This window comes from Vigna unguiculata, chromosome 9 (assembly GCF_037176805.1).
Source record: "Vigna unguiculata cultivar grain cowpea cultivar isolate G323 ecotype 2 chromosome 9, ASM3717680v1, whole genome shotgun sequence".
Taxonomy (NCBI): Eukaryota; Viridiplantae; Streptophyta; class Magnoliopsida; order Fabales; family Fabaceae; genus Vigna; species Vigna unguiculata.
In genome coordinates, this window is record NC_140800.1 from 10,824,022 (window position 1) to 10,896,110 (window position 72,089).

General features: G+C 34.1%; 1 protein-coding gene and 1 long non-coding RNA gene across 2 annotated transcripts; both read right to left on the reverse strand.

Annotated features, from left to right (window-relative positions):
• Positions 1 to 22,266: 22,266 nt before the first annotated feature.
• Positions 22,267 to 23,683, reverse strand: LOC114162745 (transcription factor bHLH162-like). The gene is made up of 3 exons (XM_028046709.2): positions 23,398 to 23,683; positions 22,718 to 23,050; positions 22,267 to 22,588 (listed from the first exon to the last, which is right to left on the reverse strand). Exons 1-3 carry the CDS (start codon positions 23,542 to 23,544, stop codon positions 22,490 to 22,492), a joined length of 579 nt encoding a protein of 192 aa, XP_027902510.2. The 5' UTR covers positions 23,545 to 23,683; the 3' UTR covers positions 22,267 to 22,489.
• A 2,933-nt stretch (positions 23,684 to 26,616) lies between these two features.
• LOC146883521 (uncharacterized) lies at positions 26,617 to 29,516 on the reverse strand. Its single transcript, XR_014984325.1, has 3 exons — positions 28,996 to 29,516; positions 28,766 to 28,886; positions 26,617 to 27,413 (listed from the first exon to the last, which is right to left on the reverse strand). It is a non-coding gene; the product is annotated as an uncharacterized LOC146883521 (long non-coding RNA).
• Positions 29,517 to 72,089: the final 42,573 nt, after the last annotated feature.

The window sequence follows — 72,089 nt, forward strand, 5'->3', positions numbered from 1 at the left end:
TCCTTCCTCAAGACATCCCTTATGGTTTACCTCCTCAGAGGGGTATTGAGCATAATATAGATCTCATTCCAGGTGCATCCCTTCCTAATAGGCCAACCTATAGGAGTAATCCAGAAGAAACCAAAGAGATACAAAAATAAGTGGAAAAACTTCTGGAAAAAGGATGGATTCAGGAAAGTTTGAGTCCTTGTGCTATGCCAGTAATTTTGGTACCTAAGCAAGATAGATCGTGGAGGATGTGCAGTGACTGTAGATCCATCAACAATATCACTATAAGGTACCGCTATCCTATCCTTAGCCTTAATGACTTGCTTGATGAAATGCATGGTGCTTGTTATTTTTCCAAAATAGATTTAAAAAGAGGTTATCATCAAATAAGGATGAGAGAGGGAGATGAATGGAAAACTGCTTTTAAAACTAAATTTGGCTTGTATTAATGGATGGTTATGCCTTTTGGGTTAACCAATGCACCTAACACCTTTATGCGATTAATGAACCATGTGTTGAGGAATTTGATTGGTAAATTTGTCGTTGTATATTTTGATGATATTTTTATATATAGCAAAACACTTGATTCACACATGGGACACGTAAAGGGAGTTCTAGAAGTACTGATGCGGGAAAACCTATATGCCAATAAGGACAAATGCATTTTTTGTACACATGAAGTGGTTTTCTCAGTGTTTATCGTTAGCTCAAAAAGGGTATAAGTTGGTGAGGAAAAAGTCAAAGCCATTAGGGACTGCCCCATCCCTAAGACTGCAAGTGAAGGGGGATTAAGTTGTGAAAAGGGAGCTTTTAAAGATTTTTTCAAGCATGAGCATTTCTTTTCAAAGGAACTAAGTTATGTGTGCCTAAAGGGTCAATGAGGGAATTATTTGTAAAAGAAGCTCATGAAGGGGGATTAATGGGACATTTTGGGGTTCAAAAGACCTTAGACATATTGCATGATCATTTCTTTTGGCCTCATATGAAACATGATGTGCATTCTTTTTGTACTAAATGTATCATTTGTAAGCGTGTTAAATCTAAGTCTATGCATCATGGGATGTTTATGCCCTTACCTCATCCTAACTCTCCTTGGACCGATATTTCTATGGATTTTGTTTTGGGTCTCCCAAGGTCCAAAGGGGGAAAAGATTTTGTTTTCGTTGTGGTTGATAGGTTCTCAAAGATGGCCCACTTCATTCCTTGCCACAAGAGCGATGATGCTAATCATGTGGCCAATTTATTTTTCAAAGAAGTGGTAAGATTACATGGCCTTCCATAGAGCATTGTCTCAGATTGGGATGTCAAATTTGTTAGCTATTTTTGGAAGGTCTTGTTGGGTAAGTTAGGTACAAAGCTTCTCTTCTCTACAACTTGTCATCCTCAAACAGATGGCCAGACAGAAGTGGTAAATAGAACTCTTTCACAACTCTTTAGATGTTTTGTAAACAAAAATTTTAAAACTTGGGAGGAGTGGTTACCTCATGTGGAGTTTGCTTATAATAGGGTAGTTCATTCTACTACTCAGATGTCTCCTTTTGAGGTAGTATATGGTTTTAATCCTTTAACTCCATTAGATTTGTTACCTTTACCTGATATTGATTCTATGACTAACAAAGATGGACTTGCCAAATAGAAAAGAAGATGGAGAAGTTAGCCTCTAAGGCTAACCAAGTTTGAACCTGGCGATTAGGTGTGGGTTCACTTTAGGAAGGAGAGATTTCCTTCTAAAAGGAAATCTAAACTTTTACCAAGAGGAGATGGACCATTTCAAGTTCTTAAAAGAATCAATGACAATGCCTATGTTGTTGATCTACCTAAAGATTATGGGGTAAGCTCTAGTTTCAATATTAATGACTTGTCTCCATTTGATGTAGGTTCGAAATTGAGGACAACTTCGATTCAAGAACGAGGGAATGATAGAGGACTATCCCTTTATTCCATACAAGAAGAACTTGAAGATGAACCTTTACAATTCAAAGGACCTATGACAAGGGAAAGGAGCAAGAGATTGGAAAATCAAATCTATTCAAGGCTCTTGATACTACAAGCAACTGCAAGTGGAAATTCAAAGGATATGAAGATCATGGCTTGGAGCACTTTTGAAGGATAATTATTAGGAAATTAATTTATATTTTTGGACTTTGGGTTTTCTTTTAGAAACTAGTTATGTTCTATACTTTTGGGCTTTGGGCTTTCTTTTATAAATTAGTTTATGTTTTGGTTTGGGTATTCTTATAGGGTTCTTAGGTTTTCTTAAACTCATGTGCCTATAGATAGAGGTACCAAAACCTATTGTAGACACTTTTAGGCATATATTGAATTTGATTTCATTAAAGAGAGGATTGTCTTTGTTCTTGGCTTAGGCCTCCGGTTCTTATCAAAGATTAACATCTTTGTGGTGAATTTTCACTTGACTTATCAATTTGTTAGATTGTGGCATCCTCCATCTCTGTCTTATTTTGTGTTCTTCTCTGATTTATTCGTGTCGAGCCTCTTGAGGATTCAAATTCAGAAATGATCATACTCTTTCCTAGATAGGATCGTATCATCACTACCACTACACTATCGCCTAGCACTACCTAAACACCGCTAGGCGAAGTTGCAGCACAAACTGCCTAGCGGTTCCAACACACCGTTGGGCACCACACTCTCTAAGGACATCCCTGGTCACTCTATCACCTAGAGGTCCATTTTGCACCCCTAGGCACTACACAATTAGCGTGACATCTTTTGGTTTTCGCACTTCATTATAGGTTTCAACACCTCATACATCCTAGGCACACCTCCAAATTACCAAAAACATGTCCACAAAGTTAAACATAACTCAAACTTACACTATCTTACCTCATATGCATCAATCCCATATATTTTCACCACTTAAAATATGCCAACCATGGACTTTGACAAGGAATGGAACATGCTCTTAAAGAACATTCAAGACAAAAGTTAAACACTGCATACAACTCATGTGAGACCAAAACTTACGCCAAACAACACACTACAACGTTCCATTTATTCCAATACTCTAACCCCTTTCAAGACAACCATCATCACACCTTCATATTTCATGTTCATAACTCATACATTAAACACATCATTTGCATAATTCCACATATCTTATCATCATACCCTTTTCATGATTTAGAATGAACCCCAATAGAACCCAAAGTCGCAAATGTAACATCCCGTCAGGATATTACGAATTTATAAATAATTAAATGGAATAAATAAAACAGCGCGATTAATAATACCTCATTTTCCCCAAAACGCGGGAAAATTTAAAACTTTATTAAATGAGCGAATAAATTTTAGAACGTCCATTACATAATTAAAAACCACAATGTTATTAAGTCACCCATCCGGGTTTACAAATGTTTTCAAAACAAAGTGATACATGTAAAAGTTCCCCAAGTCAATCCCCTCTCTGCGACTAAGCTGCACCAGAGCCACCTGCATCACTAACATCTGCTCCCGTGTACCGCGTACACGATCATTGCCACACACACGCAGATAGGGTGAGCTTAGCAGATAAATCACATATATACAAAGCTATAAACATATATATATATATATATATATATATATATATATATATATATATATATATATATATATATATATATATATATATATATAAATCAGTATACATACACATAGCAGCACTTAACTTAACTTTCCACATTGCCCTATATTTTTATTTCCGCAATCTGATCCCCAATACGGTTATTCGTGTTCTACATCGTCTGATGATTACTTCAAGGTGACTTGCTGCCATACCTATCGGCCACAACCGATAGAGCATGTGCGGAAAAACATGCTACGGATCATACACCGCAACGCTAGGTAGAGTTCCCGTATACGAACATAGTCTGTATCGTCCCAAGACTACCAAACTCGTCAACCAACAACTGAGGAGGGCAATCTCTCTGGACCCATCCGTACTGGCCACAACCAGCACACTCATACCGGCAACACTCGCCAACCTGAGCCACAACTCTAGGGTCTCTCGTGTTCATCCGCCATCCCGAGCCACAACTCAAGAGATGCTATTCCGAGCCACAACTCAAGGAATACCACGTGCTTAGCCCCTATCCCGAGCCACAACTCAAGGGATACGTTCCGAGCCACAACTCAAGGAACTCCAGCAATCTCACCTTCAAAGCACTACCAGAAGCCTTATAGAACACCCTACAAAGTCCAACAACTAGGACTTACAGCAGCTAAATCGCCTAGCGGGGGACACGTACCGCTAGGCGCCACAGCTTCCAGACCGCCTAGCGGGTGTCGCGTACCTCCAGGTGCAAAGCGCCTCAAATTATACAGACTTATCAACTACCGCCTGGCGGGTCAAACCCCACCGCCAGGCGCCACCACTTCATACACTACCGCCTGGCGGAATACCCCTCACCGCCAGGCGCCTCCTGATATTCAGACCCACTGTACCGTGGCTACCGCCTGGCGGGTTGAATCCCGCCGCCAGGCGCCATCTCAGAACGTCGTCACGTGATGGTTTATCTGCACTCCACTCCTAGATTATTCTCCATACTTGCTTTGTACTATCTGAATCACTCGTTTTTGATGAATATGTTACCCCAATACTAATTTGATTCATTCGAGTCCTCTCATCCTATCTTGCCTATGCGTTACACTAATTAAGGTTATTTAGAAGATTCCCCCATCAGCCACATATCATCCAAATACACGTTTTCCCCTAGTCTGACCACAACATGATTAATCCTTCCATTATGCTCACATAAAATCCTCCTCTATTTGGTACTCAGTCTGACCAAAAGCACTCCCTTCACTATGGTATTTTTCAGCCTTAAGACCTATCTGTCACATTCTCTTCTCATTGTCCACCCCATAATTGACCCCATCTTATTAGTCATACTTAAGTCTACACTCTCCTAATTTTCCAATTCATCCCGTAGTTAAATTTGTTCGCACCCAATATTATTACTCTCATTGCACGAATTTCCACTCCTCCAGCCTGAACCCGTCCCACCAGACCTCCAGTCTGCCACTGCTGCAACGCCGCCGCCTGGCGATGCACCAGACCTAAGAGCCTTCCTATTCTCTTTTACCACTGTTAACCCTCACAACCATCACTTATCATCTATCTCAATGAAATTCCTCCTATTTTGGCATAACAACTCCAATAATTTCAGTCCTCCCCATCTCAATACCACCCTACCCCGCAAAGATCACGATAATTTCATCCCAAGAGCACTCCGCTTTCATCTTCGTCACATTAAATCACTGTTTCATTCATTCCTACCTACTAATGCGTAAACTGCACACCATGTAATATCCAATTCATCTATTGTTAATCACCAACAGCTTTCCCACCGATTAGATTTAACCCAGAATTCCAGAAAACTCCAAAACAGGAAAAATGGCCCCGCGCTGCCTAGCGGTTCAACCGGCCCCGCCATCCGCAACCCAGAAATTTAGTGTAACTCCAAGCGTCGCCTGGCGGCCGGGAATGTGCCGCCAGGCGGTTCCCCTCCCAGAACCCCAAAAACTCTCATAAACAGATGAGCCGCCTAGCGGTGATTCATCACCCGCCAGGCGGTTTTTGGAAAATTTCCAGACACGCAGAAATTCAAGCATACAACAGCAGATAGACATTCAATTATCAAACATCACATGTAATTATTCTTTTTAAAGCAAAAATCGCGGAGTCCAGCTCCCCTAACCTGGATCCTTAGCTTAAATTTGAACAATTGATGAAGCTCTCCCTTGATCACCAATAGCCCACCTTGGTTTCTCTCAATTCTGCCTTCAACTCCCTCACGTCAGACCCCTCTCACTCACCCTTGTCTCTGTTTTTCTGAGTCTAAGTTCAGCCTTGCCAAAACCCCAACTTTTTCCTTTTAAACTAGTACTTTAGGTTACCCAAAACATTAAAACGAATTTAAATTCATTTACTTTTTAATAACCATCCATCTCTCATCATGAATGGTGATTGCAGCCCCCTCTTGGCCGTACTGCTTCCCATGGTTTCTGTTAACCTTTCCCATTTCCCTCTAAAGTCACCATTAGCAAAAATAAAATAAGCATAAGTTCCATTTAGAATTTCCAAGGTTTAAACCCATGACCCATTTGTTACCACTCAAGTTCATAACCACTTCAACCAATCATGTTTCATGCTAACCATTACAATTCAAGCATCATATCATAACAGAACATGTTTTCATAGATTGAAATAATAATAATAACACAAAAAGTATCATGCATAGGACTCGAACCCAAGTCCTTTAACATAATCAAAGTGCTCTCAACCACATGAGCTAGCACTTTTCCACGTCATACCAACCATAATTTAATATCATAATTATTACCCCTCCCGTATTTATTAATTAATTATTTATTTAATTAATTAAATTCTACGGGTCTTACAGCAAACATCACAGCCACCACATAAAGTGCCTCTACGCACTAGTTGTCAACTGACAGCAAGAAGGTGTTGCCAGACAATGCATCTCTTCTTGGGTAAAAATCTAGGTTTTCTTGCATCTACGAGAAACCTAATTTCCCCAAGTCTCAATCCACTTATTCAAATACATAAAAATCATATCAACCCACGTTTTGTACATGCATAACCACCCAATTCAATGATACAATTGCAAAAGCACCATTATTGACTCTACACACCACACTTCAAATCCATCTCAAACATTAACGTTAACCTTCATATTCGTGAAATCATCAATTCATCAAACTAAAATAAAAAAATCATTTTCAGTTATTATAACCTTAAACGATCACACAAATATAAGCAAATAAGCACAACACCAAATCATGCCACATAATCCAACAAAACTGCTACATAATTCAACATAGTTCATGCTCCCTGGCAGATCATAACTGCCTCCAGGCGAGTTCTGGGAAAAATCCAAAATTTAGGTTAGGGTGTATGTGTCGTCTGGCAAGCTAAGAACACTGCTAAGCAGTTTCTAGGTAAAACCCAGAAACGCAATGAAACCTAGACATCCCAAGTTCATGCACACATGAAAAACATATAATTCATTGAATAACAGATAATTGCAACTCCCTTTACCTAAATTCTCGCTCCAAAAGCACTCCTAGAATCCCTTCTTGCTTAGTTAGTGATCTTCTTTTGCCTCTACTAAAAGAACTCCCACCAACCCTCAATATGCTCTTTAGGTAAGGTTTAATGCTCTCAAAATCTCACCACCTAGCTATATCAAACTCTCCTCTTTTCCCTCACTAATTCACCGCTACATCTATCCTTTTTCAGCCCTAATAAAATTAATTAAATTAAAAAACGAAAATTCTACTTTAATGGTCATTCACTTGCATTTACATGAACTCATGCACCATAACTACTATGGCCTACCCTTCCAGCTACTTTGAGACGGATATGGTTCCTGAGCATATACTTAGGTGGCAAAAATAATTGAATGTAAAAAGGAACTATTTGGCACTAGCCAAGAATCAAACCCTCAACCACCCAATCACCAAGTATATGCATAACCAACAAGCCATGTTTCATGGCAATTCATGCATGTTTATGATTATATTATCACACTTTACGATCATGCACACATGCAAAACAATTAAATAATTAAATTAATACACTAATGACATACACAAGACTCAAATCCAAGTCCTCTCAACACCACTCAACACACTTAACCACTTGAGCTACCATTACTCTTTGTTAAGACATGACAATTTAATTCTCTTAGAGATACTTCCAATCTACACTTATTGTTAATTAAATATGTATTATTTATTTAAGGGTTAATTATGTTTTTCATTCCTCAAGTATTGTTAATTTTTTTTCACACATTTGCCCCCTCCAACCTCTGCCACAATATAAAACACACATTTGTTAATTTTTTTAATATTTTTATTAGTTGTTTATTTTCATCATCTAGAATACTATTTCGATATATTTTATCTATTTATTTTTTAACTCATTATCAATCATACTATATTTTTTCCACTATACTTGTATAAATAACTTTTATTTCCTACAATATTTTTTTATTATTATGTTTATTATTTGTTCTGTGTCATTTTGATCAACTGTATAAAAAAGAGATTCATTAGAATTTAAAAAATTGAAGTAAACAAACATTTAAACTATATTTTAATTTGAATATTTGTTTTCCTTTTATTTTTAATTTTACCAACTAGGTTTCATTAATGTTTGCAAATTTAATAAATGTTTTGGTTCTCATGAAATTTTATTTGGTATTCTAATCTAAAATGTCAACAATTATAGTTTATTTCAAAGTATTTGATATCAAAGAAACAATCATCCTCCTAATATTGAATATTTGATAATATTGTGTTTCTTTTACCGTAATTTTGTATTATTTTATAAAAGTTAATTAAAATTAATATTGAAGTAGTAAAAAAATGAGTACGAGTACAAGTACGAGATTATACTCGTTACTGGGTGGGGATGAGAATGGGACAAAAGCTGATACTCGTTAGGTTTGGGTATAGGTATGAGGATAAAATTTTTCTACGGGGATGAGTATGGGATAGCGAAACTCATTCCCGTCCCGTCCCATTACCATCCCTACCTTAAATCATAGAAAATATATAGAAATAAATGGGTCTTCTTTACCCGCAAATCAATCTGCATGAATAGTGTTTTTGCAAAACAAACACGTTTCAGGTTAATATTTTTTAATTCTTTAATTTTAATTGAAAATTGGAATTAACCTTTTTGAAACTTTAATTTAATTTAGTCATCTAACCTTAGATCTACATAAATTTAGTTATTTTAATCAAATTTTGTTAAGTTTATTTGACGTTTCAAACGCGTTTCATGATAGTTTCTTAACTATTGTTGAAGCGAATATGTATAAAACTTTGTAAACAACTCAAATAATATCATAAAATACATTTGAAATGTTAAATAAACTTAAGTTTAATTACTCGGATGATACCAACTTTGGTATAAGTGTGTCAATCTGGTACTTGCTTTTAAAAAAGTGTCAATTGCATCCCAACTTTTAAAAAAGTGCTTCAATTAGGTCCCTTTCAAACGGAGTTGACTAACATCGTTAGTCAACGTGCCACATGTCAGTATGTGGTTTTTTTGATTTTTTTTTAATTTTTTTTTAATTTTTTGAAAATAAAAATAAAAATGCCACGTGTCAGGTCCCTGTGTGTGACACGTGGCATTGTTAGTGTCAAGTGGCATTGCAATGCCACGTGTTAGTGTCATTATCAGATGTCATTGTGTTGATTTCGATTTAATCTCCATTTATGTTTTTTGTTTCAATTTAGTACCTACTTATGTGTATCTGATTCAATCTTGACCTAATTTTTTTTAATAATTAAAATATATTTTTTATAAAATTAAAAGTAACTAAGTATAAAATTTTTACAAAAATTAAGTATTTGATATTAATATTAAAATGTAGTGGTAAAAGTCATTTTATTAAGTCATTTTTAGTAAAAAAATTAGTATAACATTTAGACAAATAGAAATTTTGGTTTAAAATTAGTAAGAGACAATATTGTATTTTGGAAAAAAATAATAATTAACAAAACATGAGTACTTAATAAAAAAAAGTAATTAATAAAGTAATATGTTAAAAAGTCATTTTTAATAAAAAATATTAGTAAAACATTTATACAAATGAGAAATTTGGTCTGAAATTGAGAGAAACAATATAAATATTAGTACTTAATTTTGTAAAAATATTTATACTTAATTAGTTTTAATCTTATAAAAAATGGATTACAAAAATATTTTACTTATTAAACAAATTGGGACAAAATTGAATCAGATACATATAAGTAGGTACTAAATTGAAACAAAAAGACACAAAAGGAACTAAATAGAAATCAACACAATGACATTTGATAGTGACACTGTCACGTGGCACTAACAATGCCACGTGGCACTGACAGTGCCACGTGTCACACACAGGGACCTCACATGTGGCACTTTTTTTATTTTTTTTTCAAACAATTAAAAAAATTAAAAAATAAATCAAAAAAATAAAAAAGAACCATCCGAATGAGACTTAATTGAAGCACTCTTTCAAAAGTTGGGATGCAATTGACACTTTTTTAAAAACGGGTATGAGATTAACACACCTGTACCAAAGTGGGTATCATCCGAATAATTAAACCATAAACTTAACAAAATTTCGTTAAAAGGACTAAATTCACGTAATTCTAGAGTTAGAAGACTAAATTTGGTCAAAATTTCAAAAATTATGGGTATACCTCATTGTAACGTCCCATTTGAGTAATAAAATAATTAAATGAAAATATTACACAGAATAATATAAGAAGCTGAGTCAAGGAGTATAACGTCACTCCTACAGGTATCTAAGGTACTTAGAAGACATTAATGAGGGCACACCACGATGCCAATACAAAACAAGGTAAAAGATCTAAAGTATTCAAAATACAGTTTTAAAGTAATGCAATGCATGGCCACAACCCTAACAGAAAACATAACGAGCAGAGTCCAAATCCAGATGACTAAGCAGCGGAATCACCATTTACCTGTTGACCACTAGGACTTCTCGCATCTGCTCACATTAATAAATCGATGATCATCGCAAGGAGAGAAAACCACACACAGAACATACAACAAATAGAAAGGGTAAGCTAGAGCAGAAAAGGATTTATCATACAGTTACATACACTTTCATAGTCCAAGATGCATATGTTAACCAAGACACGACTCATCCAGATACATATAATTAGTCGGATTCATCGGATGCTTGCACTTGTGGTGGTCTTTCCTTCTCTACCGAGCTGTTCTACCGAGCTAATTGTTACAGTGTTTCTTTCCCCTACACATAAGGTTAGCTTTTAAAGTGTTTCAGGCCTCCTACTACTCTCATCACTCGAGTCAGTACGCACTATGTGAGACTAACTGACTCTTTAGAGTGTCAGGATGCAATCCTTACCTTGAATCCTTACTAAATTATATAAATGGGGCACCACCATGAACTCCCACTAACAGGGGTCATGGAATTACGTCCCGACAACTAAGGCACCACCATTAGGTCTCACCTAGAGGCTCATGGAATTACATCCTAACCAATGAGGCACCACCATGAAACTATCGTGAAATTACGTCCTAACCCAACCAACACCATGATTCCAACCATCAATGTAACATTATTGCTCATACCAAATTCATGACCACATATATAACCAACCATTCATGTATATTCCATACCAAGATCATGCCAAACTCATCATTCACCACCCATAAACCATCTTTACTCATGCATATTCACTTATCTCATGCTTTAACATAGCAATCCAACTTAACAACACATTATGCTAACGATTTTGGGATTTTAGAAATAAAACAGCAGCTTGTGTAAAGCTCCAAAAATTTTGTATTTATATTCAAATTAAATATGACTGAATCAAGAACCAAATGAAACAAGAACCAACTTAATTGAATAACTATAAAGAAAGTTGTACACCAAACAAGCAACAAAGGTCAATGTTGTCAACAACTAAACTACAGTGACCTTGCGATAAAAACTGCTCTCACTACAGAGCTTCAATTAAAGATTCAACCGGTCAAAGTTAAGAATTATGTGTTGAGGATCAGCTGTTCAAATTTCAGCTCGATCCAACGGTTAATGTAGTAGAAATCTTCATTTTATGAAAAGTGTGCAGTGTAGAAAAAAGAGTAGTGCCACATCAATCAAACATACTCGTACACCATACATTTTTATTCGACCAACAGTCTCATTCAAGCATCACAGCCATACAAATAGACCAAAAATCAGCAAAATAAATTTAAAAACATAAACCCTAACTTCCCTTACCTGAAAAATGCTAACTCAAGCGAATGAGATCCTTAGCGGACTAACACCTAAAGCGGAAGCAAACAATGGAACTGAAAAACAGTGAGGGATGAATGAAAATGAGCTATGACAAAGACTAGCGTGGAACTAAAGCTTGAAGAAAAGAAGGGAACATAGAGAGCTCAACTTACTTGGAGGGAATCGTTCAACGGAGAGGAAAAATAGGGGAGCTCACTCAAACCCCAACAGAGCTTATGAAAATAGTTTAAGGAGAGTGTAAAGGGGTTGTTGGCAAAGTGAAAGCTGAATGAGAGTGTTTTGGCTGCTTTAGGGTCTTTGACACCCTATGGGTCAGTCTTTAGGCCCAATTGATTTAGGGTGGGCCTTTAAAATAAGGGCAGAAAATAAAGAGGGCTTTACACTCGTTGCAACTAAACGCGCTTTATAGTGTTCAATAGAACCATCTGCATGATGTTTAATCTTAAAAATCTAACGACACCAATTGCAACTTTATGTGGAGGTAAATCAGTATGAACCCAAGTATTATTCATTTATAAAGCAGTAATTTCAGCATGCATAACCTTAAGCCAACAATCAAATTTGACAGCTTCATCATATGTCTATGGTTCAAATACAGTGGAGATAGACATGATAAAATGATGAAAAGATGATGATAAATGATGGTAAGAGAAGACATGTTCCAGTGGATAACGAACAACAAAAACAACAATGGTACCAGTTGATGTAAAATTATTGTGAAAATCTTTCAAATAAGTGGGTGGGTGACGAATACATGTAGAACAACGAAGATCAGGGGTAGGGGAAACAGGTAAAGGGGGATAAGAAGTGGGTGGAGAAAAGGTGCCTAAAGAAATAGAGGAAGGGTGAGGAGATGTAAAAGAATGATGTTTTCCAAGCTGGATCTATTTTTTTAATATCCATATGAGTCAAAGGCTTGTCTCCCTTAGATATAACACCCTACCATCAAGATGGTTCTTACATTCCCCTAGTTTAATCAGATAAACCTCCTTGTCAATTTGGTTAGAAACCAAATTACTCTTAATGTAAGGATATGGAAGTTGAGAAAGAGGTATATCACAAGCATTATTAAGGACTTAAGCAAAAATACACTTTTGAAGACAAACATTAAGAGCAAAAGTTGTCTGAAATCATTCTGAATATATATATATATATATATATATATATATATATATGACAAAGCCTATATAGCCAAAAGCAGGTTCCATATCTAAGAATCAAAGACATTATAAGTGTTTTAGCCAAGAAGTACAAAAATCTCTAGTATTATTTTATCATCTAGAATTTGCTTATGTCGCAACCGAGATCGCGGCGGAATGATGAAAATAATTTAAAAGAATACAGAGGAGTCGCCACCATAGTTTATTACGAAAAACTATAGAAAAACCTTAAAACGAATAGTCTTTGAAACTAAATTTGGATTCGGAAGTCGGTTACGTATGAGAAGGTATTAGCACCTCACAATGTTCGTCATAAGACGATTCCATTTAATTAAGTATGCAAGATAAAAGTAGATGTTTTTAAAATATTTATTGTTCCACAAAACTTAAACAAAATAAATACATATACAAACTAATAAAGATAAAAAACAAAATTATTTTTTTTATTTTTTTTGGGCCCGGCAAGGGTTGTACCTCGCTCCTACGTATTTCTATTTGGAAAATCAGGAATAACATAGTTCTTTTTTTAAAAAAAAAAACTATTTGAGATGATGAGTTAAAATTTGAAATTTTTATATTTTTTAATTATTAAGGGAATCTGAGATTCAACATGATAAACAATTTAAGTTATCAAGCAAATCCAAGACTTCACATGATATCCAAAAATCATATATAAAAAAAAGTATAATTTATAGTTTTTATTTTTATTTTATTTTTTTTAAAAGAGAGGAGAATTAAAAGCTTACAAGGAGTTTATAATGTTGTCATACGACACATATCAATTATGAATACAGTCCCAAAATTACATAACATTAGACCCAAACGCATTTAGCAATATATTAAGTCAATCGATACACTTGATATTGTAACAGAGTAAGGTCAGGATTCACAACCCATTAATTTTATTATGTTCACCAATACATGAATAACATTAGGAGAAAAAAATGACTTACCTTTCAAGGCAACAAATTGAGCAAATCCCGACTAAGAGGATAGCGAGGTGATCTCCCTTGCGTGTGTGCTCTCGTAAAAGAAGAGGAGTATCAATTTTTTTTTGTGTCTTGCATTAGAGAGGTTTTGTGCTTATATAGACACCTTGGGATACTACTGAAATCCTAGTCTTTAATTATAATAAAATATATAAGGAAGGAATTGGTCACAATGAAACATATTATAAAAATTAAATCGTTGCATAATATCCAGGGTATTGATTATAATTATTAGCAAAATATTGCTTGTAATTACTAGAATCATATATTTTCTGGTACATGAAGATCCTGATCAAATCATAACATATTATTCATATAATTGATTCTAATTATTACCAGGAATATTTTCTTCCAATTATTAAAATCGTTCCATTTTCTAAAAAGCATTATTATCGGGAACATTTGTTTCTAATTATTAAAATAATATATTCTCTAACTGAAAAATCAATGAGACACATCACATAAGCATAAATTCAAGATATTTATTATAATTATTATGAAGAATATTGCTTCTAATATTATACAATTCTCTAAAAAATAGATATTATAAATGTTCTTTTTTGGCATGTCATGCGTGGAGTGTAAATAGCAAACAATAGATGTGAAAGTATGTACAAAACATTTGGGCTCATGAAAAGGGTGTGATAATTAAAAGCAAATTAGATTCTCCATTCTTTTTCTCTTTTTTTTTTCTTTTTTTCCATGGTAGAAATAAAAAACATATTTTTTTATTTTATTTTATTTTATTTTTTAACAAAACAAATACATTCACCCGGACGAAATTGGGTATTGACAATTTAGAAGGATAATTTGTTGTTTAGGTAGCTTAGGTATTAATTTCTATTCATTGTAGTATAGTGTTAGCACTAGTGTTAGTTTTAGTTGCTAATTTTAGGTTCTAACTAGTCAAATTTTAATTTTCTTATTAATTTCAAATTTGACTTGATTTTTATCTTTCTTTAAGCATTCAAAAGTTTTCTAGATAGTGGTTTACCCGTTCAAATAAATATATTAATGCAGTTTTCAGATTTTACAGTTTTAGCCTATTCTAGTCATTAGTTTTAGGGTCTAGGTTGTCATATTTTGATTTTTAGGTAGTTTTTGTAAGTCCGACTTTTCTTAGTTAGATTTTATCATTTTAAACTTGTTGAGTAAGTTACCTTATAGTTTCTTAGGTCAGTTTAGTATAGTTGCAAATTCATGGTAATTCTAATGGGATTTCTAAGGTTTGAGTAGTGGATTTTAGAAGTTTGGTTAGGAATCAATTTTTAGGTCATTCTTTGGTTATTTTTAGTCCATTAGGACTTGTATAGATAACATTAGTTGTTAGGTTATCTATTACAGATTTTACATTTTCACCCACTCATTATGGTTAATTTTATGATGTGTATATATGTAGAAATTTTTTACTTTAAGTAAATTGATTTCTAACTAGTCTTCATGCATTATTTTCATTAATAATTAGGTAGTGAACATGTTGCACATCAGTTTTGACACATTTTACACATAAATGAGATTTGAGCCTAAATGATTGATTCTTGTGTGTTTCACTTGTGTGAGATTGTACTCTAGAACTTGTGGAGACTACTATTGATGTCAATTGCTTAAGCACACTTTGAAAATGATATAGGTCATCTTTTTATCTTAGCCAATAGTCAAATATAGCCAACCTGCATTCGTACACCATTTTACCCATGATTTGAGCCATTTCACCTATCTTCCTTTTGTACTTTTTGCCCTATAACTAGAAATACAAAAAATTTGCTTTGTTTAGGAGCTTTAAACATTGAAATAGGTTGAGTAAGTGTATATGATTGTTAACTCCCAATTTTGGCATGGTTTACTTTGATAATTTTGTGTTCTTAAGTAGCTTTTATAGTTTAGTCTTTTCATTGTGAATTGTAAATAACATTGCTATATTTTCTAGCCTTAGTTTTATGTGCAATATTGATTTTTCTTAGTTTTGATTGATATTCCAAAATAAATTTGGTTCTGTGATTTAATTTTGAGTAGTGGTGCAGTTAACTTTAGATAATTTGGTTTAGATGGAAGTTGAAGAGCTTAGTTGAGTCACTCATTATTGAAGAATTGAAATTGCCAATTTAAAAAGTTCATAGGTAACTTACCTACAAAAATTTTTGTATGTAAGTTACTTATGAAGATTTTCGAAGATAAGTTACCTACGAAATATTTTGTAGATAAAGTTCGTAGGTAAATTATCTACGAATGCACATTTTCGTAAATAAAGTTATCTAACAACTTATACATACGAAATGCGTTTCGTAGCTAATTCTTAGATTACATCAAATTATCGACAAAAATTATTCATTACCTACGAATTGAACATAAATAATATTTTTTTTTGTAATGAATCAAATTAAAATAATTTAAAAATAAATAAAATATTTAAAAAAAAAGTTAATTAGAAGAATTGAGAAATTTGACCAATTTCTTATTTTTCAATTGTTAAAAGATCATCTTCAAGAAAGTGATTTTTGCTAACTAACATAATATTCAAAATAATAATAATAATAATAATAATAATAATAATAATAATAATAATAATAATAATAATAATAATAATAATAATAATAATAATAAGGTCATGATAAAATACTTGTGTTCATTTGAGATGATGGATTTAAGAGAGAATGGGTAGATAAATTTGAGTAGATTCTGAGATAAAGTTTGTGTTGTTTCTTTGAAGACATTTGGTGGTGAGAGTGAATGGATTTGGAGATAAAATTTGTAAAAGTTTATGAGTGAACATTAATACATTATTTTTATTATTATTATATTATACATATATAGTATTATTATTTTAAATATATAATATAATCATTACTATTATATATAGAGATATTATTATATATATATATATATATATATATATATATATATATATATAACACAAGAATCTCACTCCTACACATAATACGCAATATACAAACACACACACACACACACGAGGATCTCTCGGTTCGCGAATCGATTCTTCCTCACTCACCCACAACACTCACACACATGAACATGAACATAGGGAGAACGGTAAAATTTTAGGTATGTTCCTTTAAGAGGATGAATTTGAGGGAAAGTGAGAGAATGAATTTACATGAGTTTGAAGGTAAAGTTTGTGTTATTACATTTAAGGGATTTGGAGATGAAAGTGAGAGGATTTATGATGAAATTTCTAAAAATTTGTGAGTGATTTGATTCATATGATAGTTTTTTTTTAATAAATTAAAAATAAGATTACTATTTTGCTTTTATAGTTGAAAATAATGTATTATTTTATTTAATTACTATTATTATTATTATCATTTATTATTGTTATATATATATATATATGTATATATACATATATATATGTATATATATATATATATATATATATATGTATATATATATATATATGTATATATATATATATGTATATATACATATATATATATTACACACACACAAACAAACGATTCTCCCCGACCCACATACAACACCCACACGCACATGAACATGAACATAAGATAGAATGGTAAAAGTGTGTGTATTCTCAAAAACACTGGCGAACCATAGTAATGACAAAGAGGCCATGGCCCCCCAAATTTTTTAATATTTATATAATTTTAAATATGTTTTTTAAAAATTTAAAATTTTTAATATATTTTATATATTAGATATTCTCGAACAATTTTATACATCTATATCTATATGTAAAGAAATTTTGTTGTTGTCCACATTTATTTTTTATTTTACCTTTTAAATATTTTTTAAAATAAAAATAATTATTTTATTAATATTATCTTTTAGGTGATCATTTTTTTAATTTAACCATTTTTTATTTGACTGTTTTTTTAAACTTAATCATTATAAATGAAAATTAATTATTATAAAACTATAAAAATATTTATATTTAATTTTATAATTATAATAATAACAATAATTATAATTTTTTATCATAAAAAAAGTAAATACAATATTTTTACTAGTTTATATAAAATTTTGGAATTACTCTCTCAGTTTCTATCTTCGTTCAAAAATATTAAGTTGGTCTTCCAATGTCTTTTAGTCTCAATTTAGTCCCGATTTTTGAAAAAATGATGCAATTTGATCATTTTTCGTTTGGTTGGTGAATAAGGATGGTTGTGAATAAGGATGGTTCGCTTGGTTGGTGTAATAGACATAATCCTAGTGTCAATTTTAATAAAAAAAATCATTGCTCCACTTCAAGAAACTTGACGAAAAAGAACCAAATTACATCAATTTTTAAAAATCAAGACCAAATTGAGACTAAAAAAAACTAGAGCACCAACTTGACATTTTTTGACGAAAAAATATATTAAAAGAGTAATTCAACCAAAATTTTGGCACCTCCAAAATATTGGTTGAACATTCGCCACTACTCACAAATTTTCACAACTTTGGCAAAGAGATGGGGTTATTGGAGTATCTACAAATGTACTCCTTCACTCTCTCTCGCTAATCAGCTCAAACAAATACAATCCATGTAACACCCCATTTAATTAATAACACTAATTAAAGGAATGTCACGCAGAATAGTATTAGAAACAAAGTCCTGGAGTGTAGACACTACTCCTCACGATTATCCAAGAGAAAACTCGAATAAGAAAAGGGCACACTACGATGTCATAACAAAGTATAAAATATAAATCATCAAAATTTAGAATTTTAAGCCTAAAGACCAGCGGTACACGGGCCATAGCCCTAAAGGAAAGTCCAAGTAAACCTAGATCCAGTCCAAGCAGACTATGTAGCGGAACCTCCATCACCCTGATGATTACAGGGAGTTCTCACCTCTGCTCACATCAACAAGTTGATGATCATTGCAAAAGAAAAGACCACACCACAAAACATACAACAAACAACAGAAGGGTAAGCTAGAGCCAAAATTAGTTTTATCGTGCAATCAGATATACTTTCACCGTCCAATATACATACATCATCCAAGCATGTTATGACCTTCCATTCAATACACTAAGACTCGACTCGACTCATCCGGATACATATAATCTGGTCGGATTCAGCGGATGCTTGCACTTGTGGTGAATACCTCTGCTCACCCCCGAGCTATGTGTTACAAGTGTTACAATGAATCAATCCCTCACACACAAGGTTAGCCCTTAGTGAGTTTCAGGCCTCCTGCTACTATCACTACAAGAGTCAGTCCGCTCTAAGTGAGACTAACTGACTCCTTAGAGTGTCAGGATGCAACCTTACCTTGAATCCTTACCAAATTATACATATGGGGCACCACCATGGACGTCCACTAACAGGGGCCATGGAATTACGTCCCGACCACTGAAGCACGACCCTGAAATCCCACCTAGAGATCTCAAGGAATTATGCACTAACCCTTGACCAATCGTGCTCAAACAATCGAATAATATTTATCATGCAAATAATCTCAGACCATCCTTTATAAACCATACTCATTCATATTAGAATGTAGAATCAATACCAACTCATCCTTCCCAAACCATGAATATAGAATTTCATCTCATACCAATACCATGCTACTTTAATTACCAACCATCTCATACATGCCACATGCCAAGGACATGTTAAACTTATCAATCACATACCATAAACCATTCTACTCATAGCCATTCACCCAATTCATGCTTTTAAAAGTAATTGAATCAATCCATAAGTTCAAGTTAAAGTAAGGAATTAAAATTCTGTAGAAATTCTCGCTTAAGCTAGACTGGTCTCGCTTACGCTAGACTATTCTCGCTTACGCTAGACTGGTCTCGCTTACGCTAGACTGGTCTCGCTTAAGCTAGAAATTCTTGCTTAAGCTAGACTAATCTCGCTTAAGCTAAAATCTCTCGCTTAAGCTAAACTAGCAGCTTTTCACTGGTTTTAACATGTAAGAACACAAAATCCCAAACAACAAAAACTAAAGAAAACACAAACCCGTTGCATAAAACGTTGGCATCATATTTTCATGCTTTAAAAGGGTAAACAAATCAATCATGGGAGCATACAAGTATTTAAACAACTCTGCCGTCAATCTCGCTCAAGCTAAGGAGCTCTTGCTCAAGCGACATGGGTCTCTCGCTCAAGCGAAAAGCTTTCGCTTAAGCGAGATTGAAAACAGTGAGCACTTCGAGTTCTCGCTCAAGCTAGCCCATCTCGCTCAAGCGAGAGGCCTTCGCTCAGGCGAGCACTCGAAACCAAAGGGGGGCGAGTTACTGCCATTCTCGCTTAGGCGAGAGCTTCTCGTTTGGGCGAAAAATAGCTCGCTTAGGCGAGTATAGCAGATCTCACCTGCTCTCACGCATGCCAAGCAAAAAATCCATCCATAAACAATACATAAATTATTTTCACACCATCAAAAGCACATCAAATCATCAAGAGCACCCAACAGAACCAAAACAGGCACATTATTTATAAAAGCATAAAAAAAAAAATCCTAGCTTCCCTTACTTGGAAAGGAGCTAATATCGGGCTTCGATTCTTAAACCAACGGGACCGGCAGATTTAAGAAGTGAAGACGAGCTGAGTTTAGAGCTAGCTTGACCAAGATTGGGGCTAAACCCTAACAGAGCCTCTGTGGGGTAAAAGAGAGTGTGAGAGTACTGTTTCTACAAGAATGACAAAAGTGAGAGTGGTTTGGCTGTCTTAGGGGCCTTGGACACCCTATGGGCCAGCCCTTAGGCCCATAAGATTAGGGACAGCCCTTTAAAAATTAGGACAGAATAAAAGAGGGTTTTACAATTCACACCGCTAGGGATGTCAAAAAAAATCATACCTGTGGGTACCCGTTGATAAAATCTGAAACGGATAGGAAATGAACATTATAAATAGATATATGCAAATAATGGGTATGAGTATTTTTTATAGTCATATGTTAACGAGACGGATACAAGTTTCATAGTATCTGTACTCATGAATACCCATACCTACTATACTATACTATAATTTAAATTAAAAAAAAATTAAAAGAAACATGATTAAAATATTAACATATTAATTTTGAATATATTATTTTGTATTAATTAGTTTTAAAATATAATTTTTCTTTATTTATAAACGGTCATTTATATATTATTTAAATGAATTATTTAACTGTTATTTAAAATTTATGAATATTATATATTAATTTTATTTTAATATATAATAACTAAAATATGTTATTAAATATTAAATTTCTTACAAATCTATCACTCCAAATACATACTCACAATTCAACAGATTCATCTGAACAAATAAACACAAAAATTAATTCGAAAAGAAAATGTAATTATGTAAAAAATTGCTTGTTTCCTAAAGTAATACACTTTTTAAGCCAATAATTTGGTGCAATATATTTATTTATTTATATAAAATCTTGGTCAAAATAGATCTCCATATAAAATGGTGGTGTTGCTTTTAAAACTGTGCCTGGATGCCTTCCATCCATTCACAAACTGTCAAAGTCTTTTCAAAATAATGATGCTGACCTTGTTCACACATACATGGAATTAGGTCCCAAATTTAGGTTCAGTTCATACACTTCTGCCGCAACATCTCCGCCGGCGCAAAAAAAATTCAAAACCAAGGATTACGCTTCAGAAACGGATCGACACAGATCACAATAATGCATTATTATTATGCTTTATTTCCCTTTTCAGTAAATTGCTAAAAGCCGTGTGAATATGTGCTTCGTTTGCACGTTCACTTCTTCTTCAAAATCATTACTTTGCTTTAATTATTATTGCATTACTCATTTCAACTCTGTGACTTTCTTTAAACATTACGATTAATTATCTGCATATTTTAATTCATGACATGTCTTTTTCTTGACCCCTAAGTATCTGCATATTTTCTACTTTCTACAACGGATTTCCCAAACAATCGATCTTAATTTGTAATGGAGTAAACATTTAATTTTAATTCATCTCCTGTCAAATTTTCTACTTATTTTAACATAAAAACTCAATTAAGACTATGCAGTCCAATATTTTAATACTTTTACTAGTTGTAATAGACTATATCTTTTTAATATTTTTGAAAATATTTTAAGTTTTTGACAAAATTTTAAATTCCATAGCGATAATTAATATTAATGATATTATTTATAATAACTCTAAAACAAATTGAAATCCTCATTTTCATAACTTTTAATTGAAAAAAATAAAAAAATAAAAACTAGTCTAAGAAATGAACACTGATTTGATTAACAAAAGCTTATTTCGATAAGTTCAATACTTTTACAATCTTAAAAGAGTTGAGGTCTCAATATTCAAAATGAATTTTTGAATGTGTTTTTTTCTTTCAGATAATTAATTGATTATAACAATATTATCTAAAATCGAAACATAATTTATTATAAAAGGATAAATTATATGTTCCTTCTTCTTTTTTTTACTTAAAAGAAACAAATAGATATAGTTGATCTCTTTTTCATTTTTTTATGAAAAGCTAATATATAGATTAATATGATTGGCACAGAGTCTGAAACTAATAATTTGTGGGCAGTACGGAGTACAGAGTACATAGTGAAGGACAGAGTAGCTGTTAAGATTCACACGTCTTCCTCCGGCCAAATTTCTAATGGGGCAATAAATTCTTGAAGTCTATCCTTTACCCTTGTCGTCTCCACTCCAACTCTTGATATTTTAACCTGACACACAAAAGGAAAAAAAAAAAAACAACGGATCAAATTAGTTAATAATTGAATTCTTATTAACTTCCGAACAAACAAAATTTAATGTTGTCAAATGTTCTAAAAATTGATGATGTATAATTTTACCTGAGCGTGAACAACGTAAAATAACTTGTCGCCGACAGTTGAGAAGCTTGCGGTGACAACTTCGGCACCTTCTTCCTCGAGAACGCTAATTACTTCGTACAACATGAATGTCTTGTTCAACCCACTCACCAGCATCACTTCGATGCCGGAACCCAAGTCCCTTAGCTCAAGTATTGTCAACTTGGTGTCAACGTTTTTATCCAACATTTTTCTGTCACTGCTTTGGTTCAACATCGCTTGCTCCTTCTGCCTCTTCAATTTCTCTATTCTCTCTCTCATGTGTTTTATGTACCTTGCTGCAAGATCCAGCTGGTCCTGCTGCCCTAACATCAGCTGAAAACATTCAACACTTCGTTAAAACTTTAAGGATGCAATTCATCAAACAGTTAGAACGTGATTTTGAAAATTTTAGCTCCTCTTTCGCACCCCATCAACTCAAATGTGTGGTGGGTGATTAATGTCCCAATTTTCACATTTGAATCCTGAATTGCGTGGGATCAAACATGAGTGCTAATTTTCAAATTCTTACACAAAAACGAAGAAAGAAAGAAGTTGTTTTTTTGAAAAAGAAAGTGCCTTTTAACTATCCCAATTGAAAGAACAACTGGGTGGAGAGTTCAAACAAGAGGGGTGGCGAAAAAAGTGAACAGATGAGTGTTTTTTGAAAATTCTATGGGTACCTTGGATTTGGGTGGTTTGAGGTTGGGAGGAATAAGAGAACCAAGCTGGTGGCAGAGGGATTTCATGTGGATTCTGCGGTTTCTTTCGATGGTTTTGCGATCAAGTTTAGTGGAATCATCGATGGTGCTCGCTAATCTCTTCTTCATCTTGATCGATTGCGAGGTTCTTTCATATAAGTTGTGTGAAAGAGAAGTGATTAGGGAGCAAAGTAGTGAGTGTGCATAAACTGTGGGGTGGTGAAGATAAGATGAAGGAAGAAAAATTGATCAATTGGAGTGTTCAAGAAATTGAGGGGTTTATATAGAGAAAATGTGTGGTCTGTGGCATTCTAATATTCTAGATTGTTTATATGCACGGTCGGGACGCTACACCTGTTTTCATCTTCATTGACTGGACCATGAGGAACAAGGCTACACCCATTTTGTAATTATTTTTATGAATAAGAGAACAGTTATTTAGCCAATTGTGTGTGTTTGTATGGTTTTTACACTTTATTTGAATGTAAATTTTTACATATACTCAGTAGGTTATGGAAAGAAAAAAGAACAAAGGGACAGAGAGAGTTTGCATTTCTTTAATTAGAAAAACTAAAATTTCAACCATTAACATCTATTGACAAAAGTAATTAATAAAAAAATAGGTTAAATTACTCTTTTAGTCTTTTTATTTGTTAAGTAAGGTCAAATTGGTTCTCCGACTTTTTTTTTCTCACTTTGGTCCTTATTCTTTTAAAAAAGAATGTTGCTGTAAGTTTTGACCAAACAGTGTTAAAGTCAACGTCATGTGTAAATTTGTAGTTTTGGAATTTTTTATTTTATTTTTTATTTTTTACATATGTCACTTCATGATTGTGTCACATGTGTCAAAATGGTTCAATTTTATCCATATATTTATTTTTAGTTTCATTTAGTCCCATTTTTTAAAAAATAAAGCAATATTGTTCCTTCTTAAATTAAGACTCAATTCACTTTTGGTATAAATCTTATGGTGACATTTTTACTAAAGTTGACATTTGTATTAAATATTTGTAGAAATATTTTTAAACAAACGTTTTGGTTTTAGTTTTATTATTAAACAAAATTAAACTACAAACCTAATTTCAATAATTAACCATTTTGTCATCATATATAAAGGCATCAAGTGTACCATATTATACAAATTTAGTGAAGATTAAAAATCAAATAACTTGTCACACATAGGTTTAGGAACTAAATTTCAAGTTCAAAATAAAACCAAAGTTTAAAGTTTTGTATAGAATTTAAAGTTAATTTAAAAATATTTCTAGAAATATTTAATAAAAATGTTAATTTTAGTAAGAATATCACCATAAGATTTATAAAAAATGTAAATTGAGTCTCAATTTAAGGAGAGACAATATTGTTCCAATTTTACAAAATTTGAGACTAAATTGAAACTAAAAATAAATATAGAGACAAAATTGAATCATTTTCACACGTGGCACAAATCTGCAGTGACATGTGTAAAAAATAAAAAATTTTAAAAAAAAAACACAAATTGACATGTGGCGTTGACCTTAACATTGTTTGGTCAAACTAACGGCAAATACCAAATTGAATCATTTTTAAAAGAATAAGGACCAAATTGAAACAAAAAATTGGAGGACCAATTTGACACTACTTGACAAATACAAGGATTAAAAAGGTAATTTAATAAAAAAAAATTAGATTGAGTTTTATTTTAGAAGAGAACTTCTAAAAAACAATCTTGTATTTTAATGGAAAAGAGTATTGTTAGATTATTTCTAGGAATATATTTAATCTTTTCACATAGCTATCCTAAAATAGAGATTAATATTGATTTAAAATAGATATTTAATAATAGTTGTTTAATCGTTTTTATGTAAAACTGGTTAAAAAAAGGACTTTTTTAACTATGATTAAGAATGATAATTGTAAGTTCATTGATAACGATAAGTTCAATTTAAATCATCATATTCTATGTTTAAAAGGAAAATTATAATTCTTGTATTAATTGTTATCAAATAAGCAAAGCTGCTTTTCAAGTTAATACTTTCACAATTTAAAAACATTGGTGGTGATGGACATTACAAAAGATAGTGTGATTCCATCTCGTGTACTTCTTTGCTTAAAGAACTTAGAAGAATCGGAGATAGAAAGCTGGCAGGCAGTGGAGGTAATATTTGATATAAATGACATTGACACGAAGAAAAAGAGAATAGTGGCTCGACTGAAAAAGCTCACATTAAATTTTTGAACCACATTAGATTATATTAGGTTAACACTTTTATTAGAACTATATTAGCACTTTAGACTAAATTGATTGTACTTATTTTGTTTATAACTTAGATTTGGATAATGTTAATATCTTTGATTTGGATTTTATGTTGTTTATAATTAATTTGGATTTGTGTTAAATGAAATGTTGCTAGCTGGTGTTGGTGAAATTTCATTGCAATTGACAAGAAATATAAAAATATGTGGAAATAAAAAATGTAGTTTTTAACATTACACACAAATTTTTTTCGTATATAATTTACATACAGATTATTCCGTATGTAATATACACATATGTATATTGGTCAATTATCTACAAATTTTTTCGTATGTAAATTACATATGGAATATTTGGTATGTAATTCATCAAAATTACATCACTACTAAAAAACAGCATTTTAGCAATCATCTACTTTGGTCGCTAAAAGGCTCAAAATCAGTCGCAAATCCTTTAGCGACCGAAATAGCGACCGAAAATATGTAGTTGCGAAAACCCTGGTGGCAAACCCATCAGCGACCGAATTGAAAAGTGGTCGCTAAATAGCAACCAAAATTTTAGTCGCTAATTCGTCACTAAAATCATTAGTCACCTTCTATTATGGAGACCAATTTAGTCACCAAAATTTCTGTAGCTAATTCGGTCGCAAAATAAAACATTTTGCAACTCTTTTTTCGGTGACAAACATAAAAACATTTTATTAAATAAAAAAAATATGATACCAAATTTGGTCACAAAAGTCATAATATAGCGACTCATTTTTCGGTCGCTAATAGGTAAATTAGTAAAAAAAAAATAAAAACATTTAACGACCAATATATTTTGGTCACTAAATCAATAACTACTTTTACATATAATTTAATTTGTTTTTATACAATGTTGTGATATATTTATAAACAATTTAAATACTATACCATTAATTATGTTAAATAACAATCAACTCAAATATATAATATAATAAAAAATAATATAAAAATTAAGTGTACATATCACATGATCCAACATAAAAACAAAAATGAAAATAATTCTAAATAAATATATAAGTTTTGATGTCATGATACAATTAAAATTACAATTATCGATCAAGTGATATACCATCACTTAGTCTACTATATCATCTTCACTACCAACACAATCGAAAGGAGCCGATTTAACATTCTTCAAGTGAATGTAAGTTTCATCTATTCATCTCCTTGGCACATCTTGTTCGAGCATGCATTTACTTGGTTGATAATACTTTGATAGTAACTTAATCCCTCGATAGGATTTTGCTCGTTGGTTCTTACTTTTACACTTCAACACACAAATCAACTATTCACGCTGCCAATATATACATAACTTGGAAAAGTATTAGCACTCAAAAATTGTAATAAAAACTGAAAGGAAATCAAGTAAACTACTAAACTAATGATAATATATATTATAAACATCTAAAGAGAAGGTTTAGACTGAGACAAAATACGCAATATCACTTTAATATTTATATCTTTTCATTATTGACACCTTCATTTCATCTAGATATTAATGATGGGAAGTGAGCAGTTAAACAAGTATATATTCATTTAATTCATTAGTTCATGGAATAACTTCATGTACTTAACAGAAAAATCATACTAAAATACTTATATAAGGAATGGCCATAAAACAAACCTCAAGACCAAGAAATCGTTCATAACCAATATCACATGAATATGGTGTCCCTGTCTTTAGTTTAATACTTCACCAATGCTTGCTTGATGTACTTGCCGGGTTCTTTGTCATGCTTATTGAATAGAGAAATTGAGATAGTGTTACTTAGGAAAATTAATAAGTTGAAAAGAAAACTTTCGTTACATTATTTGTTTTACAAAAGGAGAAAATTAATTAAATGAGAGAATTTATCAACATTCAGTATGCTAACCCCAGAGGCAACAAAACTATTGGCAAAGCATACAATATAATAATTAATTTCTTTTATAAAATTAAAAATCCATAATAATAAATAAAAAATAAATCAATATTCAAGGTCATATTTCCAAAGCTAACTTCTCAAGTTCCCCATCTTTCATGATAGTGGTAACTACTTTCCACCACCACCATTCAGAACATTTACATCTCACATTCTTATCTTTTCTTTATGACAATATTTAAATCCTTAACTATTACTAATAAACAATTGGAAAAAAAAATAAACGATAGAAATAGTCAATGAATTAAACCAAGAGCGTAAAATATCACATCTAAATATTAGATGAGAATATAAGCACACATTAACATAATAGAAAGGAAGTTCAAAATGTAAGAGTCTTGAAGACCAAAAACGAATTTTATATTTTACAGAAGTTTATCATTGAGCTAAATAGAAAACCCAAAATAGAAGACACCCTTCACTCATTATTAGGAGTGTGAATATTATTTTACTAACCTCTTAGAATCTAACAATATTGGGATGTTTCAATGATCTATCATTCATGATTTCACTCATCCCCTGCTCATCAATCCCCTGCTCATCAATCTGCTGTACATATTTCCAATGTCCCACGGTGAACCCAAAAAAACACATTCCCAGATGAATAATTTGCCCAAAAAAATACCAAGTTCTGCAACTAAAATTGAAAGGGTGAAGAAGATGGAGCAGACCTTCTGCCCTCTCTCAATAAACTTGATGGTAAAAAAAAAAGAAAAACTTAGTAAAAAGTTTATTGGTGTAGTTGTCCCTAACTAGTTTGGCCATAGCAAAATTCCTATAGCCAATATCTTTGAGAATCTCATAGCGCTCCATGTTTTTGTGTTACCAATTTCATAACAAATCAACTACACACCCGTGTGTTGCGTTTTTTAACATTAAAGGAATGAAAAATTAAAAGCTCAGCTCAAAAAGAATGTCTTATTCATATGAGATAGAAAAGTAGGTTCTCGAGTTTGTGAAAATGCCCACGAAGTCTTAATAATATAGACGCAATCCAATCCAAAGCAGTATTAATAAAGTCTTAATGGGTTTCCTTGTTAATGCGATAAAAAAATCACATAAACTTAAAATCAAGTAGTGTAGCATGAAAATACTATTGTCAATGCTACTCAATCGAAAGCAGAAAAAAAAAGGAATAATAAAACAATATAGAGCAAGAAACACACCAAGTAAAGCTTGTTGCCTTCGCTTCCAAATGTGAGAAGTTCCTTGGCGTGTTCGAGAGCTTCCTTGAAGGCAATGACATTATCATCCCCAACCTTGCACCCTTTGCCACCTCGCACTCTTCTGCAAGAAAAATTGTGATGACCCATTTGAAAAAACACCACAGAAAACAACATTTGAATGCAAACATACACAAACAACCACACGCACACATAGAAAAAGAGAAACATACGGTCAAGGATGAAGGGTCCAGAAGACAGAGTAAGTCAAATCTGAGTTAAAGACACCAGATCTGAGTTAACATACGGTTAAGACACTCCCATCTGTTGCTTCCAAAGCTGAGTTTGGGCTCTACACGAGACATTGGCTATTCATAATCGGACTTGTTTTGGAAGATTGGGAGCTATTAGGGTTTATGAATACTCAATAATGTAGAAAACTGAGGGATTGCAAGAGTTTTGAAATTTCACATCATTTACGGGACCACAACTTTTGAAATTTTAGAGAATAGAGAGGAAGAAATCGATTGGGGCTTCCAATTTCTGGGAAAACAAGGAAAAGGGATTATTGTGCTTCAACAAATAGAGAAACTGGGACAACCTCTATGAAGGAAGGTGCTTAGGGTAGGGTTTGGTGATGACACGCTCTCGATGGAGCAGCGACCATAAAGGAATAAGGGATTGGAGAATGCATGTTTGGTGTTGAACCCTCGGTGCAGAACGAACCATGAAGGGAGCAAATGATGTTCTATGAAAAAGGAGGTTACAAAAATTAAATGGAGGCAAACTTAAAATGTTTCAGGGGGGAAATTGAATTTAGCCTCCATTTCAAATTCGGTCACTAATTAAAAATTGAGAATGAATAATTTATTTTGCATTTGGTAACGAAGATTTTCATATTTAACTCACAAATTTATTTTACCAAATTTTTTAAAATATATTTTTCTATATAAACAATAAAAATGATCTAAATTTTAAAACATGAAATTGGTACATTATAATCTTATAAAATTTAGTCTTTCGAAATTAATTTTAAATTTAAATAATAGTAATTGTATTATATACATTTGATATCATCTTAGTCATCCAATCCAAAATTATATCTAAATGCATCTACTTGGAGAACTGTAGTAATGGTAAAAAATTTTGATTAAATTAAGGAAACACCAAAAGCACATCAACATAGTAATAGAAAAGTTAACCTAGTTAACCACATGAACAAAACTCATTCAAGTAAAAACTCGTTAATATGGTATTAACACGATATAAATAGTACAATATACAAAATAAATTTATTATGTTCATTGCTTACTTGAGGGTTAGCATGCTCACCCCATATATTGGTTTGGAGCAGAACCAAGATCTTAAATATCTTGGCTTGAAGATAGGAAGACATCGTGAAGAGTTTTTTGGAGAGATATTTGCAAAGTATATTTAGTTTTGTAAGAATCATAACTAAAAAAGTAAGTATCTAATAATATGGTAATTATAACATTTATTTATTAGTTTCTAAAAAAATAGTTTCTAATTATATTTTAATTAGGTATTGATAAAAATATTTATAAACAAATAAATATTTTGTTTCATTACTACAAATATAGTCTCTAATTATATTATAATAAGTTTTTATCAATAATGAAAGTTATTTTAGAAATCAACATTGGAATTCCATTAAGGAAACTAATATTTTGAAAAAAAATCATATTTACAAATTAGAGCGTTAAGATATGCATATTACATTACTCAAATGGAGGAAAATCAAATATATTAAATTCATCTTAAATTTGTTAATATAAATAAATTGAGCCACAGTTACATCATTTGTATAAAATTTAAATCTCAAATATTTTTTTGTCCTAAGTGTCAATTCTCTTTTAATTTTCATTCATATTTCCTTTCTTTGGGCAATACATGCATCAATGGTGTGTCGGGTTTCAAACATTGATGTGAGACCGGGAGAAACGATCTTAGGGTTTTCAAATTTAGAACTTTATCAAATTTTATCAAATTTAGGAATGCAAAATAATGTCGATCGCAAAAAACTTAAGCTTTTTTCGTTATGATCTTGTTTTTCTTTAAACACTAATAAATTAAAAAATAAATAATTTATATTAAATATTAATCTAAAATTTATCATCTATTAATTTAATCTAATTATATATTTTTTAAATAAAAATAAGTAGCAATAAAGTATAAATGTAAATAATCTACTTAATTATAATTCATATTAAATATTAATTTAAATTTTATTAGCTTGTTAGTTTAATCTTATTAAATAATTTATATTAATTCTACAGAAAAAAATTATGTTTGTGAATTTAGCGACTAAATATTTTCGGTGGCTAATCTGGTTTCTAAATATAATGTTTTAGCAACCAAATATTTTTTGGTAGCTAATTATCATTTTAAGCACATTTTAGCGACCAAAATTTTTTTGGTGGCAATACAATATCAATTTCGGTCGCTAATTCAGTAGCTAAAACATTGCATTTAGTAATAAAAAAATATGGTCGCTAATTCGGTAGCTAAATACATTACATTTAGCGACCGAACAATTTTTGTCGCTAATTACCGTATTAAAAATGGGACAATTATTTGGTGACTAAAACAATATTATTTCGGTTGCTATTTTGGTGGCTAAAATATTGCATTTAGTGACCAAATATTTTCAGTTGCTATTTTGGTCGCTATACGAACAAATGTTACTATATATTGATTCGGTCGCTATTTCGGTCACTAATTTGCGACTATCACTATTCAGTCGCTATTTCAGTCACAATTTGCGACCAACTTTTTTCAGTCACTAATTTCGGTAGCTAAATTACATTTTTTTTGTAGTGCATACCAAATAATCTGTATGTAATTTACATACAGATTCTAATATTTACGAAAAATTTCCTACTTAAAGTTACATACGAAATTTTTTCCGTGTGTAAGTTTACTGACGCCAGGTTTACATACAAATTTATTTTTGTATGTAATCCGTAGATAATATCTAATTACATACAGACTTTATGCATTACATATAGATTTTGTCCATAAATAAAATTAGTTTTTTTTGTAATGTATATTATTATTAATTTTTAACCGAATAGTTGTCATTGAAACAAAGCACAATAATAACAATAATAAACATCATCATTATTATCATTATTATCGTATGTTCATTACTTTATAAAGGGTGTTTTGTTTAATAGTTACTTTAAACATTCATTCAACCACTTATTAATCACAAACACAATTAATTAAGTTTTAATGTGCTTCTTAACAACACATTTGTGTGAAAATATTTCAACACTAACTATCAAATTGTCAAAATCCATATTTAAATCGTAAAATCAAAATATTCTACAATTTTACATTGTATTTACGAGTTATATTCCATGTATAATCGTAATATAGTAGAATCGGTAAAGACTCCAGTAGTTTGGTGGAAGTCTTATGGAGATCAACATCTAGAACTTCAAAGATTTGTTATTCACGTACTTACAATTTTGACATGTAATTCTTCTGAATGACTTTTTTTATGTCATGACTAATTCCAAATTAGCTTAGGAGAAGGAAGGTAAAAGAATTTCACTTAAGGAGTTTGAACTTGATGACATTTCATCGATGATAAATGGATTATGGAAAATGATGAAGGAGGAGAGAATGAAAATACAGATTTAAATGATGCTTTCAAATTAAATGGAGATGATGTACCGATAAAGGTGAAACTCAAGGTAGTGGTGAAAAATAGTGGCAGATTATGCCCCCTAATTTTTTTTTAACTATACTTACACTTTTGAAATTTTTGATTTTTTTGAAAATATAGGTAGTATATTTTAGAATTTGATGGAAATTAAATTACGTATCTTTTTATTTCTTTTATAAAACACAACATTTAATTTTAATAAATAATAAAACATAAAATCAAATATAATAAATAATAAAAATATTTAGGTTTAATTACTCTTTTTGATCTTTGTTCTTGTCGAAAATTGTCAAATTGCAACTAAAAACTCAAGATCAAATTGAGACTAAAAACGTTGTAGGACCAATTTAATATTTTTGAAAATAGGAATTAAAAGAGTAATTAAACAAAATATTTATTAAGATATTTTTTATTTTCTTTCTCATTGTCTATTTAGTTTTTCACACAATTGTATTAATCTCACACTCTTATATGTTTTCTTTTTCTTTTTTGAAGAAAAAAAGAAAGTTAAACACAAACTCATTAGTTTCTCTATGATTTGTCATTTGTTCTTTTCTTTTCTTAAAAAAGGAAAAAATGTAACTCTCTTTTATTTCGCTTGATGATGAAATATTAGTTTAATAATTAATATTATTTTTTATCTCATGAGCCTTTCTATATTCATGAAAATAAATATAGAAGAAAAAAATAATATATTATGTGTTTTTTCATAACCAATTCTTAATTGTGACTTAATTATACTATATTTTTCTTTTAATGATTACGACTCTCAATTTTTTATTACATTATGATAAATTATTTTTTAATATTAATTTTTTTAAAAAATAGGTATATTGATCTAGAATAAATAATAGATTTTTTTTTTGAAAATAATAAAAGGAAAGATATCGATGAACATGAAAACAAGATATATTGTACTTCACATATTTTGAATCATTTTACAAATAATGATCCAATTGTTTAGTTAGATGAGCCTTTTTTTTTATGCATTATACTAATTATTCAATCTAATAATCAAAGAATTATATTACTTTGACCCCTCCAAATGTTTTGGTTAAGATCCCACTTTTTCATGGAGGGGAGGAGATAGAGCTAATGAAGATCTTTTAGTTTTTTTTCTTCTTAATTTGAATTATTTATATTAGATGAATTAAGTTTAATGAAGTATTGAGAAAATGATGAATTTGTAAACTTAAGTTTGATTAAATATTGACAAGAGATTAATTTTATTTTTATGGATGTGTGTTTGATGATATATATTATGTTTGTATCATATTACGATCCCACGATTTACGATTATATGAACCCTTCACGATCCTAAGCATAATCTTGATTTTAACTACCTTTCACTAACACCAAAAAGACTTTTTACGGATGTTATTTATGACTTTTTAAGTATGTCGTAAGTCAAAAAATCATGTTTGATGGTTTAATAACATACGTAAAGTAAATTTTTTATCTTTTTTACTAACCTTAATGCATAAGAGGAAAATATGTTTTCCAATGAATCGCTCATGAGAATGGCACAAAATGTAAGTTTTGGTCACCAATGGATGTCCTAAGTTTGGCCAAATGGTTGTCTCTATCGAGAGGGAGCTTTGCGTGAGGAGAAATGGGCACTGTAGGTTTTTCTTTGACATATTTACATCTGACTTAAAACCGTCAAACATAAAAATGGATTTTTACATCTAACTTATAAGCGTCATAAGTAAATTTACGTCTATTGTATACACTTCAAACGTAAACTTACATGTGACTTAAAATTGCTAGATATAAAAATCCCTTTTACATCTATGCTAACTTAATAAAAGTCCATAAATATAAATAATATATTTGAAACATTGCATTGTAATAATTCTCATAATTTTCAGTTTATCTTCTATATTGTAACTCGAGAAATATAATTAAATCAATTAATTGTCATACAAAAGTGAGAAAAAATAATGTGATTAAAATACCTTCAATTGTAACACCATGAATTTATGTGATTTTGTACTTAGTATATCACTCAATATGCCATATCTAGAGTAGAAACAAAAAAAAAATTAAAACATTTGCTAGATTCAACTTCGTGTAAAGTTAATGTAGAATGTGGAAAGAATGATTTATTTTACTTATCTATTATTTATAAAATATTTAGGGGCACTACTATGGAAAATGAATCTAACAACGGTTAAATTGAATTTATAAAGATGGTTTTTAAATCATCGTTATTTTAGCCGTAGTTAAAAGTAAGAAGAGATAACGACAGTTAAAAACCATAGTTAAAAATCCAAGAAACCACAACGGTTATAAAATAAGCGTCGTTGAACTCACCATCATAATCAAATGCTTCTTTTTTTCCTTCAATAAATCCACTATCACAGAACCATACAACTTTATTGCTCTCTACATACCATAATATCCATGGTAGAAGTATGTACCTTTCTGCACCATATTTCTGAATAATATCACCAGTGTTACAAACATATACATATACTATTTATTCATTATGCATATAAATTCATAATATATCATGTCTGATGTGTCATTGGGCAAAAATTCCATCCATAAGCATCCAATCTGCCTCGAATGATCCTGAAACAACAACATTAAAGGTACCCTAGGTTGGGATCCAATATTATTCTACATTTTCACTGCCATCACAAAATTGAAAACAACCAATCAAAAAAAACTATAATGTGAATATAAATGGTCATCGGCGTTAAGGGCGACGACTTAATGGTCATCGGCAAAACACTCCACTTGAAGGTGAGAGGAGGTTAGTGATATGCACAGTAGAGTTAGAGTAGCTAGAGAAAAAATGAGCGAAATGAAAGTGGGAGGGTGAAATTAGTATTTTGAAAATAAAACTAGGCTTTTCAAAGACGGTTGGCAATACTAATCGTCATCATTTCCCTGCATAGTGTTTTTAACGATGGTTGCTTTTATAACCGTTGTTAAAAAGTTCAGTTTTTTTTTACAATTTTGCTACCACACTTTTTTTACAACAGTGTCCTCTTAACCGTCTATATATCAGGTTGTGGAAGGCTTATTTTGCACTACTAGGGGCTTTACGTGCCCACAAAAATCACAGGGGTGTAAGGAAGTAATGATATAACCAATATTATTTTCAATGATACTTGCATTGAAAAACAATTATTGTAAGATATTTAAATAACTAACTATAATTTATTTAACAAAAAAAAAAGAAACTTACTTGAGAATATATAGAGTTATACATTTGTTTCTTCTTTCACCAAGTTGTGATGTGATGTATATGTTTGTGTTCTAATTTTTTTATTACTTGTTAGAAGTCACCCTTTCCTTTATTTTATTTATAGAAATATTAGTAGGAATATACCAAAATATAATATTTGCAATAAATGTCTTTAATGTATGTGTCAAAGTAACAACATCGAACATTGGTATAAGAATTATAACATTATTACGATGAATCTTCTCCATCATAAGTTTCAGCATATGAGAGGAGAAGAAAACATTATGTAAGAGTGTAACCCCATATACCTTTTCAAAGGTCATCAATTCAAAAATTAGTGTCTTCAACATATAACTCATTGGCTTGTGGAGTTAATGTGATTCTATAATATATCAACAACAACACAACTAAGCTTAGTGTTGACTTATTATAAGGGGAAATTTCAGGCTAGACTTTAATAGGTATTTGTGAGAGACTTATGGTCCCGAATCACTTGTAACTCCTATATCAAATTTTGCATCAACTTACTTCGTCTTTGATTTGTTATCTTAGTTGTTTTATGAACTTCTGACTAAGGCCTAGAAGTATGATACTTTTGCAATGGGTAAATATAATCAAGGTATTCAAGTTGTCTAATGAGAATAATAAATACTATGTAATAATCTTCATCAATGTAAAAGTAAAATGTATTATTCAATCATAATTAAAAGTAGAAAACAATGATGATTTCATGTAAATTAAAGTGTATTTAATTTAATTGAGAAAATATCATTGTATATTCTATATTATTAGGGATCATAATGTGGGATAGCCATGTGAGGCAGGTTAAGTATTTTGGCCCACTAGTTTGCTCATGTCCTTCTTGCACAACTAGCAGCTTGTGTGGGCCAACGACAGCGTAAGACAAACCCACCCACATAGCCAACATATTGTGTATTTGAATGAAAATGTATATGTAGCTTATGATGTGTCCACCGATAACAATATTATGTGAATTTGTCGTGAATTTTCCATTACTTAACTATGCTTTTGGGAGGATCTTTCATCAATTATCAATTATGTTTGATAACCTCAGTTACTTAAAATTTAGTTTTCGTTGTTGTTTTAGGTAAATACATCTACTATGAAATTTCTATGAAGCTTCCACTTAAAAATTATAAATTATAAATTGTAAAATTGTAAATATTATTTATTTTAAGAAATATATTTATAAAATTTATTATTTCTACTAATTAAATTATATAAAAGTAAGGTTATTAAAGTCTTGCACCCTAATATTTTATACATTATAAATAAGGAAAATGATGCGTCTTCAAGGAGAGAATTCACTAAGGAGATACAATATCAATGAGACCTGAGCCCAACCACATAAGAGATCAACACCACCTTCAACCCAAAACCTTAATGGTGTGTTTGAATGAGGCAATTTAAGAGAGTAATTCATTTATTCGGAGAATTTGAATTTCTTTGAAGTAAAATGACTTGTTTGGATGAGAAAATTAAGAGGAAATTGAAATTGAGAAATTTTAAGAAGGCATTTCAAATAACTAAAATAATAGAATTTGAAATTCAATCAAAAAAGAAAGAAATTGAAATTCCACAAGTTATGGAATTCCTCATTGGTTAGGATAAAAAAGGTTGAGTTGACTCGACCAACAATTGGCTATGACTAACTCGGTCAAATTCGTACATATTTCGGTTGGTGTCAACTAGACCCAAATTTGGTTCAGATTGACTTAGGCGAAATCGACCAAATTTTGGTTGGAGCCGACTCGCTCGAGTTTGACCAAATTTTTGGCTAGGGCCAACTCGACCAAATTTGGTTGGAGCTAGCTCGATCAAAATTTGGTCAGAGTCGAGTACTACCAAATTTTGGTCGAAACTGACTTGACCTAATTTGATCGGGGCCAACTCAGCCGAAATTAGACTAAGGTTGACTCGATCGAATTCGATCAAATTTGGTAAAGTTGATCCTGGACAAAATCCAACCAAAATGGCTCGTCTGAAATTGAGTTGCATTCGACCAAGTTGACCTCGAATGAAATTCAGCCGAATTTGACCAAATCGTCCCCGACAAAAAATTTGCCGAATGTGACTGAAGTTGGATTTGGCTGAACTCCGTCAAGTAAGACATGTTCAAAATTTGAACAAATTTGGCTGAGTTGCCCCTAATCGAATTATTGATGAATTCAGTAGAATCAACATTGGCCGAATTCGTCCGAATCGACCTTAATCAAATTTTTTGCCAAATTTGACCTAATTAGCCCAAAGAGAAATTCGGACAAATTCGGCCGAGACGACCCCGTATGAAATTCTATCAAATTTGGTCAAGTTGAACCCACTAAAATTTTGCAAAATTTGATAGAGTCGACACTAGTCGAAATTTGGCCGAATTTGGCCAGATATGACCTAGTTAACCCATACCAAAATGCAACCCACACAACATCGTCCAAATTTCAGCTGAATTGACCCCAGCCAAAATTTTGGAAAAATTTAGTTGAGTCAGCCCCAATCGAAATTTGGTCAAGTCAACCCTAACTGAAATTCGACCGAGTCGAACCCGATTGAAATCAGGCCTATTTCTCCTAAGTCGTCCTTAGGAAAAAATGGGTGAATACGACGGATTTGTCCTTAGCTGAAAATGGGCAAAATTCAATCGATTCAGATGTGTCAAAATTGCGGCCAAATTTTACCAAGTTGACCTCGATCAAATTTGGCCAAGTCGACCCTGGTTGAATTTGGCCAAATTCGATCAAGTAAAACATATTGAAATTTGATTGAATTTAATTATTTTAAGTTTTCTAATATATTTTTCAAGTTTAATTTCAAATTTTTATATATTAAAATAAATATTGTTAAACCGAAAGTTTATCTCATAAGAGAAATTCAATTATTTTATCCAAACAAGAAATTAAAATGTAAGATATTTCAATTACTCTATCCAAACATATTATTTAGAAAATGAAGGAAATTCAATTGCAAGGATTTCAAATACAATGCATTTTAATTTTTTAGAATTGTTGAAATGCTTCATCCAAGCACAAGGTAGGACAATAGTTTATGGATCTTCTATCTTATATAGTTTATTATTTCTACTAATTTAATTTTATAAAAAGTAAGGTTAATATAATCTTGCACCCTAGTATTTTATACACTATAATTGAGGAAAATGATAGATCGAGGGGAGAAAGCATTGAGGAGATATAATACCAATCAGACCTAAGTCCAAACCACATAAGGGGTCAATACCACTTTCAACCTAAAACCTTAAGACAATAGGTTTATGGGTCTTCTACCTTGTATGGTGCCCAACTCTTTAATTTTTTCCTAATGAGAGACTTGGACTCACATTTGGAACCCAATAATCTACCTTAAGGGTGAGTCCCTTCCATATTGGTACACATTTCCCTTCCAGTAGAAGCATCCAAACTACGAGTACCCCTTTTCGTATTTTCATTCATCTTAACAAGACACATTCCCTTCCACACACCCAAAATGTTTTTTGCAGACCAAATATGAAACATGCAAAATCAGTGTTGAAAGTCTCACATTGACTAGTGGTAAGACCAGTTTATAATATATAAGCAGATGAAAATCTCACCTTACAAGTAGGGATGACAATAGGTTGGGTCAAACACGGATAGTGCCTACCCACAACGAAAAAATCCATTTGTTACCAATCCTATTATTACTCGTCGAGTACCCGTTTAAAAAATACCTACGAATTTTAAAAAACCTGCAAGTACTCATAGATACCCACAGATTTAAAAAAAATATTTTCTAAATTTTTAAAACAAAAATTTAATAAAATTACAGCAAACTATAAACTAAAATATACATTAAATATACATTAAATTTTAATTTTAATTAAATTTAATCTAATAAAATATAAATTAAATTTTAATTTTAATTAAATTTAACTTAATAAAATATAAATTAAATGTTAATTTTAATTTTTTGCGGGTAACAAATACCCACGAGTATGGATAATATAATATTTGTACTCGTTGCATTTATAAACTAGTATTAAAATACTCGTTATCTATTATTCGTCACGGGTAATAAATATTCGTTGGTACCCTTTAGCATAGGTATTCTAGCCATCCCTACTTAAAGGTAGGTTTTTGTGGAGTTGAGTTAGATTTAGAGTTCACTTCTTAACATGATATTGGAACCATGGGTACCTATTAATGTCTAGTTTCACGTTCAAGATATATTTATGCCTCTACTGGCGGAACTTGGATCGAAATTTTAGGGGACAAAATTATATTTTTTATATATAAATTATTTTTTCTACATTAAAAAAAATAATTCCTCATATCATTTTCTCTATTCAAAACAATCACATATGATAATAGAATACAAAAAAATATGACAATAATATATATGAAAGTGTGACATAAAGTTTATTATCAACAATCATATATTAAAAAAAACAAAAGTTACCTTTAGTCAGAGTGCTTCAATAATTGAATCATAACTGAAGCTTGTTGTAGTATCCCTTTACATATAGATTATCATAGTGCTTACTATAAAAACTTTTAAAACCTATAAAAAAACACTCGAAAAAGTTAAAACATGTTAATGAGAATCAACTCAATACCAATTAGAACTCAACGAAAATAAAACTCAATTACTTGTAACAATGAAAACATCTGAGTCAGATCATCTGCTTGGTTTTTTACTTAAAAGATAGCACGATAAGCAACATGATGAAGGAAATAAGTTAAACCATGTGTATTGAAATCTTATTGGATGATCATATTTATCGGACAACGAATATTCTAGATGCATTTGATATGGATCTTGTTCCTGCAGAGAACAAATAAGATGAGTTAGGCACAAGCATCACCTTACTATGTAGTCCGCTATCTCCTCGGTTGGCTTCTTCCCGGTCTGTACATATCGGTTTGGACCCAAAAGGGGTTACCTGCAAAAGAGACTCTGAAGCTCAAGTGAGTCAAAACTCTCAAAAAGGTCAAATCTGTGATTAATGAATGCGTACCTTTAATTACTGGGGTCCGCGCGTATTTATAGAGCATTAATGATGTCTGGTTATCCCGTGGGCCAGGCCTTGTCTTGGGCTCTAGCTTGGGCTATGAGTGGGCCTGGGCCCTAATCCAGGCCCTTAAGGCCTATTGAATGTGGGGGCTTCCATTTTACTAAGTCTCACTAAGTCTTCAAGAGCGGTCTGATCCGTTTACTTGTTGACTTGTCGAGTGTCGTCCTTGGCCGCACACTGTCCTAGGTTAGCCGCTTTGTTGTTACTTTAGCCTATATTCAGTTATGAGTTTGAGTTCGTGCCGGCCCAAGTCGTGTACTTGGGTTAGTTTCGGCATATATGTGAGGGTTGTCATTTATATGGTTAAGTTGACCAGGTCCGGTACACCAGTCCCCCAACCTTTACTGATACGATGTGTCGGTGAAGGATGATATGTATTGATATGCTAGTCGAGATCGGCTAAGTGTGATACACCAGTCCCCCAGCCTTTAAGTGTGATGAACAGTGTTAAGGCTAGAAGACGTTAGTGGCAGGTGAAAAGGTTTGTGGCAGTTGAAAAGACGTCAGAAGGCTGACTTAGGGAAGTTTGGCGCCATCATTTTGGTACTTTGAGATGATTGAAAAGAGTTATGTTTTTGGCGGGAAAGGGTTATGACGCTTGAAATTCGTGTGTATAAATGAAGATGCTGTTGCATTTCATTCATTCTGTTTCATTTGCAAAAAATTTGTTCGTGTGCGTATAGAGCTGTCTGATATCTTCTCTTCCTCCTCCGTCATCTTTTCTAGAGAAATCAGGTATGTCTAGTAGCAGCGATAGGTTTTCGTTGTCAAACTCGGGTAGTGAGCGGTCTAGGGATAGCAGGAGTAGTCTAGATGATAGTAGTGATAGGGAAGAAGTGGGTAGTGTAGGAAGAATTCCGGTGGAGAGGGTGGTTGAAATTAGGGAAGATCCGCCTGAAAAGCTGGCTGAGAGCAATTGGCCGGCGAAGACCGAATATGAATGGGTAGCGGCAGATGTGCGGACTCAGCGGTCGTTGTTTCGATGGTCGCGCTTGCCAAAATCGTGGTTGAATTGTACGCCTATTTTCGAAAAGGGTGCACGAAGGGATATAATTGCTCCAGAGCGGGTTACCGCTGTTGAATGCGCGTGCCATGGCCAAGAAGGAGCAACCGAAGAATTCTTTTATATGTACATGTGCCACTTCTCATAACTGCACATCCGTCTACCTTTTGACGAATTCACTATGGGGGTGCTGCGATTGTTGAATGTTGCTCCTTCTCAGTTTCATCCGAACAGCTGGGCGTATTTGCAAGCTTTCAAATTACTGTACATGGCGCTGTATCTGGAACCGTCTCCCCCAGCGTTCCTATACTTTTTTGTCACAAGGCCGAAGAGTCCGATAACATGGTTATCGTTAATTAGCCGGCCTGGTCTCAACAAATTGGAGGCCTTCACTCAATCGTTCAAGCATTTCAAAGATGGGTTCTTCAAAGTTGTGGTAAAGCTGGCTGGTCGGTCGCATTTCTATACCGCTGATGGTAATACTAAGTTTCCATTCTTCTGGGCCGGCAACCCTTGGAGATATAAGGTGATTTCGAGGGAAGATCTGTCGGTGGGTGAGAAGGAGGTGGTGGATACTTTGATGCAATTTAGCGATAAGATGTCCACTAAGGGCTTAGTTAGGGTGTATAATTCAGTTCACCCTATTATAGATATTGAAGGTATTTTTTGTAACTTTGAGCATTGTTATTGATTGGAGTATTTTGACAATTTGTGTGTTGTGTATTTCAGGGCATATGACGCAACTTGGCAAGAAGAACTTGACACTTTTTCAAGCCCTTCGTAAGGAGAAGGCGGTGAAGGCTAAAGCTGTCGGGAACACTGTGGTTCCTAACTTGCAGGACTCGCTGGTAGACGTCCATGTGCATGGAGGTACAAAAAGGAAAGCGGAGTTGCCTCTAAGGGTGGGCAAGGGCAAGGATGTGAAGAAAGTGCGAGCTGCCGTGATGGGGGCAGGCTCGGCCAGTGGGGTGAAGGGGCCGGAAGCTGGGTTGATTGAGCTGCTAGAAACTACTGTGAGGAAAGACATTGAAATTAATGTGCTGGAATCGCTGATAAATTCAATTGACAATATGGAGCCGAGAGCTTTGGTGAAGGCCATGGTTGAATTAGCAACAAGACCTTGCTGCTTAGTTGGCGTGTGGGTTCATTGTATGAGCGAGAGGTGAAAGAAGGGAATCGAACTAAGGCGGAGGAGTTGCAGGAGAAAGTTGATAAGCATGACGAAGAGAGGGAAGCTTGGAAAAAGAAGGAGGAGGAGTGGGAATTGGAAAGGAAAAGGCTCGCTTCGTGGAGGGTACGATGCCTTGATTCTGAGGAAAAGTTGAAGGGTCGAATTGCAGAGCTTGAGGCCGACTATGATGATATGAAGGAGAAGCATGATGGGCTGGAGGGTGAACTGGAGGACTTGAAGAGCTGCATAATACAAGAACATATCAATGGCTTTCAGAAGGGTGTTCGGCAAGCGTCAGTTTTTTATGAGAGTGTTGATGCTAATGATGTTAGGTTTGATGTGAATAAGGATGTTGTCGATGGTGTGCTTATAGATGAGGAGGAATCTAGTCCAGAAGGAAATGGGGAAAAGGAGGTGGTTGACGCTAATGTTGGTGGTGACGAGGTGGTGGCGGAAGACGTGGAACAGAAGGCGGCTTAGGATTTAATTTAATACTTCCAATTTAGTTTAATGATTCTAAGTCTGTAATAACTCATATATTGCTCTATTTTGCTGTTTGATATGAATGTCGATTACTTGCGGTTTAATTGCTCTTTATATTTGTGTATGTATGGAATGTTTGTGTATGCTATTGTAAGTTAAGGGTGTTCGACCCAGACTGCTTACTTGTGGTAAGGGTGGGGAACTAAAACGAATTAACCACAAGTAAAGGGTGTTCGACCCAGGCCGCTTACTTGTGGTAAGGGTGGGAAACTAAAACGAATTTAACATCAAGATAAGGGTGTTCGACCCAGGCCGCTTACTTCTGGTAAGGGTGGGGAACTTAAACGAATTAAACACGAGTAAAGGGTGTTCGACCCAGGCCGCTTACTTGTGGTAAGGGTGGGGAGCTTAAAACGAACCAACATCAAATTAAGGGTGTTCGACCCAGGCCGCTTACTTGTGGTAAGGGTGGGGAACTTAAACGAATTAAACACGAGTAAAGGGTGTTCGACCCAGGCCGCTTACTTGTGGTAAGGGTGGGGAACTAAAACGAACTAAACATCAAGATAAGGGTGTTCGACCCAGGCCGCTTACTTGTGGTAAGGGTGGGGAACTTAAACGAATTAAACACGAGTAAAGGATGTTCGACCCAGGTCGCTTACTTGTGGTAAGGGTGGGGAACTAAAACGAATTAACGCCGAGTAAAGGGTATTCGACCCAGGTCGCTTACTTGTGGTAATGGTGGAGAACTAAAACGAATATGAGAGTAAAAACGTAGGAAAGTTGTATAGTTGAGAACCCTTCGTTTTATTTATTGAATATGGGGTGCCTCGTTAAAACCTCCTTGGCCAAAACCCTCCTTAGGGAAAAAGACCAGGTGAGGAAAAAGAGTACACCCAGGGTTACAAGTATTGGTCCAACTATAGTATATATTCAGCTAAAGTAGAATTTGAGGTGCGATACATTCCAAGTGTTGGGAATCTCTTCCCCGGATAAGTGTTCTAGGCGATAAGCTCCTCCTCCTACGTCTTCACGTATACGGTATGGGCTGTCCCAATTGGCGGAGAACTTGTCATCCTTCTTTCTAGCACTGCTGGCCATTCTCCACACTAAGTCCCCGATGGCGAATGATCGTGGACATAGATTTGCATTATATTTTCTGGCAGCCCTTCGTTTGGCAGCTAAGTTTTGTATCTGGGCTTTCTCTCTGAGTTCTGGTAGGAGGTCAAGATGAGTAGCCATGTTCTGATGGTTGTGGGTTGGGTTGTATAGTTCTCGACGCAGGGATGGTTCGCCAATTTCAACTGGTATCATGGCGTCTACGCTGTACACTAGGTTGAAAGGGGATTCATTTGTTGCTGATTGATGGATGCACCTGTAAGCCCATAGCACTTCTACTAACTCTTCGGGCCATTGGCCTTTGGCGCTGTCTAACCGTTTGCGTAGTTCCATTAGGATAACCTTGTTGGCCGCCTTTGCTTGTCCATTAGTTTGTGGGTGTTCCATAGAACTTGTGATGTGTTTTATGTCTAGGCCAGTGTAGAACTTGGCTAGCTCCTTATCTATAAATTGCCGACCATTTTCGGTAATGATGGTGTGTGGGACGCCATATCTGCATACAATATCCTTTCAAACGAATTGTTGAACCTGCTGGGCCGTGATAGTGGTTAATGGTTTGGCTTCTATCCATTTAGTGAAGTAGTCGACGGCTACAATCAGAAATTTCACTTGTCCCTTGCCAGGTGAGAAGGGACCATGGATATCCATTTCCCATTTTGCGAAGGGCCATGGGGATATTATGTGATGGAGTTGTTCCCGCTTCTGGTGGATGAGGTTGCCATGTTTTTGGCATGGTTTGCACTTTTTGACATAGTCCTGCCAGTCTGCTTCTATGGTCGGCCAGAAGTACCCGGCTCTAAGTACCCTAGTGGCCATTGTACATGCACCAGAATGATAGCCGCAAACGCCTTCGTGTAGTTCTTTAATGATATATTGTGCTTGCTCTATTGTGACACATTTGAGGAGGGGTTGGCCGTATCCGCGTTTGTATAGGTCATCGCCTATCATGGTATACCTGGCGGCCTTAGCCAACCATGTTTTGTCCGCATCTTGTGGGAGGTTGCCGGTTTTTAGGTATTGGATATAGGGGGTGGTCCAGTTATGGTTTTAGGGAGGGGCGGTGCTGTCTGTTGGGTCGTGAGTTAGGTTTAGACAAGTATGTGTTATGGAGGGTGTAGATAGTGTTTGTTGCAATAGGGATCGGTGGCGGCCTTTTAGTTTGGTCCTGGCTAATTTATAGAAGATGTCAAATCTGATGTTGTCGGTTCTTGGGATGTGTTCGATGCGAACTCGCTTAAAAGCAGATTGAATGACTGTTCGGACTAGATGATAATATTGTAGGAGGATGAGGTCTTTAATCTGGAATTCGTCATTCAGGTGCCCTATAGTGAGTTTGGAGTCGGTTTTGCATGTTAGCGTCTTGACACCTACTTCGCGAGCAAGGGAAAGGCCGGCGAGGATATCTTCGTAGTCAGCTTGATTGTTTGATGTTTTGAAGGCAAAGTGAAGGGATTTCTCTATGAGGATGTCGTTGGGTCCTTCTAACACAATGCCAATACCGACACCTTTTGGGTTTGAGGAACCATCTACATGAAGTGTCCATTGGTCCTCTGTGGGGGTGTGCTGAAGGTCGTTGATAAAATCTAAAAGACATTGAGCTTTGATGGGGCCGTGGGGTTCATAGCGAATATTGAATTCTGACAGCTCGACGGCCCAGGATGACATCCGTCCGGCTAGATCTGGTTTTTGCAAAATTTTTTGGATTGGGTAGTCGGTTTTGACGGTGATGCTGGGGTTTTGGAAGTATGGGCGTAAGCAGCGAGCTGCATGGACTAGAGATAAAGCCAACTTCTCTACCATTTGATATCTGGTTTCGGGATCTTGCAGTGTCCTGCTAACGAAGTAAACAGGATGTTGTGTGCCCTCTATCTCTTAGACGAGCTCGGCGCTGACGGTGTAGTCGATGGCCATGATGTATACGAGTAGGGCTTGGTGAGTATCCGGCTTGTGGAGGCTAGGTGGTGAGGTAAGGGTGGTTTTCAGTTTTTGAAAGATTTGTTCACAATCATCAGTCCACGTGAACCTGGTGGATTTCTTTAAGAGTTAGACTATGGGTTGGGTTTGTTCGGCCAGTTTGGGTAGAAAACAGGAAATGGCTGTGAGGCGGCCTATGAGCCGTTGGACCTCCTTGATGGTAGCGGGGTTGCGCATCTCGATGATGGCCTTGCATTTTTCGGGATTGGCTTCTATGCCGCGCTGGGTTAGCATAAAATCAAGGAATTTACCCCGGTGGACGCCGAATACACACTTGTCTGGGTTGAGGCGAAGGTTGTATTGACGTAGTGCAGAGAAGACTACTGATAGGTCCTCATCATGTTGGTGGTGACTTGGTGACTTGGCAACCATGTCGTCAACATACACTTCGACACATTGTCCCATCAGGTGACTAAAAACCTTGTCCATCAGTCGTTGGTAGGTTGCTCCAACGTTTTTTAGGCCAAAAGGCATTACCCTATAGAAGTAGTTGCCATCGTCTGTGATGAAGGCAGTTTTGTGCATGTCAGATACGGCCATGGGGATTTGGTTGTATCCGAAATATGCATCCAAAAAGCTAAGCACTTTATTTCCTGCCGCACCGTCAACGAGTCGATCAATGTTGGGTAGGGGGTAGGCATCGCGGGGGCAAGCCTTGTTTAGATTCGTGTAGTCCACACACATTCGCCATTTGCCATTGGCTTTCTTCACCAAGACTACGTTAGAAAGCCAAGTGGTGTACTGAGCTTCTTCTATGAATCCAACGTTGAGTAATTTGTCGGCTTCAACCTTAGCTGCTAGCCGGCGTTCTTCGCCAAGTTTGCACTTTTTCTGGGATACGTAGTGGGCTTCTTTATAGATGGATAGTTTATGGGATGCCACTAGAGGGTCCAATCCAGGGAAATCGGCGGCTGACTAGGCAAAAAGGTCTGTGTTGTTGGTGAGGATGGGTGTGATGATGACACGCTCGTCAGAGTTCAAACCGGTGCCTAGGTTGATAGAGTGACCGTTGGGAAGCTCTAGAGGGGAGGTCTCCTCAACTGGTTCAAGACGAACATCCCGGCCTACTCTAGGGTCTAGATCCTCGCCTAACAGGGCAATGCCGAAGCCAGGAGGTCGCTCAATGTGGTTGGTTTGCTGAATTGGGAGCTGTGGTCGTAAGCTGGCCATGTAGCATTCGTGTGCCAAGTGTTGGTCGCAGTGGATGGTGAGGATATCACCTGAAGGGGAAGGGAACTTCATGGCTAAGTGGGGGGTGGAGACGACAGCGCCAAGGGTGTTCGGGGAAGGGTGGCCTAGGAGGATGTTGTACGATGTTGGCGCGTTGACGATGAGGATGGTTTTGGTTTGGGTCCCTTCACGAAAGACGGTATGGAGGTCAATGTAGCCACGGGTGGATACTTGTTTGCTAGAGAAGCCATAGATCGGCTCGTCATACGGAACCATGGCGGTGTCCGGAAGTTGAAGTTTTTGGTAGGTGGCCCAGTACAAGATGTCAACGGAGCTGCCCTGATCAATAAGGACCTTCTTAACGACATAGTTTTTGATTTCCACAGTGATGACCATGGGGTCATCTTGTTGATGGTCTAGGCCATGGAAGTCGTCATCTGTGAAGATGATAGGAGGCATACGGCGTCTGTGGTGGGAATGGGTGATATGGTTGATGGATTGGATATGGCGGATGTGTCTTTTTCTGGCAGAAGAGGTGGATCCTCCACTAGCAAAGCCACCAAAGATGGTGTTGATGGTACCACGTAGGGGAGTGTCGGCGGGGGTGATGTCGGTGCGGGCCAGTTCGGGTTCTTGGTTGGTGGGTTGGGCGGGGCGTCTGTCGTGACGGGAATCATGTGGAGGGCGTTTGTGGTCAGATCGAGGGGGTGGCGGGATCGAGAGGGAGAGGAATGGTCATCTCTACGGATGAAACGGCAAAAGTGGTCAGCACGGACCAGTTCTTCTATTTTATCTTGGAGTGCTTTGCATTCTTCTGTAGTGTGGCCATGGTTGCGGTGGTAGCGACAATATTTGGTCATGTCTGCGTTAGGAGGGATGGTTGTCTTGCGTGGTGGAGGGATTAGGTCAGCTTGTAGGGCCTCATCGAGGATGCAGGAGCGAGCTACGGTAAGGGGGGCATATCTGGTGAAGCGAGGTTGGCGAGGCTCGCGTGGGGACGTAGTGCAGAATTTGGTGTGGAGGGTTTGCATTTCCTCCATGCAGACGTAGTCGATTGCACGTAGTTCAAGTTCGTGCATAGAGGCAGGTGGGTGGAGGTAGACATTGTTGGCGAAGGGGTCGGGTTGCAGGGTAAGTGCCATGCACTGGAGTATCATCTCCTGGTTGAGGTGTGGGGTGCGAAGAGATGCCTTACTGAAGCGATTTATGAATGCTTTGAGTGGTTCGCCTTGTTCCTGTCTAATGCCCAGGAGGAAGATTGTGGTAGTTTGGTGTGGACGGCTGCCAGCGAAATGGGTGGAGAACATGTGGGAAAGAACGTCGAAACTGTCAATGGAGTAGGGCAAAAGGGTTGTGAACCATTCTAGGGCAGGACCCTTGAGGGTGGTGGGGAAGGCTTTGCAAAAGACTGCGTCTTGGGACGTGTACAGGGCGACATGGGTGATGTAGACTTTGAGGTGTTCGTCAGGGTCGGTCTCACCAGTATAGCGGTCCAGGGTGAAAGGTTCCCATTGGGCAGGAAGAGGGGTGTTGGTGATAAAGTCGGTGAAGGGGTGACGGCGTCTGGGCTGGTGGGGAGGGAGCAGGTGGGTGGGATGGGTTGAGTGATCATAGTGGGGAAGGTGGAGGTAAGGTTGTGAGGTGGGATGTGGCTTGTTGGGAGGTATTGCGGGTTGTACGGTGGAACCTGTGTGGTGTGTAGGGTGGTGGGTATGTTGTAGGGGATCTGGGTGGTAGGGAAGGTAGCAGCAGGGGTTGGGGCGGTGGTATGCCCTGGTTGATTGGATGGGAGGTGAGTGGGATGGGTAGAAGGGATGGGTGTTTGTTGGGTGGTGGTGAAGGTGTGAGGGGTGGGGTTGTATTCGCTTTCCTCCTCTGTGGGCTGGAAGGCCGGGGACCTTGCGGCTTCAGAGGCTTCCTTGGCCTTTCCCTTCAGGGTGGGATCAACCTCGATCTTCCGCCTAAGGCGAGAGTTCTCTTGTTGCAACGCCTCCATCTCATCCGCGCTGCGTTTCTTCAGGTCTGCCAACTCTTGTTGCATCTTCGCTTGGCCGTCCAGGATGGCGGCGAGGTCAGGGGTGATGCCAGCAGGTCCAGAGGGACCAGCATCCGCCTGCTTGTTCACTCCAGCTTTGCTGCGGGTGGAAACCATCTTTGGAGAAAAATGGGTACTAAAGGTGTTTGTCTCGTGCCCCACGGTGGGCGCCAATTGTTCCTGCAGAGAACAAATAAGATGAGTTAGGCACAAGTGTCACCTTACTATGTAGTCCGCTATCTCCTCGGTTGGCTTCTTCCCGGTCTGTACATATCGGTTTGGACCCAGAAGGGGTTACCTACAGAAGAGACTCTGAAGCTCAAGTGAGTCAAAACTCTCAAAAAGGTCAAATATGTGATTAATGAATGCGTACCTTTAATTACTGGGGTCCGCGCGTATTTATAGAGCATTAATGATGTTTGGTTATCCCATGGGCTGGGCCTTGTCTTGGGCTCTAGCTTGGGCTGTGAGTGGGCCTGGGCCCTAATCCAGGCCCTTAAGGCCTATTAAATGCAGGGGCTTCCATTTTACTAAGTCTCACTAAGTCTTCAAGAGCGGTCTGATCCGTTTACTTCTTAACTTGTCGAGTGTCGTCCTTGGCCGCACACTGTCCTAGGTTGGCCGCTTTGTTGTTACTTTAGCCTATATTCAGTTATGAGTTTGAGTCCGTGCTGGCCCAAGTCATGTACTTGGGTTGTTTCCGGCATATATGTGAGGGTTGTCATTTATATGGTTAAGTTGACCAGGTCCGGTACAGATCCCATTTTAGATAAGCCCTTCGTACCTCATCAATTTGATTTGGTGGGTATTGTCAAATTTGAGGAAGTTTTCCCATATCATGTTCTAAAGCATTTTTAAATTCATTGTATGTAACTTTAGGAACTTTACAGAGTTATTTTTTATTTTCTTCAATTTTTGGATTATCATGAAGTTTCTCAAGTTTAGATGACGTAAATGCATTTTTTTCATCTTTATCATAAGCCTTCCTCTTAATCATAATTTTTCTAATATAAATTTGTCACCTCTCACCTATTTAGGAAAAGATGAAATTATGAATACTCCAAATTAAATCTCAAAACCAAGACTCAATGTTTTAAGAAAATTAACGCATTCTAAATGATTAGTTTTCCTTACCTTAAAGTAGATTCCTTATATTACTTTTCCCTTATACAACTTCAAAGGCTAAAATAGCCCTATCTACACAAAAAGAGTTTGATCAACAATTAGAACATGATTTTATGATCTCTAACTGATAAAGATATTCTTAGAATATAAAAAAGCCACACAAAAGAAAAACTTATTGCTTCAAAAATAAGGATAGAAAATAAACTTGCTCAAAAGAATAAATTATTCGATTCAAAATATTTCTTAATTCCTCAATTTTGTTGTGATACAGTTTGATTTCAAAAATAAAAAAAAATGGAGTAAAAATATAGAAAGAAAAACGGAGAAAAAGTTGAGATACTAAAAAAAGAAACTAAATAAAAAAAACAAAAGAAACTATGAAGAAGAAAAACGTGACTTTTAAATTTAAATAAATTTTTTTAAAACTAAATTATATGCATAATATAATAATAATAATAATAATAATAATAATAATAATAATAATAATGTATAAATTTATTTTTAAAATATAAATAAAAAAATCATTGAGAAAATCGTATAAATTCCGTATCTGTATACCTTTATTGAAAGTCTCATATTAATTAATAATAAAATCAATTTACCGTGAATACAAACCTCATTTTATAGGTTTGAAATATATATAAAATGTACCTTTCAACAAACACAAAATAACCCTAAATGCATTACCCTTCTTATATAAGAAATCTTATAATAATATCATAAGAAGACGTAGTAGACTAAAATTAAACTTAATGCAGAGACATGGTTGTCATATCATTTAATCTTTATCTTTAATGTCTTATCGCTCAATCCTTATATCAATTAACTAATTATAAAAGGTATGTTAGTGCTCTTGCTATTTCTTTTTCTTATCTAGCCTTGTTTTCTTTATGCTGCGTTGACTTAGAGCCATGGAAAGCATAGAACATAAAGGGAGACAAAAATAAAAGGCATGTAATTATAAAGATGCGGAAAACAGTAAAAATATACTTTGAAACTTCTCGTATTAAAAGAGAAGACATTAATTATGTCATAAAATTTATAAGAATCAATTATATTATATATATATATATAATAATTATTAATATTCATATTTGTATTTATTAAAATAAAATACAAATAAAGAATAATAATGAAAATAAAATATTAATAAGAGATAGATATATTTAATTTTTTAATAGTTCCATTCGTATTACTTAATTTAAACAGATTTATTTTTTATTTACTTTCTCATTTTCCACTGTCTCATTGAAATAAAGCACATTAGTTTTTATTACTGCTCCCAGAAAAAGAGAATAAACAATGGAAGACTGCTTATTACTTATATTATTTTATTATTAAAGAGGAATTTAATACAATAAAAACATCTAAAAATTCCGTGCTGAAATTATATAAACCGACCAAAACTGAATTTGAAACCTAAAGAAATATAGGTAATGACGAATGAAAGCGGAGAAAGAGAAGAGGGAAATGAGTGTGGTAGGAAGGATGACTAAGAAAGAGAAAGAAAGATCCACACATCTCTTTTCCAACAAAACTTCAATGAAAGACATCAACATAATATACTGTTGTTTTCACTTACAAAACAAAATCAAATATACGTAACAAAATCGAAGAAGGAGTTATCTAAATGTGAATAGTTTCAAAGAAGGTACACGTCACAAGTTGCATTCAAGAATAACAGACATCTATAAATATAGAAATACTTTTCGTATTCTTGTAATGCCACGTGGGTCTCTGTTCATGAATGAACTTCATTGACGATGATGCATTCAATTTTGAAGATGTGTATGGCTTATTTACGACAAATATTATAATTATGATTGTTTTCATATTTTATCTTTGACTCTTACTAGGATTTTATTTGTTGTGTAACTTAAAATTTAAAAAGTCAACATTTGCATTCTTCAATGTTCTTTTAATGTTTTAGTCACTAAATTTACAAGTCAAATTAAAATTCTTTGATGTTCCAAAATATATTTTAATCTCTAAATGTTAAAAATAAATTAATAAAGTTATTTTAATCTATCGATTATATTTTTTTCGCGTTAAAAAATGTTGTAAATTAATATTTTAATCTAACGATTATATTTTAATCTAACGTTCATATTATTTAAACACATTTTACTTAAATATTAACACGTAAAATGAAAAGTTAATGCGGTTGAATTTAATAGATTATATTTATTTATTTTCAAAATTTAAAAATTAAAATATATCAAAATTTAGAATAAAAATAAATTTTAATTTCATGTTTAACTTTAAAAGTTAAAAATAAATTTAATCCTATTTTTACCTAAAATTCTGTTTCACCCTTTATTTTTTATTTTTATCAACTACAACATAAGAATAACAGTAACATTAATAATACAATAGTAATAAGGGTTAAATATGTTTTTGGTCCCTCAAGTTTCAGCGAAATTTGGAATTAGTCCTTCATCAAAACTTTTGACCAATTTAGTCCTTCATCTTTCAAAATGGGTGAATTTAGTCCTTTTAACCAAATTTTGTTAAGTTTATCTGACGTTTCGAGCGCATTTCATGATAGTATTTAAGTTAACATTGAAGCAAAAATGTGTCAAACAGTATAAATAATTTAAATACTATCATGAAATGCGTTTGAAATGTCAGATAAACTTAACAAAATTTGGTTAAAAAGACTAAATTCACGCAATTTGGAAGGTGAAGGACTAAATTGGTCAAAAGTTTTGATGAGGGACTAAACCCAAATTTCGCTCAAACTTGAGGGACCAAAAAGATATTTAACCCTAGTAATAATAATGTTCCAGAAGTGTATTAGAGATTTGAGAATCAGCAGAAAGAAGCGCGTTGGTGTTGGTGTGGTCCCGATCCTATTTGACATTGTGCAGATTTTGAGAAGAAAACGTAAACAACATTCACTGGTGTCTGTAGTTCATTTCGAGATCACTGAAGGCGAAAGCTTAACGAGAGTCATCACTGTGCATGTTTTGACTTGACCGTTTATTCCCACCACTACTCCTACGAAAACCACGCTTTCACCGACCAATCTTAACTTTTTATATTTATTTTTTACAACTCTATTACGACTTCTTATTTCATTTTTAAATTATATATAATATATTCTTCACTTTTATTTTCTTCTAATTATTTAACATATATGTTATTCTCTTTTTAATTTTTATATTATCGCTAACTGTTTCTGTATACTACAATGATCATTCTATTCCTTTCACTAGAATTAAAATGTTGATGTTGAAAAAAAAAAGTTTATGACGAAACAACAAAATGTGAGTTTGATTAAGTCTTCCTAGCATATATTTTTCATTGTATAAACTTCTTTTGTTAAGCTAGATATCATATTTAGCTTTTATAGACAAGTATATGATATTTTACTTTATATTGTGCAATAAATAAATAAAATTTATCATAAAAAAATTACATGTAGAAAATAAAATTCAAATTGATTCACAGAGTGAGTATAACATATTGAATTACATATATAACTCACCATTAGAGAGGCAAATAAATTCATTATGCAGTCATTATCATAATTTGTTTTGATTTTAATGAGAATTCTTTGCATCAATCATGTATGAGTATGAACATAACTTGATTTTCTAAATTGTATATTTGATGATAAAGATGGGTATGTATATTTTCATCTCATCTTCACTTTGTACTTATCCTTACACTCCTTCTAATCCACATATTTGTTCTTGTTTTCAAATTATTAAAACACCCTTAGATAATCGAAAAAATTCATTTTCACTATTATCTTAAATTCTTAATTTCTTTTTATTTGAAAAACTTTCACTTTCTCTTTCTCAATTTTTCAAACTTGTTTAATATACAAAATTTACTCATATTTTCAATGTATTTTTCACTTATAACAATTTTAATTGAATATTTTTTGCCTTTATATTTGTGAAATGATATATTATATTTTAGGAAATACAAACCTCAATTTTATTGAATTAAATAGTTTTTAAGATACATATTTTATTACTTTTAGTCCTTTTAAATATTTTATTTATTATATTTTTTTATAATTCTCAATTTCAAGTGTTTAAATCGTAATCTATTTTAGTATTTATGCACTTATTATTGGTATTTGATATCGAAGAAAAAAAAAAGTGGGTCCACATCAACCATTATATTGTTGTGGTGCTTCTCGTCTCTTCAAAGATAATGTAAGCCTCTTATAAACCATTGACTTTAAAAATGGACCAAAACCATCAAACACAACACAAACCAACAAAGTGTATATATAGATAGTCTAGAAACACACGCATACATATTTGAAATTTTGTAAAAGCGTGAATTGTTTTCAAGGATTTATTAATTGATTTTTATTTTATTAGAAACATAAAAAAGGCTTCATGACTACATTAGTAGGTAGTGTTTAATTACAAATTCCATTTATGTTTTTTCTTAATTTTTGTAAAAATTGTTTGGGTAAGTATTATTAACTTTGGTTAAATATATTACAATATACTAATTATTGTCACCGAAGACCACTTGGGATCTTAGTTAAAAAGTTTGAAGGGGCCAAAATAATATACTCAAATTTTATATATTTAATTATTATTATTATTATTAATATAACAAAAGTATATATAATTTAATATTGAAATTCTTATATGTTTTTTCTTCGAAAAATTATAGTTTTGAAAATGTATTTGATATGAAACTCATTTTAAATTAGTTTTTCTAATTTCATTTTTTCTTTAGATATTTCCATATTTGAGCACGTTTTTTTTATAATAAGTTTCAAAGAATTAATATGAAACATTCCGCCTATAATTCAAAAGAATTAATATGAAACTTTCCACTTATGATTCTTTAAATTTTAAGGAATGGTTATCTAATTCAACAATTGAATTCCTAGTATCATACTTGAAAATATGTGAAGTAAATTTGTATTGTTTTTATCTTCAACCGTATCTTCCCTTATATCACTTCACAAGAAATGAATCTATTATTTTATTTTCATCAATATACCTATTTTAAAAAAAAAAAAGACTAAAAAATAATTTATCAAAATCTAATCAAAAATTGAGAAACATAATTGCTAAAAAAATATGATAAACAAGTCACATTTAAGAAATGGTTATGAAAAAACATATATTACATAACTTTTCTTTTTATATTCATAAAAAAAATAAATATACAAAAAATTCTTAAGATGAAAAAAAAACTAAATATCAAACTAATATTTTTCTATCAAGGAGATGTGATATAGTTACCATTTTTCTATTTTAAAAGAGAATGGATGAGAATTAAGAGCGAGAAAATGAATTTATATCTAACTTTCTATTTCTGTTTTAAAAAAAAAACAAAAGAAGAGATGCAAAAAAATCACTAAATACAATACGTGAGAAACTTAAAATGAGAGAAAAAATAACAAGAAATTTTATAATTCTTTATTATGTTTAATTTTTAATTTTTTAATATTAAATATTATATTTTATAAAAAAATAAAAAAATCTTTGGGCCATGATCCCCTGGACCTTCTAAGGTCCACCGCTGCCGGAGACAGAAGAACAATTTCTTCTGCATTATACAATATTGACACATACGACAAATAAGTCCTTAAATTTTAGAAGATCAAAATTAGAGAAACAAGAAAATGATGAAAAATTAAACATACGAGAATTAATATATCATCAAATTCTCGGGGCAAAATAATAAATATCGCATGCATTATTATGTTGGACTTTAGTAGAAATTTTTGTAAGCTAAAATTAAAAAAAAAAAAAAACGACAGTAAAAGTTTATTGTCAACCTTTTAAGCTTAATAGTTTCTTATAAAATAGCGTTGTCTATTAGAAAAGTTGAAAAACTTTAATTTCATTTAAAATTTGTTATGTTGTTTAAGAAATATATATTTATAAAGAAAACGTTTTTGTGACTTTATAACCCAATTTATAAGAAATTATTTTATTGATAATGAACAAATATTAAAATTCAGGTATTTAAAATTTTAATTTAAAGTTTCCAACAAATATTTTATTTGATAGATTTTTTTTTCTTAACAATAATTTCCAAATAATATACAATTTGTGATAAATAAAACAATATACAAGAACTTAAGTGAAACCTAAACTTTTTCCTACTTTGATTTGTGTGACAAAGTTTGCGCTGTAAGAAAAAAAAAAGTTCCACGAACGGATTCACGTGGAAGACCGTGATAGAAAAGTTTCATTCAAGCTTTGAAGAAGTTTCTCTCGTTAAATTTTTAAACGCACCATGTTTTACATGGTTTCTTGTTAAAAATAAGCTACTTAAATTTTAAAAACTTCTATACAAATGGTGTTTAACCTTATACTTTTAAGAAAGGAAAAATAAAAATAACTGAAACAACCGATATAAAACGTAAATTTTGTATTTATTAATTAGCATGAATATTTTATCTATTTTATGGTTTTGAATTATGTTATACTTTTGTATATGATATAATCTCTTGAATTGAATATAATCAAGAATTAATTTTCTTAGAAATATCAATTGGTTAAGGAATCTCTCTTATCTTCCTCTCATAATCATCTTCTTTCTTTTTCATAGTTTTTCTATTTGTCAATGATATTTGACTCAAATAATTTATTTCATTCAACAAATGTCAATATTTATCCACACGACCCAATAAAACAATGAGGAGTTTTACACCATTGTCCACAAACTTATATTATTGCAAACCTTTTTATGCAACAATGGATATTGAGGTAGTTAATGAGTATATGGATACTAGGGTAAGATATATTATGATGACATCTAGGTGTGGCAACGTGGATTTGGCCCGATAGGCCAACTTACAGACTCATCAAAAAAATACAGGACGAATTAGAATATTGAGCCTACTGGCCTGTAGAAGTCCAGGATGAATTTGTAAATCTGTAAGAAATAGGTCCTATAACGACCCTAATGGAAATTACTTAATTAAATAAAATAAATAAGAAATGAAATTCAAACGTCGCAATATTATTATTCCCAAACGCAGGAAAATTTAAATTAATATCTAATACGACAAAATCCAAATGAAGTTAAATCATAAAGTTATTACAAATTCCAAGTTCCAAATAAAGCGAATGAAAACATGATCAAATCCCTAGCTCTAGTCCCCAAGCTAGCCCTCACTCCGTCGTCTGAGCATCCACAACATCACTTGTATCACCATCTGCTCCCGTGTAACGAATCACACGATTATCGTTAATCACAAACAGAAAGGGTGAGCTTATGCACAAAATAAAATATATGTAAATAATATAAAAGTAAGTCACCCATCTTATTCATTCTAGTTAGTTCTTGGCCAAGACCTTAATCCCCAAGGTTTTTCAACCTTCAAATCACGCAATTAGTTAGCCTTGGACTTAGGATTTGTGATGCTCACATGAACATGTCCGCTTGTGGTCCTGCCTCTACGAACCTCCTTGTTCGTAGTCCTACTTTACGGACCTGCCCGCCCGTAGTCCAACACATGTGATCCACCAGCTACGTACCTCTCCGCACGCAGCATCTCTCAAGTGTGAGCACGAAACATACGAACCTACCTCGTTCGTATCCCTACACGAGAGTAACTGGATATGAACCTCCCCGCTCATATCATCACATGTTCACCACTATCCATGAACCTACCCGCTCATGGCACAACATCCCCTGATCCAAGTTTCGCATCACTGCATAAAAGCAACACACACAAGCCACTATTCGCAGCATCATTGCCTGGCGCAGCCTAAGCGCCGCTAGGCGAAACCTGTGCAAACCGTCTGGCAGAAACTTCCTCGCCGCCAGCCATCAAGCTCCACTCAGACCCACAGTTCTAGGGTCTTTTGCCTGGCGGGATCCACGCTGCCGCCAGGCGCCGCTCGTTGCAGGGACCTTTCTGCTATTCCTATCGCCTGGCGGCCACACCCGTGCCGCCATGCGCTATACCAGTATCAAACCAGTTACTGGTTTTAGCACCCAAACATGTGTTATACTCAATCCAATTCATTTCCGACTTTAATCCCATATATGTAATCTATTGTCCAACTCCAAGCACTTGCACATCTCTCTTATCTTTCAAACTTAGATGTATCTACAACCCATGTTTATCAATTTACACCCATATGGACTACATAACCCTTTCAATGCATCACCACATACCAAGCCCGACAGCACCACTGTGATCACTATTTGCTAATGCTCATTTTATGCATATAAGTAACATGTACGTCTCCCCTCTATTTGATATTTATATCCTTCCATTCACTCATAAGTCTAAAATACAGATTCCCATCTCAAGGCGTCTAAACTCTTAACATTACATAAATCATACTCTACGTCATTTACACCTAATCCAGTTACAAGTCACATCACCAATACATAATCAGTATTCCATGCCAGTATACTTCTAATGAAACCCATTATCTTATTTCTCCTATTATCTCAATTACAATGACTTCCAGTACTCTATTCCCTTCCAATTTCATTTTCCTAACTTCCGTTCCAATCCAATCACAACCTCTTCCCTCGCAACCAACCAAAACTAGACACAAAATTTGCCCCTGCACTCATCATCGCCTGGCGGCAAGTTGGGTGCCGTCGGGCGGTACATCAGAACCCAAGTAAACCTCCAAGTTGTTGTATATGCGATACATCCACGATGTCCAGAACTCGCTCTAGACGCCAATTGAAATAAAACCTAATAATTCACACCTAATTCACCATTCCAACGTTATAGGATATTATTCTCTCTAACTCGCACATACACTGGCCCATGATAATTCAAGTTTGAGTTCTTCCCCTTTCAAACACCCAACTCTACTCATGATTGCTCATACATGATCTCCTACAAGCATCATTAGACTCAATTGCTAAATTTTTATATTATTAAACACATAATATTATTCACAAGATCATATTCAGAAGTCAAAATGGCCCTTGCACCAACCACAAGCTAAGAAAACGCAAACAGTGTCGCGCCGCCTAGCGGGCATTCATCCCTGCTAGGCGGTTCATGAAAAAATGCAGCAGCAAAGTACAACATCATTTGATGCATCGCCTGGCGGCTCGGTCCTTACCGTCAGGCGGTTTTTGGGCAGAAACCCAGAAACCTCAAAAATGCAACGTGAAATGAAGTAATTTTCATACAATATGATCTTATCAAGGGAGGATGCATTATACATGAATCAAACACATAAGATACAACTCCCTTTACCTAGAATTCTTGCTCCAATTAAGATCCTCACTCTTCTTTCACACCTTCTTCCCTTTTGCTTCTAAAACCACCACAGTTCTTCTCCTATTTGCCTTGTCCACGAATCAGAACCTCTCCACTCTCACACCCAAAACTCTCTACACTTTTTTCCAGGTTAATTCCTTCTCCTTCTCTCTTAAGATTAATGCTCCCTTAATTACTCTTTAATTTACTAAAACAAATTTTAGTTCAAATATGGATTAATGGTTATTCATTAACCATTACTTGGTATCATCCAGCCCCCTAGGTTGTCTCTCTTGGCAGCTAGGGTTACTCTGTCTCTTCAATTCCATGCCAAAATAAAATTAGGCAAAAAGAAAGTTTAATTTCATTCCTAACAAGGTTTGAACACACAACCATTCAATTGCAAAGTTAATGCATAACCAATTCAACCAATCATGTTTCGTGATAATTCTTAAAATTTTAGGATTACATTATCACTAACCACATTCCAATATATCATTAAAATAATGCACAAATTAAAATAACATGCAATTGGCACACCATAAGACTCGAACTCAAGTCCTCAGACACAATCAAGTACTTTAAACCATTTGAGCTAATACTTTTCCACATCATAGTACTCTGCATTAAATGTCTTAAAGGCTCCTATTACCCGCATTTATTAAATAGTTATTTAATTAATTATTTAAATTTCTCGGGTCTTAAAGGCCCAATCATGAACAATGTTAAAAAGATTAACGATTTTTTGCTTTTTTATTTATGACGTGGCTTGATAATATTTTTCAGGATTGAATATTTTTCTAAGTGGGGTACGTTGAAATTAGAAAATGTGAAGTGTTTGTCCTTTTGGATTGAAAACCTAAAATAGGATTTTCAGAATCCCATCACACTGATCGAAGGTCGTGAAGGTGAAGGTGAGATTGAGGCTTTGGAAGCGTGTTCGTCATTGATCGTGGTTGTGGTTGAGCGAAGGCTGCCAACACTGAAGGTGAGTCTCAGTTGACTTCGTGGGTGTCATTTGTTGTTTTCGTTGATTGGGTGTAAGGTTTTGGGCGTTGTTGGGTTTTTGGTTTTGTTTTGGGATTGTGATGTTCTGTTATTGGTGTATAAGGTTTTATTGCTTTTGTATTATGTTTCTCATTGTTGTTGGTCCCCCATTTTTTACATTGAAATTTGTTTAACATGTGGTCCCTTATTTGAATGCATGCTTCTGTGTTGGTATGGATTGTAAGAGGTGACTTACTTTGGGGACAATATATACATGTGTATATATAGGATGTTTATAGAATGTTTTGGAATTGTGGTCCACCATAATGGCCACTTTATAAGTAATGGGAAATTGCAATATGATGGGGAAACAATAATATGGTTCTATGACCCTGATACGTGAGGCTATTTTGAGGTTGTTTCTCGATTAAAAGAGTTGGGACATGTAACACTAAAGGAGTTGTGACACTCTTTAGGAGGTGGGTTTGTCTTAGAAGATAAGTTGGAGCTTTTATGTGATGATAAAGGGGCTTCGTATATGGCCAACTTAGCCATGTTAAATGGTGTAGTTGATTTGTTCGTGTTACACGAAATGACTGAACCTGATATAATAAACATGATTGAAGGGGTTGGTATGGAGGAGGCTGGTCTTTTTCAGGTTAATGATCAATGTGAGGGTGATGTTGCAACTGATATAGTTTTAGAGGAAAGGGTTGTTGATGTAGGTCATTGTGTTAATGAGGGTGATGACCATGGTCATGGTTCAAGTGAAGTATTAGCAAAGGAGGGGGATCAAGGTGATGATGATGTTGCAAATGAAGTAGTGTTAGGGGATGGAGTTGTTGATGAAGGTCACTGTGAAAATGATGGTGGTGATCACGGTCAAGGTGCATGCAAAGTACTGGCAAAGGAGGGGGATGGAGGTAAGGGTGATGCTGCAATTGAAGTAGTGTTAGGGTAAAGGGCTATTGATGAAGGTCACTATGAAAATGAAGGTGATCACCATGGTGATGGTGCACATGAAGTTCTATATCATGCAGTATAAAATTTTAACAACACTATTTTCATTTAAAACCATAAGGTCTTATACTAGCTATGCAAGAACTTCTCCTTGGAGTTGACCAGAGATTTTGTGTTAGGCATTTGTATGCAAATTTTTGAAAGGAACTCCCTGGAAAGAATCTTAAACGTCTCATGTGGAAGGCTGCAGTAGCCACACATCCACAATCTTGGGAGAAATTAATGATAGACATTAATAAGGTCGATCAAGACACATTCAAACATTTGATTGTTATTCCTCCAAGGTATGTCATCACATTTTACATATACATAACTCTTATTTAATGTTTATTGTATTAGTGTTAGTTTTGTAATATTTTATTTACATGATACTAGGTTTTTGTCAAGATCTAGATTTACCATAAGATCTTAGTGTGACACCTTGGTCAACAATATGTGAGGCATTAAAAAATGTTCTACTTCACACTCGAACTAAGCTCATCATAAGCATGTTGGAGGACGTTCAAGTTTACATCATGAAGAGATGAGCCAAAAACATATTAAGGGTAACATCTTATAAAGGCTTAGTGTGCCCCAAAATTGTTGACAGACTTAGATAAGAATCAGGCTTAACAAAACATTAGATACTAAGGTAAATTAACTTTCCTAATGGCAATCTTGAATAGTGATGAAATACTATTGTGAGATTCATGATTAGTAAAGTTGATAAGCATTTATTTATGTTGTTATTGATCATATGTGGTCAGCAAAAAAGTTATTTGAAGTCAGGCACGCTTCACATATTGGAGAGTAGTTTGTGGTCAATATTGACAAAATGGAATGCACATGCAGGAAATGGAGTATAAGTGGAATTCTTTGTTGTCATACCCTATCTACGATGGAATTTTTGAATCTAATTGGAGAAGACTTCATCTCCCATTGGTTTAGGAAGTCAACCTATGAGGAAACGTACACCTCAATTGTGTACCCTATCAATGGTTAACAGGTGTGGGAAGTTACTACTTATCCTGATGTCTTACCCCCAAGGAAAAGAATAATGCCTAAAAGACTAAGAAAAAGACAAGATTAAAACCTTAGAAGCTTAAGAAGGATGAAACTGCATTACGAAAGGGAGGGATTCGCAAAAGATGTGTTGCTTGCTGGGAAATTGGTCACAACAAAATTGTTTGTCCAAAAAACAAATTATATCACAACAAACTCAATCAACATTCCACCTCAACAACCAGCATCCACCCCATCAATAGATACATAAGTTGGGCCACCCACACAATCCACACCAGCTCCATCAATAGATACACAAGTTGTGCCACCCAAACAATCTACCCAACAATCATCCCACCAATTAAAGCAACTCACGCAAGCCTCAACATTACCCAATCAGTCCCAACAATCTATCATTCCACCTCAACACCTATCAAGCACCCAATCTGTCCCACCAATGAGGAATAAACTCAAGGTTGGGAAGGGACGTGTTTGGAAGCCTTGAGCATTTATAGATCTATGTTTTTTAATCTACAACCTTTATATATCTTGATTCAAACTTTTATTTATTTAAGATTTTTATGATGTAGACATAATGTTTGATGAAGATTGATGAAGATCCACTTGAAGATTAAATTTTCAGTGAGTTAAATATGGAAATAATATGTTAAATGTAATGTTTTAGTGTTATATCATGTTGGTAGGCTATATGACATATGTTAGATGTCTTATGTGCCTTTGTGTGTCTCTTTTAATATGTTAAAATGGGTTCTAACAAGTTAAAAGGCTTGCAGTATATAGTTTCTGGTATGAATGCATTCAGTCAGTTGAATTATTTTTCAATCGACTGATTTCACTTAAGTAAAGTGAAATTAGCTGACTGTACGGAAAATTCAATCGATTCATTTCACTTAAACTAGACTATATATGCTGTGTTTTCGATAGCAGAGTTACGTTTCTGAGTATTTGAGCACGAAACTTTGTCATTCTTCTCTGGAAAACTCTCTCTCTGCAATACATAACTACAACTCATTGTTTGAAGATCTTGGTTGATCTTGGATGCATCTTGGCTTGTGAGTAGCTTGAAGAACACATGTATGGTTGGCTAGGGACAACCACCATCAGGTTTGGATGTTCTTGTGCCTCTGGTTGGTTTGCCTGATTTGATTTCAAGTCTGTAAGTGTGATCCTTGCAGGGTGTGTGTCTAGATTTTTGTGAGTCAAAAATCTTGTGAGTTTCTTTGTTGAAAAGTGTAATCTTGGTGTGTGATTTGTAAAACTTTTGAATATATTGGAAACTAGGCTCAGGTTGTCCTGGTAAATTGGATGTAGCTTTGTGATTGAGTGAACTGGTATAAAAATAACTGTGCAATTCTCTCTCCCTCATCTTACTCACTTTGAATCTCTTTAAAAACTCAAGAAAACCAAGCAATTCATTCTTCGGTGTGATTTAATGCATTCTCGTGTAATATGAGGTTGTATACTTGTTAAAAATATTGATTGGAACAAGTCTTGTATGTAAAAGATTGTTGTTTGAGTTAAATCTGTGAATTCTGCATTCTGCATAAATCTCCAATATTTTGACCGACTGATTTGTCTTTTTAATTGACTGTTTAATAGCTCAAAAACAAATTAGTCTGCTGTTTTATTTTTTTAACCGTTTGAAAGTGTACAAGTTTGTTGCTTTTACAGCTAACTTTTCAGTCTATTTGATTCAATTGAAAAGAGTTTTAAGCTTTCGAAAAAGTTTTAAATAGCCAATTCAACCCCCTCATCCCCCCTTCTTGGCTTAAATCACCATTTCAAAACTAACAATTGGTATCTAGAGCAAAGTTCTTGAAAGATATTCAAGTTTGATAAAAAATATTTTGAAATGGCTGAAAATAAAGTCCCTTTTGCAAAAGGTGCCTTTATTCATAGACCACCTATGTTTTGTGGCCTAAACTATTAGTTTTTGAAAATAAGGATGCAAATTTTCATTGAATCTATAGACAAAGGGATTTGGGATGCGATAGTTAATGAACCATATACTCCTAACTGTCTTGTTGAAAATAAGCAGGTGGACAAGCCTTGGATTGAATGGACGGATGAAGAAAGTAGAAGAGTTCAATATGATTGCAATGCCAAGAATATCATCACTTCATCTTTGAGTATGGATGAATCTTTTAGGGTCTCCCAATGTAAGAGTGCAAGGGAAATGTGGGATGTCCTAGAGGTTACACATGAGGGGACGAATGAAGTGAAAAGACCAAGGAAGCATGCCTTGATTCAAGAGTATGAGCTTTTCAAGATGCAAAAAGGAGAGTCCATAACTGAAGTTCAAAAGAGGTTCACTCACATAGTCAACCATCTCATGGGTCTAGGCAAAGAATTTGACAAAGAGGAGCTAAACATCAAAGTGTTAAAGTTTCTTGATAAAATTGGCAACCAAAGGTGACTGCCATATCTAAATCCAAGGATTTATCCATCATCACAACAACTGCACTATTTGGCAAACTAAGAGAGTATGAGATTGAAATGCAAAGGCTAAGTGAACTTGAATCAAGTGAGAAAAAGGAAAAACCATAACCTTGAAGGCTAGCTCCAAGAAGAGTGATGAAACCGAGGAAGAGTTTACTGAATCAAGTGATAATGAGAACCTGAATGTACTAGTCAAGAGATTTGGGAAGTATTTCAAGAGGAAACTCAACAAAGGTAATCAAAGGAGGTACATTTCTAAATAAAATGATTCAAGTAATTCTTCTAAATTCTCATGTTATAATTGTGGAAAGCAAGGACATATCAATATTGAATGTCCTGATATTAACAAAGAGAAGGAGAAGGTTGGTGATAGGAAAAAGGAGAAAAAGGTCGAGGAAAGACGTGCCTACACAGGTTTAGAGGACAATGATGATATAACAAGTACTTCATCTCAAGAAGGAAGTGAGGAAGCAAATCTATGTCTCATGGTCGGATATGAATCATCCTCATCAAGCCAAGTAAGTCCTTGTCATCTAAAGATAAAAATGACTATTATCAATTGTTATATGACTTTGAAGAATTGCATAGTGAGGCTAACAAAATTGTTGTCATGAACAATCGGCTAAAAGGATTAAATAGCTGGCTAGAAAACAGAGTTAGCCAACTAAAATCAGAAATAGTCGACTTAAAAACTGATTTCGAACATTTGCAAATTATTTACCGTAATTTAGTCGATTATTCTGAAAAACAGCTGGCTATAAAACCTTGTGAAAACTCCACTACTTTGAAAAATCAAGTGAAATATCTTTTAAAAACTTGTGCAAAGTTCACAAGAGGAAAAGCAAACCTGGAAGCTGTTATTGGCTATCAAAATTGTGTTTTTGGAAAGGCTGGACTTGGTTATACACCTATCCATGAAAAGAAAGCCAAGAAGTTCTCTAGTTTCTTTTCCAAGAGTGAGCCAAATGCTATGACATTCATTTCTTGCAACTATTGTATGAAGAAAGGCCATGTTCTTAAAAATTGTTATGCTAGAAAATATGATGTACCTAAGGGATTTATGAAATGGATCCCAAAAGGATCTAGAAAGGCATAACCATGTTGGACCCAAATTATCGAAGGGTACGATGTAATGCTATGTTGTTTTACATGTCATAAAACAGGAAAAGAAAGACCTATGGTACCTAGGTAGTGGCTGTTTGAGACATATGACTGATGATAAGTCAAAGTTTGCAAAGTTGGAACTAAAGGAAGAAGGCTTTGTGACTTATTATGACAATAACAAAGGAAGGATACTTGGAAGTGGAGTCATAAGCAATGGAGCCTCATTCAACATCCACAACATGCTTCTAGTTGAAAGGCTGAAGCACAATTTGATAAGTATAAGCTAATTGTGTGACAAAGGTTTTAAAGTTGTGTTTGAACCAAACCATTGCCTTATATATGATGCATGTGGTAGCATTGTGTTGGTAGGAAAGAGAGTCAACAATATATACATACTTAATTTGCATCATGCATCATTTAGCATTCATTATTTGCTTACAAAAGAGGATGATAGTTGGTTATGGCATAGGAGGCTTTGTCACATACATATGTAATATTTGAATAAGCTAAATAGAAAATAGTTGGTTGAAGGGCTACCAAAACTTAAGTTTGAGAAAGATAGGATATGTGAAGCATGCCAAAGGGGAAAGCAAACTAAGGTTTCCTTTAAACTAACAAATTGTATTTCAACTGAAAGACCCTTAGAATTGCTTCACATGGATCTATTTGGTCCTTCCAGAACAATGAGTCTTGGTGGTAACTACTACGCATTGGTTATTGTTGATGATTTCTTTACATTTACATGGATTTTAATTCTAGCTGCCAAGAAGGAAACCTTTTATGCTTTTAAGAAACTTGCCAAGGTTTTAGAAAATGAAAAAGGTTTTAAAATAGTCTCTCTAAGAAGTGATCATGGTGGAGAGTTTCAAAATGAAAGTTTTGAGCATTTTTTGTGAAAAACATGGTATAAAGCATAACTTTTCAGTTTCTAGAACTCCACAATAAAATAGAGTGGTTGAGAGAAAGAACATATCATTAGAGGAACTAGCTAGAACCATCCTTAATGAAACCTTATTGCCTAAGTACTTTTGGGGTGATGCAGTCAACATAGTTTCATATGTTTTAAACCGTGTGTTGATAAGGCCAGTTTTAAAGAAAACACCTTATGAGGTATTCAAAGGTAGAAGGCCTGGTCTAAATCACCTAAAAGTATTTGGTTGCAAGTGTTTTATCTTACATAATGGAAAAGAACAACTTGGCAAATTTGACTCAAAAGAGGATGAAGGTATCTTTCTAGGTTATGCTATAAATAGCCATGATTATAGGGTTTATAACAAGAGACTAATGATTATTGAAGAATATGTGTATGTTGTTTTTGATGAAACTAACCCAGTGCAGCAAGATCAAAAGACTAAGATTGCAGATGAATAAGATATATTGCAAGAAAAGCAAATGGCTGCAAAATTGGAATCCATTGCAGGAAATCAACCAGCTGAAAAGGAAATTCAGTGCATACAACAACCCAAGGAGTGGATTGAACCTAGGAGATTATCAAAGGACAACATAATTGGTGACATAAAACAGGGAGTATCCACTAGACACAAGCTTGTATTCTTTGAACATGTTGCATTTGTTTCTCAAGTTGAACCTAAGAATGTGAATGATGCATTATGTGATAGTAATTGGGTTGTTGCTATGCAAGATGAACTTAATCAATTCACTAGGAATGATGTGTGGTCTCTTATTCCTAAAACTGATGCAATGAACGTGATTGGTACTAAATGGATGTTTAGGAATAAAATGGATGAAAATGGTAACATTGTTAGGAATAAGGCTAGGCTAGTTGATAAAGGTTATAGTTAAGAGGAAGGTATTTATTTTAATGAAACATATGCACCTGTAGCTAGGCTAGAAGTTGTGAGGTTATTGTTAGCATATGCATACATGTATAATTTCAAACTTTCTCAAATGGATGTAAAAAGTGCATTCTTGAATGGTTTCTTAAATGAAAAAGTGTATGTATCACAACCCCCTAGCTTTGAAGATCACCTCTATCCTAATCATGTTTTCAAATTGAAAAAGGCTTTATATGGTTTGAAAGAAGCACCACGATAGTGGTATGAGAGGTTAAGCAACTTTCTTTTATCTAAAGGATATGCTAGAGGTCTGATTGATAAAATACTTTTCATTAGAAAGCATGCAAGTGATGTAATACTTGTTTAAGTATATGTAGATGATAAAATCTTTGGATCAAATAATAACTCCATGTGTGAAGAGTTTGTTGCAGCTATGTAGGGAGAATTTGAGATGTCTATGATGGGTGAGCTAACCTACTTCCTAGGACTGCAAGTGAAGCAACTCAAGCATGGGACATTTTTAAGCCAGTCAAAATATTGTTTTGACCTATTGAAAAAGTTCAAAATGGAGGATTGCAAAGAGGCTGCCACTCCAATTGCTACAAACTGTCTTATGGATGTAGATGAAGCTGGACAACAAGTTGATTCAACCAAATATAGAGGGTTAATTGGTTCTTTGCTATATCTAACCACTAGTAGGCCGAATATCCAAATTAGTGTTTGCTTGTGTGCAAGGTTTCAATTCAATCCAAAGGAATCTCACTTCAAAGCTACAAAAAGGATTCTCAAGTATTTGAAAGCGACAACTAATGTTGGATTATGGTGTTCTAATGAATCTAACATTGTTCTTAGCGGTTTTTCAAATTTTGACTATGCAGGGTGCAAATTGGATAGGAAAATCACAAGTGGCACATGCCATCTACTTGGATCAAGCCTAATCTCATGGAATAGCAAGAAGCAAACATATGTAGCACTATGTACAGCTGAGGCTGAGTACATAGCAGCTGGACATGCATGTGCTCAAAGCATATGGTTGAAGCATCAACTTATGGATTATGATGTAAAGCTAGAAAAGATACCTCTTTATTGTGAACATACAAGTGCAATCAATCTAACTAAGAATCCAATTCAACATTCTAAAACTAAACACATTGAAATCAAGCATTTCATAAGAGATCATATTCGAAAAGGTGATATTGAAATCAAGTTTGTGAAAACTGAAAACCAATTGGCGGATTTATTCACTAAACCACTTGCACGTGATAGATTTAATAAGCTTACAACTGAATTAGGTATTCTTGACATGAAGAATGTATGTTGATATCTGTTTGGCTTGTTAATTTTATTAGATCATTTATGTGCTGCATTTAAAGTGGTAAAATCTGCATAATTTGTGATCTGCCAGAATTTCAGTAAGCTAAATTTGCAAATTCAACACATAGATTTCACTTAAACTGTCAAAATATGCCTAATTTGGGTTCTAGAACCGTTGAATATGCTAATTCTCACAAAATAACACATATTTCATTTAAATTGGTTTGGTGTGAATTTCGTGTGATCTGAAATTTTTAGTCAGCTAAAACTATAAAATCAACACATAGATTTCACTTAAAACTGCCACTGTACCAAAAATCATTTGTCTGGTACAGTTTTAGTCGACTGACTCTGTATTTTTGTGTTAAAATCACTTATGCTAATGTGGATTTGCATGAATTGATTTTAATTGATTGATCTAGTCAAAGTATCCATCACATGACTATTTTTTTTAAAAGCTTAATGTAATAACTATTACATTAGCTAAAATCAACTTTTCAGATTGCATTGACCATAAAATGCTTTAATTACATGATTTCCAATGTGCATGCATTAGATGTGAACTATTTGTGAAACACATCATTGCATACTTCGATACAGATTCCCTCATATTTAATTGATTGTGATTTCCTGTACTGCATTGAAACCATAAAATTTGTACAAATTAATTGACTGATTTTGAAAATCAACATGTTGATTCTATAAATACTTACATAAGCATCATGCATTGGCATTCCTATTTGTTAGCAAGTGCCAAACCTACAATTCACCATGCTTAGAAGACAGCGAACAACCCTCTCGGATGATGAAAACTCCACCCCACTTACTTCATCCTCTCCCAATGCCTTGAATCATGGAAGGCTTGAAGTATGGTTTGAAGGGCACGAAGACATAATTCAAACCTTCTTGATTGAAATCAATAGGAAGCAAATAATCCTTCCTAAGGTGATACGCATGTCATGGCTGAGGGTAGAGAACTTTGGCACCCTTGAGCAACATCTCAAAGCTAAAAAATTGAAGACATTCCTTGAACTTTCGGGCAAGGTGTATCCGGATTTGGTGAAGGTATTTTATGCCAACCTCAAGTTCAACAATGGCATTCTCAAAACAAGTGTCAAAGGTGTGGAGATGGAAATCACTAGGCAAATATGGAAGGATGTGGCTGACCTAAGGCAAAGAGGTGTGCAAGTTCGCAAGGGTGAAACTAGTGCAGTGGATGAATTCAACAAGGTGCAATACTTCAACCAATGTGTGCGTAATCTAGGTGAGCAAACTATAAATTTTCATGTGGGAAGGCTACCTGTGGAGGAAAGGGTATTAGCCGTGGTGGTGACCAAGATCATCATGCCTAGGGGGAGTAATCATGCAACCTTGAATGAAGGTAATCTTGTGGTGATGTACTGCATTCAAAATGGTGTTATGGTGGACTGAACATACACCATTTGTGACCACATGATGAAGGCAAAGACGTTCACGAATTTCAAGCTTCCATGTGTGGTGTTCATTTCCAAGTTCATTAAGCACTTTGGTGTGGATGTGGAAGGAGATCTTGAGGAGTCTACTGGTCTTCTAAATCATGTTTCCACCTTTAATATGCACAAGATAGGATTCACCAAGATAGGCAACACTTGGCTGGTTGAAGAAGATCATGGTGGAAATATTGAAGTTGGAGCTAATGACCATGAAATAGGAACTAGTGGAGGAAACCAAAGGGAAGATGAACCTCAACCCATGACAATTGATCTTTATAACCCTCCTGAGAACACTAGACCTGCATACTCCCAATTTGAGAGAATAGTTCTCAACCAGCTTCAAGATCTCAACATGGCACAAAATGCACACCAAGCTTATTGCACAACAAGGTTTCAAGACTTGGATGCACAACCCATTTTTCCAAAGTCAGAACTGATTTCTCTAAATTGAATATTTTCCTTTCACTATCCCTTTCTTCCATGTTCACTGTATTACCTTCCCTTTCTTCATCATTCTTCACAATGGGACCATGTGTTTCTTCAACTACATCTTCAGTACACTATTTAAAAAAATTGCGGCCAACCACTTGTTCACTCCCACCCTGTTGAACGAAACAACAATACCACCCATATCAAAATTAGGTTTTCGAAAACCAAAAAACAGAAAAAATAATTCACTTCTATAGATCTTACCTTGAACTTTGGGCAACTCCAAAATTGTCTCCCTTTGTTCTTAGCGATTCTCGCAATTCTCGTGATTGTTTTCTCACCACAATAGCAAATGGGTATTACACGCAACCTCCTGACCCCCATGAGAAGAAATGCTAAGATTTTGCATCCCCCAACCATTACAAGTGCAAGATAAACAAGAATGAGAACGAGACATTTCTAGACCTCGACAAACCACGACTCTTTTTAGTGATTTCCAAAAATGAATGAGACATAGTAATTCACATTACAGCCAGGTCATCTAGTAT

Coding starts and splice junctions, on each gene's coding strand:
- LOC114162745 (XM_028046709.2), bottom strand. CDS start 23,544: ATGAAGAAGAGATTAGCGAGCACCATCGATGATTCCACTAAACTTGAT. Junction 23,051..23,397: donor TCAAACCACCCAAATCCAAG/GTACCCATAGAA, acceptor GAATGTTTTCAG/CTGATGTTAGGGCAGCAGGA. Junction 22,589..22,717: donor TTTACGTTGTTCACGCTCAG/GTAAAATTATAC, acceptor TTTGTGTGTCAG/GTTAAAATATCAAGAGTTGG.